Genomic DNA, 72,089 nt, shown 5'->3' with positions numbered 1-72,089 from the left:
TTCTATTTAATCAATTGGAGTTTTGTGCTCAATAGCAGAAGACTAGAGAAACAGTGGAATAATATAGCAAGGCAAATAGCAATTATAACATACTTTAAGTTTCATAACTCTGGTCACAGGTAATTAACAAAGGAGATGTCAATTCTCAGCAACCCTTATTCAACAAATGCAATAGATATCACAGATATTATGTAAGATTAAAGATTCCATTTCCTGGTGACGGTATTCACTTCTGAATTTCTTTCCGATATCCCTTATCATTCAGATAATACGAGATTGCCCTATACATATCCTTATTTGTACAATGTTGCATGCAAACATTAGCGGGAGAAGCAGTGTTGCTTCAATCTCCCACTGTAAACAGGGTAGAATTTCCATGTACAGGGAATCTCAATTTCATTGTTTAAAATTTAAGCAAGTGCAGTATATGCCATTGTTAGACACCATTTTATCACACGCTATCTCCTGCAGCATTCCTATCTGCTAGTCTTGTCAACTTAAAATGTAAGAATAATACATTTGTTCTCTCTTTTATACCAATCTACCCTAATCTTATCCGTTCAAAAAAGAAAAAAAGTATTTCCTTTTCATAAAATACATTTTAAGATATTCATGTCTATATAGCCAGTCAGTTAACCATATTTCTTCTGCTCAAAGGCAAAACTCATTATCAACTTATTTCCTTATTTGTTGATGTTTACCTGCAACTTTGCTCCTGCTGTTAATCCTTTGTACATCAGCTCCATAGGAGAGAGTTTACATCCATAGCATTCATCATATGAATGAAGTCTAAAGAGATGACAGTTATGGTTGAAAAAGTGCTTCCTTTTCTTGCTCAAACTTTAAAAAATAACAAGAAAACAATCAACATTAACTCCCCCTTACCAAGGTACGGCTATAATTATATAGGAGGGTTCAAAGACAGAAAACATTGCGCAACAACCCCTTTCATAAACACAGATTCCAATCCATTTTTAGCTATTCTAAATAGAAAGAAAACAACTTGCGTTTGTGTTGAGCTTCATTACATCCTCAGAACATCAGAAAGTGCTTCACAGCCAATTACTTTTGAAGTGCCATTACAGTTGTTCTATGTTGGCAAACTAGTAGCCAATTTCACACAGCAAGCTCTGACAAATAGCAAATGAGAATACTGACCATTTAATCTGCTTTGGGTGTTGTTGATTGAGGAAAGAATGTTGGACAGGGCATCGGGGAGAACTCTACTTACAATGTCATGGAATTTTTTTCTTCTACCTGAACCACTGCAACAATCTGATCTAAAAAGGCAATACATCTTGGACAATGCACCTCTCCCTCAGTACTGCACTGGAGTGACAGCATAGATTATGTATTTAAATCCTGGAGAAGGAATAAAGCCTTAATGAATGGCTCATCCAAAGATATAAAATAAAGCTGATGTGTAACTTTAATTATAAATAGTTTTGACATAGATCCAGAATATTGATCAACACCCGTATTGCATGTTAAATAGCTGGCTTACTTCAATCTTAAAATCTGCCTTTCATTATTTTAAAAGCATGTATCATACCTCCCCGTAGTTATTTCTCAAGTGAAAATAAGTTTAATGATGTGAGCATTTCTTCATAACATATAGACTTTGTGACAAAATCATGTTGCCAATTCACTCTGATTTTTTCTATCCACCAACTTTCTTCTTTGAAACACCCAATATGATCAAACTTCATTAGCTGTAAAGCACGTTGGGACATCAGGTGATCATGAAAGGCGCTATATAAATGCAATTCTTTATTTTTTTAAAAAGGAGAAATAAAGCAATTTGTTGACCTGTAGACTGAAATCTACAAGCAGGTATCAAACGCCTTTTGATTAACTTCAATTTACAATGCTCTGCATTTGCCGATAAAGATCACTATCCCACAGGGCATATCCAAGCAGGAGCTTGACAGGCACAGATAAGATTAGAGCTAAACATCACAACCATGCTCCAGACTACCTTTGTCAAATTATTCTTGGGTGACCAACTTCTATTCTGTATTCTGACAAGATTTATTCCTCTGCTTCTAATGATAAGTTACCATTTTAAAAGGACCCGTGTGGCTTTTCCACATCTTTCTCGCTGAAATCCTGCTATTCTCATTGCATGCAATAAAAGTCTGAAAGGGCCAATATATAATGCCACATACTAAAATGACACAAATAGCATACTGGGAATGGAAGTCATGGTCCCCTGGATGGCAGTGACCATAACATGATCACTTTGACAAAATTCTGGAGAGGTAAGTTTAGAGCAAAGAATAATGACCCTAAATGGATTAATAAGGACACTATGAAATTAAATTAGGTAGGGAGAAAGGTGAAGGAATACAAGAACCTCCAAAGAATTTAAAAATCACTGTTATTGGGCAAAGAGAGAACTAGAAATGAGAATCGTTGTAAAAGTCAAACACAACAGCAAGAAATATTCCCTATATTTAAAAAAATAGAATTAAGAAGCAAATGGGGTTCAGACAGAGGATGATCAAAACCAATTAACCAATACTAACTCTCTCTCGATGGAGATCTGAACCCTGGGGCCAACAATAAAAAGGAGATGTGATTGTTGCTTCAGTCTTGTGTGAGTGCGAACTGAACCTTTGACCTATTAAGGTATCCCTGGCATCCGAGCAACAATGTGATTGGCTGGTCTGGCATTGAGAGCCCCATCTTCATCTTCCTCCTCTTCTTCCTGCTCCTCTCCATTGGATCCTCACCCGATGAAGAATGCTGAGCGGCTTTCCTCCCGCACCTGCGCTATGTTGTGTAGAATACAGCACACCACGATTATCCTAGAGACCCTCGCTGGCGAGTACTGAAGGGTGCCTCCAGACTGGTTCAGGCATCTGAAGTGCTTCTTGCTGATGGCTTGTTCAATGACACATCTGGTTGTCCTGTGGCTCATGTTGTAGCGCTCCTGGTGTTCATAGGTGGAGTTCCTTAGAGGTGTCATCAGCCAGGTTTGAAGGGTATTCTTTGTTGCCTAGCAGCCATGATAAGGCTGGTTGCAGATACGAACAGGTAGGGGATGTTGATGTGCCACAGTGTGAAAGCATCATGGCCGGTCCCCGGGAATCTGGCCAGACCTGCATGAAACTTTTCTTGTGGTTGCAGATCAGCTGAACATTGATGGAATGAAATCCTTGCGGTTGAAGAATGCTGCGGATGATCTGGGGGTGCTCGGATTGCCACGTGTGTGCAGTTAATGGCACGCTACACCTGTGGGAAGCCAGCCAGAGACACGATTCCCAGTGACTGCTCATTCTGGCTACTGTCATCACAGGGAAAGTTTACATACCTTCTAACGCTGGAAAACAATCCATCAGTCACCTGCCTTATGCATTTATATGTAGCTGACTGCTAGACCCTCAATATGTCTCTGGTAGCACCCTGGAGGGAACCAGAGGCAAAAAAATTGAGGGAGGTGGTGACTGTCACAGCCACTGGTAATGCGTCAAGCAGGTAGCAGGTCTTCTTCTCGGAAGATGCAGATATCTGCGATCACCTGCTGTGACAATCTCAGCCTTCGTAAGCACTGCTCTTCTGAGTGGTCAAGGAAGATGAGCCTCTGTCTGTCGGTGGACAGTACAGTGCCTCCGACGAGCTCGACCCCTCTGCTGCTCCCCTAGCTGCTGTGGATGCTGATTGTCTCCCTTATCTGAAGTCCAATGAAAAGCAGCCATCCTGATGTTCTCTGTGTGAACACTTCCAATCGATACAAATAAGTCTCTCACAAGTACTCCCAACCAACCATTTCCCAGAGGGAACTGAGAAAGCAGCTGTGGGCACTGAGCCTTTTTTCATATTGGGACCCCTAACCTTTAACCATCCCCATGAAGTGCCGCTCAATCTCCCCCCTGATTCACTGACGAGTTTCCCAAACCCCGGGAACCCTGTGCAGGAGGCGTTACTTTCAAGTCGCTGCCAAAACCTCATGAAAGGAGCCTCATTTAAATATCAAAATTACAGACCTGTCTCTCCACAGTGGGTTACTTGGATGCCCCGATATCCGCTTAAAACGGGGACAGCCGTGTTCATGGCTGGTTGGGGTCTTGTTTCACAAATTTGCCAATTTAACTCCTGTCCCCCGACCCTTACCCGTCCATCGTGTGGGGGGCAGGAGCCGGGGGGGGGGGGGGGGCTGGGCAGGGGGGGGCGGGGGTTGAAATTCACTGCATAATGTACGTTAGTCAAATTTTCAGATGCTCGAAAACATTTTTGGGAGTGGGGGAACTGTACAGTCTGATGCTGCAACCAAGGAGTTGCTGAAGGACCTCGGCAGCAGTTGAAAGTGGGTAGAACAACAGCAGATGAAATTCAATACTAATTACTGCCAAAGTGCAGAGGTGGGATTAACTAATAAACCCACGACAGAGTCTGTAAGATAGGCTTCATATGTGAGTTGCAATCTGATTGTGGTAAGTCTTTCGGTTATTGACTTCAGATTATGTTGAATTAATATTTCAGAAATTGTGGAAACTTTACATTCGATGCTGTTTGTTCCAGCTTCTCCGCGCCCAAAAAGAAACTTCAAATGAATGTTAAAAGCTTACCTTACTAGGCCTCTTGACAGGTTTGGCCTGATGGGCTGGTCACCACTGCTTTGCCGCTCAGGTAAAATTAACAGTCGAGCCCAACGAAATCACCAGAGCCTGATCAATACATTTAAATAAAGAATCTGTCAGCATCTGGCGGTGCCCTTGCCACCAGATCATGGCAGGAGTGGAGTGGGTAACCCCCTGCTCCATTTTAATTCGCACCCACCATCCCCCATCCCCGCTGCTGGTTTAATCGTCCTAACATGGAGGCTTACAGTTTCATTCCTCAATCCAGCCATTCAAGTCAAACATATTGGGTCATTTGTTAATTTTTTTTCCCAATCTTATGACCCCGCTAAGTATCTGTAGTAATTTCTCTAAGTATAATAGTTAAACATCTGTTTGTTTTGTGCAAAGGCATTGGTGTGGTCTTGGTCCACACATATGAAATCAATTCAAGGCAATTAATTCCACAAATTAATGACTTCTGTGAAAACAGAATTTCACAGCAAACCTTTAGATTAAAATCACAGTTGTGATATGATTGATTGCATGCCATACGATTCTTCTGCAAGAAAAATAATCATGCATTAGGAATGCCTTACTCTTGAAACAGCAACATATAGACTCCACAACCATCCTTTTCATAATCACAACCATGTTTAACAACAAAACTTGAATGAACTTCAACTGTTTCTCGATATCCTAAAATAGGTGCAAACTGTTATAACTTCAATGTACAACTTGGTAAAAATGGTCCAATTTTCAAAAAAGTTAATTTTAGAACAATAAAGGTATCAATAGTTTAACATTTTGTTTTCTTAATTATTGCTCTTGTAATAATTTGATTTCTTAGTTGTACCTTCAAAAAGTTTTGAATTGATTAACTTTGCCTTTGTGTTTCTTACAAATCTCTTTGCCAAAACATTCAAATTCTAAACAGCAAGTTACTGATGTAGTGCAATGTAATATTAATGAGCTGAATACTGGTTAGCATCTATAATTCACTAAGCAGCCAGTTTCTAATCTTGGCTGAGATATTAGGGAGACACCAAAGAATTGTTTATCAGGGCATATTAACCTAAGCCACACTTGTACAGTTCCTAGGTGGTTACAACAATGGAGTATTCTCTTTTGCAAAGCCCAATGTCACCAGAACAACTTCAAGCTACCTGCCCCCTCCCCTTCCGAGAAGGTGGACGCCACTAATCATGGCTGATAGACTGCCTGCCCAAACTAAAGATAAATGGCAGTTAGATGTTTCAAAGTCAATTTTGAAATTTAGTTCAAGGAAGCAGTTGATGTTCTGCAGTGACATGCAGTTGCCAAAAGCTTCGAGTGAACCAATGGACAATGTGTGGTCATATTCCATGATCATCTGGGCGCATACCAATAATCCAAACATGGACAAGCAGTCAGTGATTCGTGGACCAGTGCATAGTGGATTTTGCTAGGTCCAGGAGCAGATGCATAAGATGGTTCTTTGCACTGCTCACCTTGCACTCTGGATAACCAAAGTGTGCGGGAGAAATGAAATGGAAGCAATTCCCTTAAATTGCCAACTGAATGCCAAAGTTTCAAAATATGCCCACAATTATTGTACAACTTGGTAAAAATGGTCCAATTTTCAAAAAAGTTAATTTTAGAACAATAAAGGTATCAATAGTTTAACATTTTGTTTTCTTAATTATTGCTCTTGTAATAATTTGATTTCTTAGTTGTACCTTCAAAAAGTTTTGAATTGATTAACTTTGCCTTTGTGTTTCTTACAAATCTCTTTGCCAAAACATTCAAATTCTAAACAGCAAGTTACTGATGTAGTGCAATGTAATATTAATGAGCTGAATACTGGTTAGCATCTATAATTCACTAAGCAGCCAGTTTCTAATCTTGGCTGAGATATTAGGGAGACACCAAAGAATTGTTTATCAGGGCATGTTGACCTAAGCCACACTTGTACAGTTCCTAGGTGGTTACAACAGTGATTTTGGCAGAGGGCTGAGCCAAATCTAAAATCTAAGTGGCAGAAAATCAGCTGCTTAGCGCCTCCCGTTAGTGCCTGGGGGGGGGGGGGGGGGGCGGGTGGGGGGGGAGGGCGCTAAAGGGTTAGTGACCGGGCAGGGCGAATGCAGAGACGCCCATGAACTTCAGTGCCAGTTTAGCACTGGTGCTAACTCTTACTACTTGGGCCTCTAGCCCCTCACAGATCGTGAAGTCATAAAGTGTGCAGCTACCAAGTGTTCAGTTACCATCCCGGATGTGAGATTGCCTCCCGCCCCTTGCTGTATCACCGGGCGTGAGCAGCGGGAGGAAGAGGAGGTTGGCCACCTGGGGAGCGCTAGTTAAAGGGATTGGTTTTCAGGTAGGCCAACCTTTATTATTTGCACCAGTCTGGTGCCTGCTCAAAGTTGTTGATGTTTCATTGCTGCAAGATGTCCAAGCCCTCCACTTTGTGAGAGTGTTTGGGGTAGGAAGGCAGTCACTTAGGTCGCCTCGCAATGCAGAACTGTGACAAGTTGGTTGTGCACCATCATTGGCCCTTCCCTTTATGTGAGGGAAGCAGCATCTGATGCCGTTAGCAATGCACTGAAAATTGTTCAGCGCTCTGCCACTACTGCCCCGCTCTCGGACTTTAGCGCCCGAAGAGAAGTGTTTAGAGATTACATAAGAACATAAGAAATAGTAGCAGGAGTAGGCCATTTGGCCCCTCGGGCCTTCGCCGCAATTCAATAAGATCATGGCTGATCTGATCTGATCCTGGCCTCAATTCCACTTCCCCGCCCGCTTCCCATAACCCTTGACTCCCTTATCATTCAAAAATCTGTTTATCTCCACCTTAAATATATTCAAAGACCCAGCCTCCACAGCTCTCTGCAGAAGAGAATTTCAAAGTTTCATGACCCTTTGAGAGAAGAAATTCCTCCTCATTTCTATTTTAAATGGGTGACCCCTTACTCTGAAACTATGTCCCCTAGTTCTAGATTCCCCCATGAGGGGAAACATTCTCTCTGCATCTACCCTGTCAAGCCCCCTCAGAATCTTATATATTTCAATAAGACCACCTTTCATTCTTCTAAAATCCAATTATCGGCCCAACCTGCTCAACCTTTCTTCATATGACAATCCCTTCATCTTAGGAACCAACCTAGTGAACGTTCTCTGAACTGCCTCCAATACAAGTATATCCTTCCTTAAATAAGGAGACCAAAACTGTTTGCAGTACTCCAGGTGTGACCTTACCAGTGCCCTCAACAGTTGGAGCAGGACTTTCCGACGTTTATATTCCATCTCCCTTGCAATAATGGCCAACATTCCATTTGAAACATAGAAACATATAAAATAGGTGCAGGAGTAGGCCATTCGGCCCTTCGAGCCTGCACCGCCATTCAATGAATTCATGGCTGAACATGCAACTTCAGTACTCCATTCCTGCTTTCTCGCCATACCCCTTGATCCCCTTAGTAGTAAGGACTACATCTAACTCCTTTTTGAATATATTTAGTGAATTGGCCTCAACAACTTTCTGTGGTAGAGAATTCCACAGCTTCACCATTCTCTGGGTGAAGAAGTTTCTCCTCATCTCGGTCCCAAATGGCTTACCCCTTATCCTTAGACTGTGACCCCTGGTTCTGGACTTCCCCAACATTGGGAACATTCGTCCTGCATCTAACCTGTCTAAACCCGTCAGAATTTTAAACATTTCTATGAGATCCCCTCTCATTTTTCTGAACTCCAGTGAATACAAGCCCAGTTGATCCAGTCTTTCTTGATATGTCAGTCCTGCCATCCCGGGAATCAGTTTGGTGAACCTTCGCTGCACTCCCTCAATAGCAAGAATATCCTTCCTCAAGTTAGGAGACCAAAACTGTACACAATACTCCAGGTATGGGCTCATCAAGGACCTGTACAACTGTAGTAACACCTCCCTGCCCCTGTACTCAAATCCCCTCGCTATGAAGGCCAACATGCCATTTGCTTTCTTAACGGCCTGCTGTACCTGCATGCCAACCTTCAATTACTGATGTACCATGACACCCAGGTCTCGTTGCACCTCCCCTTTTCCTAATCTGTCACCATTCAGATAATAGTCTGTCTCTCTGTTTTTACCACCAAAGTGGATAAACTCACATTTATCCACATTATACTTCATCTGCCATGCATTTGCCCACTCACCTAACCTAACCAAGTCACTCTGCAGCCTCATAGCATCCTCCTCGCAGCTCACACTGCCACCCAACTTAGTGTCATCCGCAAATTTGGAGATACTACATTTAATCCCCTCATCTAAATCATTAATGTACAATGTAAACAACTGGGGCCCCAGCACAGAACCTTGCGGTACCCCACTAGTCACTGCCTGCCATTCTGAAAAGTACCCATTTACTCCTATTCCTTGCTTCCTGTCTGCCAACCAGTTCTCAATTCACATCAGCACACTACCCCCAATCCCATGTGCTTTAACTTTGCACATTAAACTCTTGTGTGGGACCTTGTCGAAAGCCTTCTGAAAGTCCAAATACACATCAACTGGTTCCCCCTTGTCCACTCTACTGGAAACATCCTCAAAAAATTCCAGAGATTTGTCAAGCATGATTTCCCTTTCACAAATCCATGCTGACTTGGACCTATCATGTCACCTCTTTCCAAACATCCTTAATAATTGATTCCATCATTTTACCCACTACCGATGTCAGGCTGACTGGTGTTAATTCCCTGTTTTCTCTCTCCCTCCTTTTTTAAAAAGTGGGGTTACATTGGCTACCCTCCACTCCATAGGAACTGATCCAGAGTCTATGGAATGTTGGAAAATGACTGTCAATGCATCTGCTATTTCCAAGGCCACCTCCTTAAGTACTCTGGGATGCAGACCATCAGGCCCTGGGGATTTATCGGCCTTCAATCCCATCAATTTCCCCAACACAGTTTCCCGACTAATAAGGATTTCCCTCAGTTCCTCCTTCTTACTAGACCCTCTGATCCCTTTTATATCCGGAAGGTTGTTTGTGTCCTCCTTAGTGAATACCGAACCAAAGTACTTGTTCAATTGATCAGCCATTTCTTTGTTCCCAGTTATGACTTCTCCTGATTCTGACTGCAGGGGACCTACATTTGTCTTCAGTAACCTTTTTCTCTTTACATATCTATAGAAGCTTTTGCAGTCCATTTTAATGTTCCCTGCAAGTTTCCTCTCAAACTCTATTTTCCCTGCCCTAATCAAACCCTTTGTCCTCCTCTGTTGAGTTCTAAATTTCTCCCAGTCCCCGGGTTCGCTGCTATTTCTGGCCAATTTATATGCCACTTCCTTGGCTTTAATACTATCCCTGACTTCCCTTGATAGCCACGGTTGAGCCACCTTCCCTTTTTTATTTTTACGCCAGACAGGGATATACAATTGTCTGCCATTGCCCATCCACTGTCAACCCCTTAAGTATCATTCGCCAATCTATCCTAGCCAATTCATGCCTCATACCTTCAAAGTTACCCTTCTTTAAGTTCTGGACCATGGTCTCTGAATTAACTGTTTCATTCTCCATCCTAATGCAGAATTCCACTATATTATGGTCACTCTTCCCCAAGGGGCCTCGCACAACGAGATTGCTGATTAATCCTCGCTCATTACACAACACCCAGTCTAAGATGGCCTTCCCCCTAGTTGGTTCCTCGACATATTGGTCTCGAAAACTATCCCTTTTGCACTCCAGGAAATCCTCCATCACCGTGTTTTTTACAGTTTGGTTAGCCCAATCTATATGCATATTAAAGTCACCCATGATAGACAGAAAGTAAAAGGAGGCGGTTAAAGAGGAAATTAATGCAATTGTAAGGAAAGACATTAGCTTGGATGATGTGGAACCGGTATGGGTGGAGCTACGGAATACCAAAGGGTAGAAAACGCTAGTGGGAGTTGTGGCTGCATTTTTATCGCATGCACCCCTAATTTCCTGTTTGATGCCCTCCCCAACATCACTACTACTGTTTGGAGGTCTGTACACAACTTCCACTAGCGTTTTCTACCCTTTGGTATTCCGTAGCTCCACCCATACCGATTCCACATCATCCAAGCTAATGTCATTCCTTACAATTGCATTAATTTCCTCTTTAACCGCCTCCTTTTCCGTTCTGTCTATCCTTTCTAAATGTTGAATACCCTTGGATGTTGAGTTCCCAGCCCTGGAGCCATGTCTCTGTGATGCCAACCACATCGTATCCGTTCGCTGCTATCTGCACAGTTAATTCGTCCACCTTATTCCGAATACTCCTCGCATTGAGGCACAGAGCCTTCAGGCTTGCCTTTGTAACACACTTCGACCCTTTAGAATTTTGCTGCAAAGTGGCCCTTTTTGTTTTTTGCCTTGGGTTTCTCTGCCCTCCACTTTTACTGATCTCCTTTCTGTCTTTTGCTTCTGTCTCCGTTTTGTTTCCTTCTGACTCCCTGCATTGGTTCCCATTCCCCTGCCATATTAGTTTAACTCCTCCGCAACAGCACTAGCAAACACTCTTCCTAGGACATTGGTTCCTGTCCTGCCTAGGTTCAGACCGTCCGGTTTGTACTGGTCCCACCTCCCCAGAACCAGTTCCAATGCCCCAGGAATTTGAATCTCTCCCTGCTGCACCACTGCTCAAGCCACGTATTCATCTGAGCTATCCTGCGATTCCTACTCTGACTAGCACGTGGCACTGGTAGCAATCCCAAGATTACTACTTTTGAGGTCCTACTTTTTAATTTAGCTCCTAGCTCCTTAAATTCGTTTCATAGGACCTCATCCCGTTTTTTACCTATATCGTTGGTACCCAATGTGCACCACGACAACTGGCTGTTCGCCCTCCCTTTTCAGAATGTCCTGCACCCGCTCCGAGACATCCTTGACCCTTGCACCAGGGAGGCAACATACCATCCTGGATTGCGGCCGCAGAAACGCCTATCTATTCCCCTTACAATTGAATCCCTTATCACTATCGCTCTCCCAATCTTTTTCCTGCCCTCCTGTGCAGCAGAGCCAGCCATGGTGCCATGAACTTTGCTGCTGCTGCCCTCCCCTGATGAGTCATCCCCCTCAACAGTACTCAAAGCGGTGTATCTGTTTTGCAGGGGGATGACCGCAGGGGATCCCTGCACTACCTTCCTTCCACTGCTCTTCCAGTTGGTCTTCCATTCCCTATCTGGCTGTGGACCCTTTACCTGCAATAAGACCAACTCACTAAATGTGCTAGTCATGTAATTCTCAGCATCGTGGATGCTCCAGAGTGAATCCACCTTCAGCTCCAATTCCGCAACGCGATCTGTAAGGAGCTGGAGGCGGATACACCTCCCCCACACGTAGTCGTCAGGGACTCCGGAGGCGTCCCTGATTTCCCACATAGTACAGGAGGAGCATAACACGTGTCCGAGCTCTCCTGCCATGACTTAACCCTTAGATTAACTTAAATTGGCAACAACAATGCTAAAAGTTACTCACTGATATAGAAGAGAAAAAAGAAAAACTACTTACCAATCACCAGCCAATCACTTACCCCCTTGGCTGTGACGTCACCTTTCTATTTCTTTCTACTTCTTTTTGCCTTCTCCCTGTAGCTGCACAAGCATGCCTTTATAGGCCTCTCCGATCCCCGGACTCACGCCTCAGCAACGCACCTCCCGACTGCTGAACTCGAGGCCTTTACATGAGAACATAAGAATTAGGAACAGGAGTAGGCCATCCAGCCCCTCAAGCCTGCTCCGCCACTCAACAAGATCACGGCTGATCTAGCCGTGGACTCAGCTCCACCGACCCGTCCGCTCCCCATAACCCTTAATTCCCTTATTGGTTAAAAATCTATCTATCTGTGATTTGAATACATTCAATGAGCTAGCCTCAACTGCTTCCCTGGGCAGAGAATTCCACAGATTCACCATCCTCTGGGAGAAGAAATTCCTTCTCAACTCGGTTTTAAATCGGCTCCCCCATATTTTGAGGCTATGCCCCCTAGTTCTAGTCTCCCCGACCAGTGGAAACAACGTCTCTGCCTCTATCTTGTCTATCCCTTTCATTATTTTAAATGTTTCCAGAAGATCACCCCTCATCCTTCTGAACTCCAACGAGTAAAGACCCAGTCTACTCAATCTATCATCATAAGGTAACCCCCTCATCTCCGGAATCAGCCTAGTGAATCGTCTCTGTACCCCCTCCAAAGCTAGTATATCCTTCCTTAAGTAAGGTGACCAAAACTGCACGCAGTACTCCAGGTGTGGCCTCACCAATATCCTGTACACCAATACCCTCTGCTTTCTGTTAGCCAGCCAATTCTCGATCCATGCTAATACATTTCCTCTGACTCTGCGTCCCTTTATCTTCTGTGGTAACCTTTTGTGTGGCACCTTATTGAATGCCTTTTGGAAATCTAAATACACCACATCCACCGGGACACCTCTATCCACCATGCTCGTTATATCCTCAAAGAATTCCAGTAAATTAGTTAAACATGATTTCCCCTTCATGAATCCATGCTGCGTCTGCTTGATTGCACTATTCCTAACGAGATGTCCCGCTATTTCTTCCTTAATGATAGCTTCAAGCATTTTCCCTACTACAGATGTTAAACTAACCGGCCTATAGTTACCTGTCTTTTGTCTGCCCCCTTTTTTAAACAGAGGCATTACATTAGCTGCTTTCCAATCCGATGGTACCTCCCCAGAGTCCAGAGAATTTTGGTAGATTATAACGATTGCATCTGCTATAACTTCCGCCATCTCGTTTAATACCCTGGGATGCATTTCATCAGGACCAGGGGACCTGTCTACCTTGAGATCCATTAGCCTATCCAGCACTACCCCCCTAGTGATAGTGATTATCTCAAGGTCCTCCCTTCCCACATTCCCGTGACCAGCAATTTCTGGCATGGTTTTTGTGTCTTCCACTGTGAAGACCGAAGCAAAATAATTGTTTAAGATCTCAGCCATTTCCACATTTCCCATTATTAAATCCCCCTTATCATCTTCTATCGACCTCTCGCCGACCCCGGACTCTCACCTCAGCGACGCACCTCCCGACTGCTGAACTCGCGGCCTTTATAGGCCTCTCACCGACCCCGGACTCACGCCTCAGCGACGCACCTCCCGACTGCTGAACTCGCGGCCTTTATAGGCCTCTCGCCGACCCCGGACTCTCACCTCAGCGACGCACCTCCCGACTGCTGAACTCCCGGCCTTTATAGGCCGCTCACCGACCCCGGACTCACGCCTCAGCGACGCACCTCCCGATTGCTGAATTTGCGGCCTTTATAGGCCGCTCGCCGACCCCGGACTCACGCCTCAGCGACGCACCTCCCGACTTCCTGATTACTTGCTGTACCTGCATGCTAACTTTTTGCGTTTCATGTACAAAACTCCCAGATCTCTCTGTACTGCAACAGTTTGTAATCGCTCCCCATTTAAATAATAATTTGCTTTTTTATTTTTCTTACCAAAGCGGATAACCTCACATTTTTCCACATTATAGTCCATCTGCCAAATTTTTGCCCACTCACTGAGCCTATCTATATCCCTTTGTAGATTCTTTGTGTCCTCCTCACAACTTGCCTTCCCACTTATCTTTATATCATCAGTAAATTTGGCTACATTACACTCAGTCCCTTCATCCAAGTCATTAATATAAATTGTAAATAGTTGAGGCCCCAGCACTGATCCCTGTGCAACTTGAAAATGGCCCATTTATCCCGACTCTCTGTTTTCTGTTCATTAGCCAATCCTCTATCCATGCTAATATATGACTCCCAACCCCGTGAGCGTTTATTTTGTGCAGTAACCTTTTATGTGGCACCTTATCAAGTGCTTTCTGGAAATCCAAATACACGACATCTACTGGTTCTCCTTTATCCACTCTGCTTGTAACATCCTCAAAGAACTCCAGCAAATTTGTCAAACATGATTTCTCTTTCATAAAACCATGATGACTCTGCTTGACTGCATTATGATTTTTTAAATGTCCTGCTACTACTTCCTTAATGATGGACTCCAGCATTTTCTCAATGACAGATGTTAGGCTGACTGGTCTATAGTTTCTTGCTTTCTGTCTCCCTCCTTTCTTAAATAGGAGTATCACATTTGCAGTTTTCCAGTCAGCTGGGACCTCTCCAGAATCCAGGGAATTTTGGTAGATTACAACCAATGCATCCACTATCTCTGCAGCCACTTCTTTTAAGACCACCTTTAGTCCCATTAGTTTGCCTAGTACTTTATCTTTAGTGATAGTCATTGCTTTAAGTTTCATTCCTTCGCCAATAACTCCTTGATTATCAATCATTGGGATGTTTTTAGTGTTTTCTGCTGTGAAGACCGATACAAAATATTTGTTCAAAGTCTCAGCCATTTCCCTTTTCCCTATTATTAATTCTCCAGTGTCATCCTCTAAGGAACCAACCTTTACTTTAGCTACTCGCTTCCTTTTCATACACCTGTAGAAGCTCTTGCTGCCTGTGTTTATATTTCTTGCTAGTTTACTTTCATATCCTATCTTCGCTGTCTTTATCATTTTTCGAATCATCCTTTGCAGGTTTCTAAAAATTTCCCAACCCTCTGACCTTTCACTGTTCTTTGCAACATTGTATGTCTTAGTTTTCAATTTGATACCATCCTTTACTTCCTTAGTTAGCCAGGGATGGTTCATCCTTCTCTTTGTGTATTTTTTTCTCACTGAGAGTTATGAAATATCTCCTTAAATGTTTGCCACTGCTTTTCTAGTTTGACCCTTTAATATATTTTCCCAGTCCACTTTAACCAACTCTGCCTTCATACCTTTATAATTACCTTTATTTAAGTTCAGGACACTCGTTTGAGACCGAGTTTTCTCATCCTCAAACTGAATTTGAAATTCTACAATGCTATGATCACTCTTCCCAAGAGGATCCTTCACTATAAGATCATTAATTAATCCAGACTCATTGCACATTACCAGATCTAAAATAGTCTGCTCCCTGGTCAGTTCCACAACATTTTGTTCCAAGAAACCATCCCGCATACACTCTGTGAACTCTTCCTCAAGGCTACCTTTGACAATTTGATTTGTCCAATCAATATGAAGGTTAAAATCATCCATGATTATTGCTGTACCTTTCTTACAAGCCTCCATTATTTTTTGATTTATACTCTGCTACAGAGTGGCTGCTGTTTGGGGGCCGGTAGACCACTCCCACCAGTGACTTATTTCCCTTACTATTTCTTATCTCCATCCAAAGTGATTCTACATCTTGATCTTCTGAGCCAATATCAGTTCTCACTACTGTACTGATCTCATCCTTTTTCACAGAGCTACCCCATCTCCTTTTCCTTTCTGCCTATCCTTCCGAAATGGCAAATACCCCTGAATATTTTGTTCCGAGCCTTGGTCACCTAGCAACCAAGTCCCTGTAATGGCAATCAGATCATACCCATCTATTTCTATTTGTGCCGTCAACTCTTCTATCTTGTTACGAATGCTTCGTGCGTTCAGATATAGAGCTTTTAATTTTGTCTTATGTGTATATGCTCTGTTCCTTCCTGTCACACTCTGGTTATCATTACCCCTATCGCCACCCTGCACATTTGCCCTCTCCTTTCTCTTTGACTTTTTAAATTTCCACTCACCGGATCCTTCCCCCCCACTATTTAGTTTAAAGCCCTATCTACAGCCCTAGTTATTCAATTTTCCAGGACACTGGCCCCAGCCTGGTTTAAGTGTAGTCCATCGCAACGGAACAGCTCCCTCCTATCCCAGTACTGGTGCCAGTGCTCCATGAATTGAAACCCAGTCTTCCCACACCAATCTTTGAGCCATGCGTTCATCTCTCTGATCCTAGTTACCTTATGCAAATTTGCTCGTGGCTCAGGTAGTAATCCAGAGATTATTACCTTTGTGGTTCTGCTTTTTAATTTAGTCCCTAGCTGCTCATACTCCCTCAGCAGAACCTCTTTCTTTGTTCTACCTATGTAATTGGTACCTATGTGGACCACGACAACATGATTTTCCCTTCCCACTCTAAGTTCCTCTCCAGCCCAGAGGAGATGTCATTAACCCTGGCACCGGGCAGGAAACTCAGCCTTCAGGACATGCTCTTGGCTGCAGAGAATTGATTTCTCGCTTGATTTAGCGCCCCACTTCTCTCTTGGAGCGCTAAAGCTGAATTTTGCGGCAGGAGAGAATCATTCATGCCTGGCGCTACATTTTCTACTTTTCAAAAGTTAATGCCCCAACTGGAATTTCGGAATTTATATCCCTAAATCTTGAGTGCCTCACTCACCCGACTTATCACCATCTGTTCTCCTTATCAAAATTTAATGATGTTTTTCTATTTTTTGTGACTATTTTGTTGAAATCCTAAGTATTGATGGTATCAGCAGGGTACTGACCTGGAGGAATTATTGTGCTGGATGGCACAAGGCAGCTTAATCAATAGATACAACTGATATATCATTGATATATCATAGATTAATAATTACCTTCACTGATGATAATCTGCACTGTATGGCCTATTAACTACTTCCAATCAATAACTTACTTAATCTAATTGATATGAAATTTTGAAATAAGTTAAGTGAACAGAAAAATGGATATTAAGATATTAAGATGTATTCAATTCTTTAAAATGGGGAAAATCTTTATTTTAATTCTAACATTATCACTGCTGGCAGTTTTTATGGCCACTGAGACAAAACTACTGGCACCAGAAACAGCATGGTGCTTTCTGTAGGGTTTGGAACAAAGTGATTTCCTTTCTTTGGTACTTCAGCATTGTGCTGAGGCTGCTCCTTATCGTTCCCATAGAACAGAAAAGTTTACAGTCCAGAAGGAGGATACTTGGCCCATTGTGTCTCTTCTAATTATTTGCCAGCACAATCCAACACTAATTCATGTTGGAACAAACAACATTAAGTAGGAACAGGGAGGAGGTCCTGCTGAAATAGTATCAGAAGTTAGGCTCTAAAATAAAAAATGGACCTCGAGGGTAATAATCGCTGGATTATTGCCTAAGCTAAATTGGCAAAGAAGCAGACAGATCAGGAACACATGGCGAAAGGACTGGTGTCGGAAAGAGGGGTTTCTTTTCATGGGACACTGGCACCAGTTCTGGGACAGGAAAGAGCTGTACCAATGGGACGAGCTCCATCTGAACTGGGATGGGACCCATGTCCTAACGGAAAGGATAAATAGGGAGGTGGCAATGGCTTTAAACTGGTAAGATGGCGGGCGTGGGGGAGGGAGAGGCGGAGGAGCATCTACAAGAAACATAACTAGCCTACATATAAACAAAACAGGAATAGAGAGCATAGGAAAGAATAAAGTAAGGGAGGAATAAATAGAGTTATAGAACAGGAGTCTAAAAAAGATGGTTAACTATAAAGTGAGAGGCAATTCTAATAAAAATGAGTTGAACTGTTTGTACAGCAATGCGCACAATATCCGTAATAAAACAGGGGTGCAGGAGGCAATCATGAGTTGGGAGGAACCTGACATAAGAGGGATTACTGAAACGTGGCTACAGAAAAATCAGGACAATGAATTGAATTAAACATTGCAAGGTATATTGCAGACAAATGAGGGAAATGAGTAAAAAATATAGAGTAATATTCATGGGGAATTTCAACTATCCTGATATTAATTGGACAGGAAGTAGGTAGAAGTGATAAGGAAATGGAGTTCCTACAATGTGTACATGATTCCTTTCTAACCCAATATGTAAAAAGCCCAACAAGTGAGGATACGCGATTGGATCGAGTAATGGGAAATGAACCAGAGCAGATAAGAGAAGTAAAAGTAGGGGAACATCTAGGCAATAGTGACCATCATGTAATACACCTTAAGATGATAATTGAGAAGGACATAAGTTTGCTGAAAACCAGGGTAACAGATTGGAGAAAAGCTGATTTTGAGGGGCTGAAAATAGAACTTGAGAAAATAAAATTGGCAACAATATTGGCAAACAATGATGTAGAACAGCATTTGGTGTTCAACAGAGTGCAGGAACAATATATTTCGCGAAAAGGAAAGAACAAACGAAATACTAATGAGAATCCATGGATGAATAAAGCCATAAGGGAACAATTGAGGGTAAGAAAAGAGCCATACATTAAGTACATGGACAGCAGGGGAGTGAATGATAAGGAAGAATATGAAGAAATTAGGAGAAGTCAAAAAACAATTATGAAGGTAAAGAGGTACTCTGAAAATTAAATGATCAAGGAACATAAAACAAAACAGTAAAATATTTTACAGGCACATCAATAAAAAAGGAAGGTTGGGATGGGATTAGGGCCATTAAGGGATAGACAGGACAATACCACAGATAATGACAGAGCAATAGCAGAAATATTAAATAATTATTTTGTTTCAGTATTTACCAGGGAGATAGAACCGGTGGATATGACATTGGATGATGAGATTAGTAATGAGATAAGTGTATTTAAAATAAAAAGAGGGGATATATTAAATAAACTAATCAAACTCAAAAATGATAAACCTTTTGGTCTGGATAGATTGCATCCACCCATTTTTTAAAAATCTAGCAGAGGCATTGCTACACATATTAAATAATTCGTTAGATAAAGATGGAGTGCCAGAGGACTGGAGGATAGCTAACATAATAGCTACATTTAAGAAGGGGGATATAACATTCCAGGGAATTATAGACCAATCAGCTTAACATCGGTGCTGAAAAAAAATAATGGAATCCCGACTAAGGAGAAAATAGAAGAACATCTAGAAACCAAAAATATAATAATGAATAGTCAGCATGGATTTCAAAAGGGATATATTAAATAAACTAATCAAACTCAAAAATGAATTTTTTGAAGAGGTAACAGAGAGAGTAAACAATGGGAATGCAGTAGATGTAACTTAACTATATTTTCAAAAGGCCTTAGATAAGGTACCCCATAATAGACTGATGAAGAAGGTCAGAGAATGCGGAGTCAGGGAACAAGTAGAAGAATGGATCGCTCGCTAGCTTCAAGACAGGAAACAGAGAGTAGGAGTAAAGGGTCACTATTCACAGTGGTACAAGGATCAGTGCTGGGACCACTGTAGTTCACAATTTATATTAACGATTTAGACTTTGGAATCAAAAACACAATTTCTAAATTTGCGATGAACACCAAATTCGGGTGATAGTCAATATTGAGGAGGACTACAACAAATTATAGGAGGACAATAATAAACTTTCAGAATGGGCATATAATTGGCAAATGAAGTTCAACACAGATGATTGTGAGGTACAGTGGAGCGTCCCGAATCCGGCAACCTCCGGACCAAGGCCGAGTCGGTTTTCGTGTTTTTCCGGACTTCGGAATATGTTTCTGACATCCGAAATCCGGAAACACCCGAGCCCAGGTTTGGGTATTTCCGGATTTCGGAACATCAGAAAGGTGGGGGGGAGGGGAGGGATTTACTCTCCGAGGAGCTGTTTGGGTTGCCGGCCCCGTCCAGGAGGGTGTTGGGCCCGTGGAGGTGTTCGGGCGGGCTCCGCCGAGAAGCAGATGTTCAGGCAGGCCCCGCCACCATGGAGGTGTTCAGGCGGGCCCTGCCAAGGGTGTTGTCGGGTGGGCACCGGCAACGAGGTCGTCGTCGGGCGGGGCCCCGCCAAGGAGATATTCGGGCGGGCCAGCCTCGCCTAGGAGGTGTTCGGGTGAGCTGGCGAGGAGGTCCAGAGGTAAGGGCAGCAAGGCAAGCGGCGGCGAGATGAGGCCCCGAGGTCCGGCAGTGGCGAGGTCCCGAGGTCGGGCAGCGGTGAGGCCCTGAGGTCGGCAGGGTCGTCCGGTCCGGATTCAAGAACACTTTACGCATTCCAGACGACCCTGCCACAGATTGACCCGGAGTCCAGATTCCAGAACATTCCGGATTCCGGAACTCTGAATTTTGGACGCTCAACCTGTATTCCATTTTGGTAGGAAGAATAAGGAGGTCACTTATCACATGGAGAGAGCGAGTCTACATGGGGTACAGGAACAAAGAGGATCTCAGAGTACAAATACACAAATCACTAAAAGTTGCGTCACGGGTTAGTAAGGCCATAAAAAAAGCAAACCAAGCTCTCGAGTTTATTTCTAGAGGTATAGAATTGAAAAGTCTCACTGCGGGCACTATAAGTGATGCTACAACTATATATCACACTGCTGTCAAAACCAGCGTGACGCTCCTGGGCGGTAATGCTCAACACCGCCGCAAAACTGGCACCAAATTTCCTGGTGGGGTGCTAACAGAGGCACAATCAAAACAAAAATCCAGCCCGTAGAGCACTGCGTACAGCTCTAGTCGCCATCTTATAAAAAGGATAGAGAGCGACTGGAGAGGATGCAGAGAAGATTTACAAGGATGATATCAGAAATATGAGGGTTTAGATATCAGGAAAGAATGAACAGGCTGTCTCTTTTCTCTTGAAAAGAGAAGGTTCCGGGGTAACCTAATTGAGGTCTTGAAAATTGTGAAAGGTTTTGACAGAGTGGATACTGAGAGAAAGTTTCCACTTGTGGTGAAGAACATAAATAGAGACCATCAATGTAAGATAGTCACCAAGAAATCAAATGGAGAATTCAGAAGAAACTTCTTTACCCTTCTGCATGATGGTGCTGCGGAGGAGATGATTGATTCGATGTCATTGCATGAGGAACCTCAGATCACGGAGGATGATGATTAGGAGGCCTTCCCCACGTCGGGTATATCGAGATAAGCGTTCGTACCTGCACCTGAGTGATGCAGACTGTGTGAGAAGGCTGTTTCCGCAAAGAAGTTGTAACCGAGATCTGTGAGTTAATAAAAGCAGACCTGCAACCTAGAAGCATCAGGAGGACTGCTTTGTCAGTTGAAGTGAAGGTTACAGCTGTACTTTCATTCTATGCATCTGTATCATTCCAGGCCACAACTGGGGATGTGTGCGCCATTTCTCAACATGTAACACATATCTGCATTTGGCAGGTGATGCTGCACTATATGCCCAGAGGAATGACTACATAAAGTTCCCCATGACCGCCCAGTCAATGCGTGACAGGGCTGTGGGCTTCTCCATGATTATTGGCTTCCCAAAGGCACTGGGCTGCATTGATTGTACACACATCTAAAGTAGATTGGCTAAAGTAAATGTTGGTCCCTTAGAGGACGAGACCGGGGAATTAGTAATGGGGAACATGGAGATGGCAGAAACTCTGAACAAATATTTTGCATCAGTCTTTATGGTAGAGGACACTAACAATACTCCAACAGTGGATAGCCAAGGGGCTATGCGGGGGAAGAACTGAACACAATCACAATCACTAAGGAGGTGGTACTCAGTAAAATAATGGAACTAAAGGCAGATAAATCCCCTGGACCTGATGGCTTGCATCCTAGGGTCTTATGAGAAGTAGCGGCAGAGATAGTGGATGCATTGGCTGTAATTGACCAAAATTACCTGGATTCTGGGGAGGTCCCAACAGATTGGAAAACTGCAAATGTAACGTCCCTATTTAAAAAAGGAGGCAGACAAAAAGCAGGAAACTATAGGCCAGTTAGCCTAACATCTGTGGTTGGGAAAATGTTGGAGTCCATTATTAAAGAAGCAGTAGCAGGACATTTGGAAAAGAAAAATTCGGTCAGGCAGAGTCAGCATGGATTTATGAAGGGGAAGTTATGTTTGACAAATTTGCTGGAGTTCTTCGAGGATGTAACGAACAGGGTGGATAAAGGGGAACCAGTTGATGTGTATTTGGACTTCCAGAAGGCATTTGACAAGGTGCCATATAAAAAGTTACTGCACAAGATAAAAGTTCACGGGGTTGGGGGTAATATATTAGCATGGATAGAGGATTGGCTAACTAACAGAAAACAGAGAGTAGGGATAAATAGTTCATTCTCTGGTTGGCAACCAATAAGTAATGGGGTGCCGCAGAGATCAGTGCTGGGACCCCAACTATTTACAATCTATATTAAGGACTTTGAAGAAGGGACTGAGTGTAACGGAGCCAAGTTTGCTGACGATACAAAGATGGGAGGAAAAGCAATGTGTGAGGAGGACACAAAAAATCTACAAAAGGACACAGACAGGCTTAGTAAGTGGGCAAAAATTTGGCAGATGGAGTATAATGTCGGAACGTGTGAGGTCATGCACTTTGGCAGAAAAAAATCAAAGAGCAAGTTATTATTTAAATCGAAAAAGATTGCAAAGTGCCACAGTACAGCAGGACCTGGGGGTACTTGTGCATGAAACACAAAAGGATAGTATCTGTAATGCACTTATGAATGACTCCATGAGGCAATGTGTTGTACTCAAACTGTAGTGACCTTGGTCCTTTTTTCCAAACTCCAGAGTGAGGCAGCCACATAGTGTCCCCCCTTTTATACAGCCCCTGCCACCAGAGCAGGAAACCCCGGTCTCCACCAGTTGCACCCTCTAGTGGTGCCAGCATGTATATATACAGTGTAAATCTTATTAATAGTGCATCAGGTAAACAAGTCTCCATCTTGTGCAACTATACAGTGACTACACAGAGAGTATATCTATAGTCTGCATATATAACATCACTCTTACCCAAGTCCTTTGTGCCAATTACCTTTGCACTATATGCTCTGGCTCAGCTCTCCCCAGACTTAAGTGCAATAGCCCTTGCACCTTGGCTGTGCTTTGGCTTGGCTCTCTCCATGTTAAACCCCGTCCTTTTGCCACAACATTGGGTAGTGGTTACCAGTTTGGATGTTTGATGATGCAGTGAAGGTTCCAGTGGGTTCTGGGTGTGATCCATGTGTGTGCCCATGGATACATCCATCCATAACGCACCCCCCCTCTCCCCGCCAACCCCCACAGCAAGATCATGCAGCTGGCCCGTTACATTAACATACAGGATCAGACACAGTGCAAGTACAAGGAAAGGAATTAAAAAACATTTTCTTTTTACAGTTTGTATCGTGACATCTTGGTTCAGTGACTTACATTCATTATGTTTTACGGTCGTGCACCAGGATTGGGTAGATTGCATAATTAGTTCAGTCATGGTCAGTACTGAGGTAGCAGTACAGGTGTGCGAGGATGCTAGTTTCAGAGCAACCGGATGGGGTCCTATTCGTCTGATGGCGACGCTGCGCCCCCTGCTAGTGGGGTGGGCTTGGTTCGTTCACCTTGCCAGGATTCAGGGCCTTTGCCGTTGCCTCGTGGTGGGCAAAGCCTCCCTGTCCTTCTTTCAGGGCTGAAGAATCTTGGGCCTGCTCTCTAACCGTGTTGGGAACCTGGCTGTTCCAGGCCCGTTTGGGGAACTCGTTGGTTCTGACTTTTCGGTCCCGGACATGGCCGAGGTAGCGACTGGGTCTGGGGGCTGCGCCGTCTCCACCCGGGCGGTGGGCAACGGCGGCCGACTGCGCGTATTGGCACCGTTTTCATTTCCAGGTCTGTGGCAAATAGTGCCTGCAGCGTGGGATAAACCTGGGGCAGCGTATCAGGATCAGTGCCTTCACCCTCCTGAGGTGGCTGGCCTATAAATTGTGGGGACACCTGGGGCAGGGCATCAGGATCAGTGCCCTTACCCTCCCGAATTCGCTCGCTTGCTTCTTTTGGGGACACTCTGTTCCGGACATCTTGCAACAACATTTTGTTCTTTACATTCTTAATCGGTTCATTACATTGATTGCCATGCATACAATGTCTCTTTAAGTTCAGTTGGTTGCAGGTCTCCTTTAAGAGAACCCTGCCACACCACGCTGCACCTCGCTGCAGCAGGGACGCCATCTTGCCTCTGTCCTCGAGGTCGACTGCCTTGATCCTTCTCTCCCACGATTCTGCCACAAAAGCTAGAAGAGTGCCTGTGAATTCGATCTTTCTCCTCCGGAGTCCTACCACTGGAGCCGGGAAGGTACTTTTAGGTCATTCCGGTCGGATCAATGCCACGTGATGGACGGCCTGTGCCTCAGGTGCTGTGCTGGTCTGTTCTCTGGTGCCTGGCCCAAGCGAAGGTGAGGTTTTGCTCTGCCTCTGAGCATGGGGGACATCGATTGCTGGAGTGAAGAGGTCCTCTCATTTCCAGTGAATCTTCCCCATCCACCTTCTTCCAAGTAGCGTTGGACCATCACCTGCCACAATCCAGAGGTAACTTGTGCACCACGCCATTATGGATTACACTTACTTCCGCATTTCCAAGGATTGGGATCAGCTCCTTGGTGTAGGTGCGCAACTTTACCTGTACTGGAACTAGCTCGGGTCGTTTTTCGTTCCATAGCCTCTCAAAGGCATCCTGGCTCATCACTGACTGGCTCACTCCCGTGTCCACTTCCATGAAGACTGGTACGCCGGTTATCTCGACTTCCATCTTCACTGGAGGACAATCGGTGGTGCAGGTATACACTCCATACACTTCTTCTTGGGGCTGAGCTGCCTCTCTGGCCAAAACTTCATACTCCCCGCTGGATTCAAAACCACCTAACGACTCCTCTGCTCGATGGTGACTCATATTTCTTTTACACGTATGCTGGAGGTGGCCCTTCGTGTTACAGGCTTTGCATACATACTCAGCAAACCGACATTGGTGAGCCCTATGGTTTCCTCCGCAACGCCAGCATGGTGCTACTCAATTAGCACCCCTCGGCGGGCTCTGTGTTCTGGAACCCTGAGGTCTGTGCTCTCTGCTCTGGGCAGAGCCACATTCTAAAGTCTTGCCTGTGAAAGGCACCATTCCGTGTACAGTACTTGCCAGGTTTGAGTCCACAGGATGAATAATTTGCTTGGTGCTGCAGATCAAGGTCATGAACGCCAGACTGATGCTGATGGGCTGCCGCAGGTTGACTGTGGTGTCGGCAGATAATAGCTTGTGAAGGAGGCCCTCGTGGCTGTCATGTATGTAACCTTCATGAAATGTAACCTTCATGTAACAACACTGTACACCTAAGAAACGCACACCGTGACCACAGGGGGTGAACTTGTGGGAGACACTCCTCACCTGGTCATCCAGGTATATAAAGGGAGGTCCTACACAGAGTCATCACTTCTTGCTCCTGTGAATAAAAGAGTAGGGTCACAGAGTGACCTTGTCTGCAGAATATGCCTTGTGTGATTTACAATAGTGTGTAAGGACACAACATTTGGCGACAAGAAACGGGAATCAACGACTCACGAGAATGGCCACCAGTAGCACAGAGGAACGGTGCTGTGTTAGTGAGGACTGGGACAATTTTGTTGAGAGGCTCCAGCAGAGCTTTGTCACGAAGGACTGGCTGGGAGCGGCAGCAGCTGACAAGCGAAGGGCGCTTCTACTGACCAGCTGCGGACGCAAGACGTACGCGCTGATGAAAGACCTGCTCGCACCCAAGAAGCCGGCGGACAAGACCTTTGAGGAGCTCAGCAAACTGATCGGTGAGCACGTCAAACCGGCAAGCAGTATACACATGGCCCGACACCAATTCTATACGCACCGACGTCGGGAAGGACAGAGCATACCGGACTTCGTTGCAGACCTTTGGCAGTTAGCCAGCCTCTGTAAGTTCACCGACACCTGCAGTGGGGAGATGTTGCGGGATTTCTTCATTGAGGGCATTGGTCTTGCCGGGATTTTTAGGAAGCTAATTGAGACCAAAGACTTGACCTTGGAAGCAGCGGCGTTGATGGCGCAAACCTTAATGGCGGGGGAGGAGGAAACCAAGATCATGTACGCGCACAACTCTGCTCTCAACGTGGCGATGGATCAGGGAGTTAACATGGTAAATGCGACTCAGAACCCCGCAGGCAGGCAAGGGTAATTCGACACCAACCTGGCAGTAACAGACACTAGGGTGGGTCCTCAACAGAGACAATGGCAGGTTGAACGGACATTTACACCATCACAAGGGACAATACATCCCGGGATGGGGCCATTGACACCCACTAACAGAGTGCTCAATAGTAATGAAAGAAACAATCAGAGAGGAATGCCTGGTAACAGCCCTTTTGTTCACAACAATCTCAGCTCATGCTGGAGGTGCGGGGGCAGACATGCTGTGAAAACCTGCAGGTTTCAACAATTTATCTGCAGAAATTGTAACTTCAGTGGACATTTAGCCAGAATGTGCAGGAAACCCGCAGCGAGGCTGATTTACGAAGCGGATGAACCACAAGAGGAGTCTGCAAGGCTGCTGAAGTTCAGCGGGTTCAGGTGGCAAACATTCACAGCCCATACACAAAAGCGCCACCAATAATGATGAGAGTACTGTTAAACGGCATCCCGGTACGCATGGAGCTGGACACAGGAGCCAGCCAGTCACTTATGAGTGTCCAACAATTCGAGAAACTCTGGCCACTCAGAGCTAGCAGACCCAAGCTCGAACAAATTGACACGCAATTACGGATGTACACCAAAGAGATCATCCCAGTGCTAGGCAGTACAATGTTGGTGGTCATGCATAATAGGTCAGAGAACCGGCTGCCACTCTGGATTGTTCCGGGAAATGGTCCTGCACTTTTGGGGAGGAGCTGGCTAGCCGAGATGAACTGGAAATGGGGGGATGTGCACGCCATTTCATCTGTGGAGCGAAGTTCATGCTCACAGGTCTTACAAAAGTTTGAGTCACTATTTCAACCTGATGTCGGGACTTTCAAAGGTACCAAAGTAGTGATATGCATCACTCCGGATGCCACACCAGTGCACCATAAAGGCAGAGCTGTGCCATATGTGATGCGGGAGAAAATTGAGAGTGAGTTGGACAGGTTGCTAAGAGAGGGCATAATTTCGCCCATTGAATTCAGTGACTGGGCAAGCCCCATCGTCCCTGTTCCAAAAACAGATGGCTCGGTCAGGATCTGTGGCGACTACAGGGCCACCATCAACCGAGTGTCACTACAAGACCAATACCCGCATTCGAGAGCAGAGGATCTTTTTGCCACGTTGGCAGGCGGCAAGCTGTTCACCAAGTTGAACTTCATTTTGGCCTACATGACCCAAGGACTGGCCGAAGAATCCAAGCTACTGACCACCATCACTACGCACAAGGGGCTGTTTGTCTACAACAGGTGTCCATTTGGCATTCGTTCAGCAGCCACTATCTTTGCCGCTATCTTTCCAAGGAACATGGAAAGCGTGCTCAAATCCATCCCTGGAACAATCGTATTCCAGGATGACATCCTTATCACGGGTTGAGACACCGAGGAACAGCTCCACAACCTGGAGGAGGTGCTACACCGACTGGACCGGGTCGGCCTGCGACTAAAGAAGTTCAAGTGTGCGTTTTTGGCCCAGAGGTCGAGTTTTTGGGCAGGAGGGTTGCCGCAGATGGGATCCGGCCTACGGAATCCAAAATGGAGGCGATCCGTTGCGCGCCCAGGCCCGGCAACACATCGGAGTTGCGTTCATTTCTGGGACTATTGAACTATTTCGGGAACTTTCCGCCGAACTTAAGCACATTGTTGGAGCCGCTACATGTGCTCCTGCGTAAGGGTTGTGATTGGTTTTGGGGAAACGGCATTTGATCGGGCGCGGAACCTGCTTTGTTCTAACAAGCTGTTGACCCTGTACAACCCCTGTATGAAATTGGTTTTGACATGTGATGCATCATTCTATGGGGTTGGGTGCGTGTTGCAGCAGAGTAATGATGAGGGCCAATTCCAACCTGTGGCTTATGCTTCCAGGTCGCTCTCCCAAGCAGAAAATGGATATGGGATGGTTGAAAAGGAAGCACTCGCATGTGTCTACGGGGTGAAAAAGATGCACCAGTACCTGTTTGGCAGAAGGTTCGAGTTAGAAACGGACCACAAACCGTTAGCATCCCTGTTGTCCGACAGCAAAGCTGTCAATGCCAATGCGTCAGCTCGCATACAGCAATGGGCTCTCACGCTGGCTGCGTATGACTACACCATCCAGCACGGGTCCGGCACTGAAAATTGCGCTAACGCGCTCAGCAGGCTTCCACTGGCCACCACTGAGGGGGCAGCGGAGCAAAGCGCTGAGATGATCATGGCTGTCGATGCTTTTGACAGCGCAGGCTCCCCCATCACAGCCCGCCAGATCAAAATCTGGACAAACAGAGATTCCCCTTCTATCCCTGATTAAGAAATGTGTCCTGACTGGGGATTGGGCGCCCGCACACGGAACATGCCCTGAAGAGGTCAGGCCGTTTCACAGACGGATGGATGAACTCTCCGTCCCAGCCGACTGCCTACTATTGGGCAGCCGGGTAGCCATGCCCCAGAAGGGAAGGGAAGCATTCATCAGGGAACTCCACAGCGAACACCCAGGCATTGTGCTAATGAAGGCCTTTGCTCAGTCACATGTATGGTGGCCAGGAATTGACTCAGACCTGGACACAGTGTTCGCATGTGCACGACGTGTGCCCAGCTGGGCAATGCCCCCAAGGAGGCCCCACTCAGCCCATGGCCCTGGCCTACCAAGCCATGGTCATGTATCCACGTAGACTACGCGGGCCCGTTCATGGGGAAAATGTTCCTCATTGTTGTTGATGCATATTCTAAATGGATCGAGTGCATCATATTGAATTCGTGCATGACATCCAGCACAGTGGAGAGTCTGCGTGCGGTCTTTACGACCCACGGCTTGCCGGACATCCTGGTTAGTGACAACAGCCCGTGCTTCACTAGCTATGAATTTCGGGAGTTCATGTCGGGTAATGGCATCAAACATGTCAGGACAGCACCGTTCAAGTCGGCTTCCAATGGCCAGACGGAACAAGGCACGATCTGGATTCAAGGACCCTCCCTTCAATGCCGCCTATCGCGCCTCCTGCTGGCCTACAGGTCCCGACCGCACTCGCTCACAGGAGGGGACTCCTCATGAAACGTAAACTTAAAACTCGGCTGTCCCTCATTCATCCTGTCCTGTCAGACACTGTGGAGGGCAAGCGCCAGTCCCAAAATGAGCGCCATGACCGCAACTGCAAGGGGAGATGGATAGAAATCGATGACCCTGTATTTGTTCTTAATCTTGCTTTGGGTCCCAAGTGGCTTGAGGGTACTGTAATTAGTAAAGAGGGGAATAGGATCATAGTGGTCAGACTTAACAATGGACAGATATGCCGCAAGCATCTGAACCAAGTAAAAAAAAGGTTCAGCATGGACACTGAGGAACCTGAGGAAAATCATGAGATGCTGTCCACACCACCGCCAGTGAACGAGCAACAAGAACCTTCAGCAGCATGCACAGTCCGTGCGGCCAGCCCGGACAAGCCGGAATCACCACAGGTGACAAAGTCACATGCCAAGGCTCAACAACCAGAGCCCCAGCTGCGGCGCTCCACGAAAGACTCAATCTTTGACCCAAAGATGTTGGGGGGGAGGTGATGTCATGTATGTAACCTTCATGTAACTGTAACCTTCATGTAATAACACTGTACACTGTATGCACCCAAGAAACGCACACCTTGACCACAGGAGGTGAACTTGTGGGAGACACTCCTCACCTGGTCATCCAGGTATATAAAGGGAGGTCCCACGCAGGGTCATCACTTCTTGGTCCTGTGAATAAAAGAGTAGGGTCACAGAGTGACCTTGTCTGCAGAATGTGTGATTTACAGTAGTGTGTAAGGACACAACAGTGGCCAATTCCCATAATGAAGATGTCTCGCAATGCTTCGTTGAGGTGCCTGCCAAAATCACATGGTGCCGCAAGTCTCCTGGCCCTCAGGTCTGCGATGAGTGTAGAATCTGTGGCTGGCCGTGAGGATACCCTCTTTTGGTTTTATTTGATCGCGAATTAGTTCAGTCAGCTCATCGTATGTCTTATCCTTGGCCTTCGTGGGTGCCAGCAAGTCCCTGACGAGGCAGTAGACCTCGGGCCCATTACTGGACAGCAGTATAACCTTGCACTTCTCCGCCAATGTGTCCATCTCCCCTGTCAGGTCGTTTGCCACGAAATATTGTTTGAGCCTTTCCATGAAGACATCCCAATCATCACCCTCTGCAAAGTCTTTTAGTATGCCAAAGGTAGCCATAATCGCGTGAAAGTCTGTATTTTTGTCGCCAGTTATTATGTCTGTAATGCACTTATAAATGACTCCACAAGGCAATATGTTGCACTCAAACTGTAGTGACCTTGGTCCTTTATTCCAAACTCCAGAGTGAGGCAGCCGCATGGTGTCTCCCCTTTTATATTGCTCCTTGGAATTTCCCGATGCCTGGTTCGAACAGCGAAGGAAATTTGTTTAAGACCTGGGCACATGAAGTGTCGTCAGCGGGCGATAGCGCTTGGACATCCTTCCAGTTCCAGCGTTTCTTTCCCGGCCAGCTCCTGCCGAGCAGCGTGGGACCATCACCCGGTACCACCCAGAGTGGTAGCTTGTGCACCGCTCCATCGTAGGAGACCTTTACGGTAGCACTGCCGATTACAGTAATCAGTTATTTTGTGTAACTTCTTAGTTTTGTGTGAACTGTAGTTAAGACTGGCCTTGAGGCCTTGTTGCATCACAACCTTTCGAAAGTCTTTTTGCCCATGATAGACTGGCTCGCGTCCGTGTCCAGCTCCATTGACACCGCGGGTCCATTTAGTTCAACATTCAGCATTATCATGGTGAACGTGTGCACCCTCTGCCTCCTCGATCTGAGGCTCTGGTTCATCGTGATCCTCCGTGGATCTGTCCCCCTCTGCAACATAGTGGTTTGCAGGTTTAACAGGCTTAGCAGCTCGCCTGCACACTCATTGGAGGTGTCCCATTGTTTCACGGCCCTTGCAAACGTACTCTTTGAATCGGCATGAATGGAAATGATGATCACCCCCGCAGCACCAACAAGGTGTTAATGGCTTTGCATTCATCACCCTTTATGGTGGAGTCTGAAACATCTGCGGACGTGTAGCTGCAGGTATATGTGACCTGCCGTGTACATTATGATTCGAAAACAACATCACTTTGTTCACTGTACTTGTAGCAGCACTTGTGTGCTGAGAGATTTGCTTTGTATTGTCACTGGTGGCAATCAACGCCTGGGCTATCGCTATGGCCTTACTCAAAGTTGGGGTCTGTACAGTCAAAAGCTTGCGAAGTATGGTTTCGTGGCCAATGCCAAGTACGAAAAAGTCTCTGAACATGTGCTCCAAATGTATTTCAAATTTGCAATGTCCTGCAAGGCGTCTTAGCTCGGTGACATAACTCGCCACTTCCTGGCCTTCAGACCTTTTTTAGGTGTAGAACAGATACCTCACCATCAGAACGCTTTCCTTCAGGTTCAAATGCTCTCGGACCAGTGTGCACAAATCGTCGTACAATTTCTCCATGGGTTTCACTGGAATGAGCAGATTCTTCATGAGGCCATACGTTGGTGCCCCACAGACGGTGAAGAGGATCGCCCTTCGTTTGGCAGCACTCTCTTCCCCATCTAGCTCGTTGGCCACGAAGTATTGGGTGAGTCGCTCCACAAAAGTTTCCCAATCATCTCCCTCCAAGAATTTCTCCAGGATGCCCACTGTTCTCTGCATCTTTGGGTTCGCTATCTGTATCTCGTCGCCAATTGTTGTGTATGGAGAAAGAGTCAGACTGAACTCTGTGAGCTCAAAGTAAAATGTGACCGTAGTCTTTTATTGCAGGTCTCCAGAGTGCCTCTCCAACCTGTGAAGCCTCTTTAAATACCTGTGTTCCCAAGCGATTATGGGATCCCTTGGGACTCCAGGGGATGAGCCCTGTAAATGCAAGTATACATATATAATAATCTTATCGAAATGTATAAGATTATGAGGGGGCTTGACAAGGTGGATGCAGACAGGGTGTTTCCACTGATAGGGGAGGCTAGAACTAGAGGGCATGATCTTAGAATAAGGGGCCGCCCATTTAAAACAGAAATGAGGAGGAAGTTCTTCTCTCAGATGCTTGTAAATCCGTGGAATTCGCTGCCTCAGAGAGCTGTGGAAGCTGGGACAATGAATAAATTTAAGACTGAAATAGACAGTTTCTTAAACGACAAGGGGATAAGGGGCTATGGGAGCGGTCAGGGAAGTGAGCTAATTCCATGACCAGATTGGCCATGATCTTATTGAATGGCGGAACAGGCTCGAGGGGCCATATGGCCTACACCTGTTCCTATTTCTTATGTTCTAATATTCTTATGGCCTTTCGAGCACCTTTGGAGGATTTCGAGATGTACAGGAACGGAAAAGGCTTCCAATCCGTGAATGTGCAGCTCGTGTGTGACGACATGCATCGCATCATGGCAGTTGATGCAAGGTATCATGGGAGCACCCATGATGCATTCATGCTACGTGAGAGCGCTTTACCTGCCATGTTTTAGAAGCAGCCAGAAAGGCAGATCTGGCTGCTGGAAGACAAAGGGTACAGCCTCGCCACGTGGCTGATGACGCTCCTATGCGTAACCCAGACGGAAGCTGACCGCGAATGCAACATGTTGCACATTGTGTCACGCAGCATAATAGAGGACCATTGGCATCTTGAAACAGCATTTCCGATGCCTAGACCATTCCGGAAGCTACTTGCTATACTCCCCTGAGATTGTCAGTCAGTTCACTGTTGTGTGCTGCTTGCTGCATAACTTCATCATCATCATCGGCAGTCCCTCGGAATCAAGAAAGACTTGCTTCCACTCTTGAAATGAGTTCTCTGGTGGCTGAACAGTCCAATACGAGAGCCACAGACTCTGTCACAGGTGGGACAGACATTCGCCGAGGGAAGAGATGTGTGGGACTGGTTTACTGCATGCTCCTTCCGCTGCCTCCGCTTGACCACCTCAGGCTCTCGGCATTGAGATTTGAAGAGCTCAACGCCCTCCCGGATGCACTTTCGCCACCTCGGACGGTCTTCGGCTAAGGACTCCCAGGTGTCAGTGGTGATGTCGCACTTTATTAGAGAGGCTTTGAGGGTGTCCTTGTCACATTTCTGCTGCCCACCTTTGGCTCATTTGCCGTGAGGGAGCTCTGCATAGAGCTTTTGCTTAGGGAGTCTCATGCCTGGCAAGCGAACTATGTGGCCTGCCCAGCGAAGCTGATCGAGTGTGGTCAGTGCTTCAATGCTGGGGATGTTAGCCTGGTGTTAAAGCGCCTGTCCTCCCAGGGAATTTGCGGGATCTTGCGGAGACATCATTGGTGATATATCTCCAGCGACTTGAGATGTCTACTGTACATAGTCCATGTCTCTGAGCCATATAGGAGTGTGGGTATTACTACAGCCCTGTAGACCACGAGCTTGGCGGTAGATTTGAGGACCTCGTCTTCGAACACTCATTTCCTCAGGCAGCCGAAGTTTGCACTGGCACACTGGAGGCGGTGTTGAATCTCTGCATCAATATGTGCTCTTGTTGATGAAGCTCCCAAGGTATGGGAAATGGTCCACTTTGTCGAAGGCCACGCCATGAATCTTGATGACTGGGGCTCCTGGCCAAGAACGGTGAAACACTCATCCAGGACACCGAGGCTGTCAGGGCCCGCTGGAAGGAGCACTTCGAAGATCTCCTCAATCAAGACTCTGCCTTTGACTCGAATGTTCTTGACTCCATCCCGCAGCATGTTACCCACCACCACCTCAGTGAAACCCCAGCGTTGTACGAGGTAGGCAAATCCATAGGACAGCTTAAAAACAACAAGGCTACGGGTGTGGTTGGAATCCCTGCTGAGGCATTGAAGTGTGGCGGAGAGGCGCGGTTGGCGCGGATACATGACCTCATCTCTCTCATCTGAAGGGAGGAGAGCATGCCGGGGAATCTCAGAGATGCAGTGATCGTGACCATCTTTAAAAAAGGGGACAAATCCGACTGCGGCAACTACAGAGGAATCTCCCTGTTATCAGCCACTGGGAAAGTTGTGGCTAATTCTCCTCAACCATCTTCTCCCTGTGGCCGAGGAGCTCCTCCCAGAATCAGTGCGGATTTCATCCCCTACGGGGTATAACTTAGCCATCATGAGGCAGCAGCAGCTGGCAGTAGAAGATCCACCTGAGGTGATAGTGGCTGATGATGAGGAGGAAGATGCAGATGACGAGGAGGAGGTGGACAAGGAAGCCATGCAACTATTTGAACCTGGAGCACAATGGCGGAGAAGGGCGGGCCGTCGTGCCCCTTTAACAATTGCTCGAGCCTTGCCCCAGCAGCTCATCTATGAACACTTTGCTGCCTGAAGGCTCAGCGGCAACTGTTCAAAATGCACCATGTTTACTGTTTGGACATTTTCCTTAAAGTTGTGATGGGTTAATGGAATAAATAATGGGAATGATTCTTCTTTAGTTCAAAAAGTTGTGTTAATAATGGAACAAATAATGTAAATGATTCAGTTATAATTTAAAATATATTTAAAAAGTTTCACACTTGTTTGTACTTAACTTAACTTTAATAAAAATATTCTTGTATCAAACTTTAAAGTTTTCAGTTAAGGTTATTTACAAACTTTAAGATCACTTACAAACTTTTAAACTTGTAAATTTACATAATTACAAAAAACTTTTAATCTGAGAACAGTTACAACAGTAACAACAATAACCACAATAGCAGCAAAGAAAGGCTGCACCCTTCTCTCCTCCACCTTATTCTAAGACCGCCCGCTGCGCTTGGTCTTGTTGATTCAACCCCGCCCGTAGGCGGTGGCACAGCGTTTCTTGGGTTGCTACCAAGCTTATTCTTTCGAGCATCTCGGGTAATGCCCACTTCTTGATAGGGGGCGTGGCTGACGGTAATGTGGAATGCCCGACTTGGGCTTCTTCAGAGGCTGGTCTGGGGATTGGAGTGGGCGTGGCAATTGATTCTGTCAATAGCTATGGGGTCTGGGCGTGTTCTCTTAGTGCAGCAGCTAACTCTGACATTCCCTCCCTCATGTGCCCTGACAGTGTCTCAACTACCTGCAACATTCCCTCCCTCATGTGCCCTGACAGTGTCTCAACTAGCTGCAACATTCCCTCCCTCATGTTCACCGACAGTGTATCAGCTACCTACGACATTCCCTCCCTAATGTTCCTGGGCAGTGTTCCCATTTCTCGAGAGAGTGTTGTTACTTCGCCCGACAGTTCCGATACCACTTCACCTACCTCACTGATGGTATCCAGGAGTGATCGCATAAGGTCAATGCTCTCCGCACTCATTGCCATCACCTGAACCACATCTGTTCGATCCTGCACCTCAGGAGAGCGCTGTCAAGCTCTCCTTCCCCTCCTCACCCCGGGTGTGGCTCGTTGCATCCCACTGGGACCCGTCACCTTGGACGGTGGGGCCCTGGGTGTGTCTTGCTGCATCCCATTGGGACCTGCAGCCTCGGATGGTGGAGCCCTGGGTGTGCCTTGCTGCACCCCACTGGAATCCCCGACCTCAGACTGTGAGAAAGCATGGAATGTCCCGATACTCGTACCACTCAGGAAAGGGCCTGGCACCTCAATGGGCGGCACCTGCACCTCCTCCAGAGTAAGTACAACTGTGGGGGCTTCATCCATCCCCTCCCCCTCACGCTCACCCCATGCTCTTTGTCTGAAAGGTGGGATTGGAAGATATTCTCCTCTTCAGACTCCTCTGCGTCTGAATCTTATTCTGCATCGGCTTCAGCCTCATCAGGGTTGGCCTCAAGTTCTACAAAATATAACAGAACAGTCAAATGGTTAGCAGTGGAGGAGGGGGCAGGGTGGCGTGAGTCGGCTCACACAGTGCAGGCAGCAGGCTCAATTGAAGGACCATGATGAATGATAGCACATTGCATCAACCGAAGCGTAGCTGACAGAGACATCCCCATGAACCAAAGCATGGCTAGCCCTCTCAGTACTTAACATTTAGAAAAGCCAGACGGTGGAATTTGCAGGACTTACCCTCTCCCTCAAGTGTGGGCCCAACTTGTGCAGTGGTGGTTGCTTTTCTCCAGGCAGAACCCATCAAAGCAGCAATCCTGTCTTCCAAGTGCGCCAATGGGTGCAGATTTGCCGGGCCTCCTCCTGTTCGAGTTCTTTCCCTTTTGTTGTGTGCCACCTTCCTCTGCAAAGATGAAAATATATTTTTTTAGAGAGAGTGTCTTTCTGCTGGGTGGGACATGTACAGATGGTCGCATTTACAATTGCAATTCCAGTGAATAAATGAAAATATTACTTCCACTAACTACTTGACCAAGGTCCTACCACTTCTTTTTGCACTAGCCTCCAGACCTCGGGGTGGTCACCATTGGACAGTAATCTTCTGCAAGTTGGTTCCAGCGTTTCTTAATTTCTCTTGATGAAACTTTTATGTGACCTCTGCTGGTGTCCAGCTCGTGCCATCTGTCCTCAATTACAGTAACCAGTGCCTCCACTTCATTCTGTGAGAAGTTCTTTGTCCTTGAGCCGCATTGCATATTGTATTGCAGCTCCGATTTTTCCACTGAGAATTAAAGTTCTCACACACAACTGGCTCTTTAAAAATGGCCGAATGCAGACCGGGAGCTGTACTGGGCATGCGCGCCGATAGCAATCACGTTAAAAATGTCATTTTTGTTTCGGGCATGTGCAGAAGGGGAGACATCGTTTTTTCGGTGCAGACAATAGGCTCCAACCCCCGAAGCTAAAGGACAGGCTACGCGGTGCCAATTCCAAAAAATAGAACTGGGAAACTTGCTAGTTATTTTTTTTGGAGTAGTCGGGGCCAAAATAAACCAGCTGTAACTCTTGCAATACGCCAAAAGACGGCATTGGGGAAAATTGACCCAATAATGGGGATCACATAAAAAAAACCTCTACACATCAAATTAAGGAACTCACATTTTAAAAATGAAGATCCAATTTTAAAGCAAGGAGACATCATTTTTTTCAGTAGAAATAAATAGTAGGTTTGTCTCAACTGAGCAATGGGAATATACCAAATACCCAAAAAGAAATAAAAGATAAATATGCAATGGCTGGCACAATCTGAGAGCTGTTTCATAGAAACCCCACCTTAGAACACTGCATTTTTATTTATTCTTGGTTGGGATACATTTCAAAGTCTTTTTTGTACTAAAATTGGTTACGAGAACATTTCAACAATACAAAAAGAAGGAAGCCCTTTTTAAAATAATGAAATGTTGGGATCATATGAAGACAAGTGCAGCAGGACAAAAAAATAGGGATCAGTGGTTGGAACTTGGACTCAGCTGAAGTAAAAATTGTGTGGTCCAAAACAGCTCTCAAAGAAAACGTCACTTTTTCTCGTTTGCTTTGGCTCTCTGATGTTCTTCTTCAACATCCAAAACTGAAACTAAAGAACCATTTACTCACCTCCAGTAGAAATTGTTCTTTATATCTAGAGCACATTGCTCAGATTTATTTTCTGCTACACAATTTGTGATTGTTGGATAATGACGCATAGTTTAACTCACTGATTCACCCATATTGCTCTGTGGATAAAAAATAAAATAGCAATGTTTCCAACACCTGCTGCTCAGGTAAAACCTCAGGATGGGTTTTACAAGACAGCTTAAAGCTCAGCTGGAGTTCCAGTGACAGGACAGAACAAATCTGTCTCTTGACACAGCACAAACATATTTTCCATTATTCAACACATGAGCAATTAAAATACCTGTCTGAAGGTAAAGCATATAACACAATCTACCATAATTTACCCTAGGAATGAATCGAATGACATCTGACATTAGTTAGACTTGCTCTTGCATGCTTAGGTTTGTAAATTTTTTGCATGGCAAGTTGCTGAAAATGCGAGCTGATAATGTTGCAATGAGGAAAACAGGACATCTGGGATCTGAGTAAACAGGACAAGCAACTGTATATCTCCTTAACCAATCAGATTGAAGGATTATGAAATAAATTGCACAAGGATTGAGAAGGAAGTGTAAATTAGGGTGGGTGAATTCAATGTCAAATCAGGTACAGGAAGAGAAATAAAGGCCGGAATTTTCTCAAGGGAGGTGGGTTGGTGAGGGGGCTTCCGAGGAGGTTGGGAAACCCGGGAAGTCAAATTTCCCACAAGTCCTGCCGAGTTTAATGACAGGGCTTGATTTGAATGCAAAGTCTGGGATTCCCGCATGCAGCCAGCCAGCTGGCTGACTACAGGTGAGTAGGCCTCAGAAGCGAGGGGCCGGTCCGGGGGAGGGATCGTGGGAGGGGGGGTTAGCAATCGCTCGGGCACCGGGGTGTGCGGGGGGGAGAGGATTGGCAGGGGTCGGAAATCGGGGGGGGGGGGCGGGGGGGAAGAAGAAGGAGTAGATCGGCAGGAGTCGGAGATTGGGGGGCGGGGGGGGGGGAAGAAGAAGTAGATCGGCAGGGGTCGGAGATTGGGGGGCGGGGGGAGAGGAACGGCAGGGGTCAGGGATCGGTGGGGGAGAGGGAGTGGATCAGCAGGGGTCGGGGATCGGTGGGGGAGAGGGAGTGGATCGGCAGGAGTTGGGGATCGGGGGGGGAAGAGGAACGGCATGGGTCAGGGATCGGGGGGGGAGAGAATCGGCAGGGGTCAGGAATTGAGGGGGGGGGGAGAGGAGCAGCAGGGGTTGGGGATTGTGGGGGGGAAGAGGATCGGCAGGGGTCAGGGATCGGCGGGGAGAAGGAGTGGATTGGCAGGGGTCAGGGATCGGGGTGGAGAGGAACGGCAGGGGTCGGGGATCGGGGGGGAGAGAATCGGCAGGGGTCGGGATTTGGGGGGGGGCGGGGAGAGGGACAGCAGTGGTCGCGAATTGGGGGGAGAGGGAGTGGATTGGCAGGGAATTGGAGTGGAGAGGATCGGCAGGGGTTGGGGATTGGGGGGGGGTCAGCAGGGGTCGGGGATCAGACAGGGAGAGGAATTGGGGGGGGTTGGGGATTGGGAGGAGAGGATTGGCAGGGGTTGGGGATCCGTCAGGGGGGAGGGGATGGACAGGGGTTGGGGATCGGGGGGGAAAAGGATCGGCAGTGGTTGGGGATTGTAGCAGGGGAGAGGATCGGCAAGGGTGGGGGATTGGGGGGTTGTTGGCCACAGATTGCGGGGGGGCACGGGAGAGAGAGTTATACCACCCACTGGAAGATCGTGGCTGGCCTCATCATTATCGTTGCGGGGGGAAGGCCTGGGGTGGGGTGGGGGTGGAGGCCTAGGGAGAAGTGATCGTAGGCCTTGTGGGGGCGGGGGGAGTCTCTGATGGCGGCTTTTGAAGTTGCTGTCGCATTTGTGCATAAATAATAGTGAGCACTATTCGTTCCGTCGTTATTTTGACAACAAATTATGGCCCAATAACATTTTGCAAACCTTACCAAATGGTGCAAAGAATGATTCCACTCTGCGTAAAAGGACTGATGTGTAATGATATTTGTCAAAGTTGATTGTGAAAATGGAATTATAATTTTTGTACAGTAAAAAATTAATATTAAATACAAATCTGGACACAAACGATGCTTTTAGAAGGGGCAGATTAAGGAGTGTAGCTGCAGGGCTAAGATATTATGGCCTGGAACTTCGGGTCATTAGTGCCTCCTGTTAGCGCCCCTCTCGAGTGTTACCGCCCTGGTACTGAATTTTTGCCCGTAATAGTCTACGATGGTCTTTTAACTTCTTTCAATTATTTATGAAGGGGGATGCTTCTTTCAGTAAGTACGGAATTCTACTGATGTCAGCCAGAAAATCTGCATTCATTTTCAAGATATATTTTGAAACATTTACCTACAATAACTGAGCTAGTTATTTAATTTACACAGATTCAAATTATCTGTGTTGTTTAAAGCAGATTGTTTGGATCTTATTTAGTTTTTTAAAAGATGACGTAAAAATCATAGTATTAAATAAATATCATCAATTGTACTGCATAAATTCATTACCAGTCAACCACTGAGGCAAATCCACAAAATATTGCCATAGCTGTTTGAAAATCAACTGTCAAATGGCATTGCAGAGAACGTCCCTTTGGACATAATAATATTACTTTGACTCCCTTCCAGTGAATTTTACAAGGTTTGAATTCTCAAACTATTCCTTGATGAAATGTGATGTTCTTACACTTTATCTTCAACCAAGCATTTTCGCAAACAAGGTCGATTTATCATCCTGTCCACATCACCCGCCAAACCTGCAGTAAATAAAATCCAGATTGGGCAGTGCGTTTAAATAACCACATTGTAATATTTTAAGAATATATTGTGACACAATTTTCCATCAATGAAGCTGTTTTGAACAAATCCCTAAATTCTGAAATGTCCACTCTCATAAAATTATGTTGGAAAGGTAGAAAAGGAGTCTGCAACCTAAAGAATACCATTGATATGAGAAAGCACAGGAGTTGTGACATTCACAATATTGTGACAAAGTTACTAATCTTAGATACTTTACAGACGATGTTAACCCTTCTGCCCAGCGGTTGGGCATTTAAAAATAAGGTTGCTTACCCACTCAGATCCCAACGGTTTCCGCTATGAACCTGCAGGATTTTGCAGGCAGATGAGGCATTTGCTCAAAGCAGGCAGGAGCCTCATAAGATCAGCAAAATCAAGATTGTATTACATCAATATAATCCCGATATAGTTTTAACCAGGACCCGAGTGGGGAAGCTACCGTGTCTTTCCAGCTAAGCAGGAGCAGGTCTGGTCTTAAGACAGAAGATGCTATTCTGGTAAGTCTAAGAGCTTCTCTGGGCCTCCCCTGTCCTAGACTCCCACTTCCCTCCTGACCCCTCCCCCTCCCCTTACCTGGAAGCTAGTGGGCACTCAAGGACCACCCTAACTTTGTCTTTCGGCAGCCGCTCTCTGCCCTCTTCGCGACCGTTCTGGGTGGGAAGTGGACGTGGCATTTAATTGAGGCCTGGCGGTTAAACTCGGAGTAGCCTCCTGCTTCCTGTGCCTGAAATCCAGTCTGAGTTAAAATGCACTCATTCATTTTTCAGTCTGTACATTGCACCACATCTTAAAGCTTGATAAATAATCTCTAACCTGTATCTTCTGATCATCAAATTTATCTTATAGGAAGGGTGGCACAGAGAAAGGAAGGAATTAGAGAAAGAATGAATAAACTTGCATTTATCTATTGTTCCCTTTGTTCTTTCCTCCCCTCCCCACATTCCCTGCCTCTGTATTTGCTTAAAAAGTTTTCCAGTTCTGGTGAAGGGTCATCGATCTGAAGAGTTAACTCTGTTTCTCTCTCCACAGATGCTGCCTGACCAGCTGAGATTTCCAGCATTTTCTGTTTTTATTTCAGATTTCCAGCATTCGCAGTATTTTGCTTTTGCATTTATCTCGTGCCCTTCATGACCTCAGAATGTCTCAAAGCACTTTAGTCAATAAAATGTATTCACTGTTGCAATGTGCAAGAAAGCCAGAGGGAAGGAGGAGAAGGCGAAAAACAGACCGAAGGAAAGCAAGAGAGGCTCAGTTATATTTATTTCCAGGAGTCAGTTGTTCTAAAAAATGTAAACATTTTGGGAACCACTGCAATATCATTCCCAGGATTACAGTGTCCAGGTTATTATCATAATATTGGCAGTATTATGTTATGTTCTAGTCATTGGGTTGGATTCTCCCATTAGTGGGCCAGTGGCAGAATGGGCCTTTGCCCTGCCCTTGTGATTCCGCTACTAACCCACTCAACTTGCTTCCTTGGGCCGTGATTAGCAATGCAGGGTGGCTTCGGAGTGGTAATATTGCTCTCCATTGGTTTACAACCATTGGACGACTTCAGGCAGGCCACAAACTTCATATCCTCTCCAATGAACTAGAGAAATGAAGGAAAAGAGCTGCCAAGAAGCAATTGGCGGAATGCATGCGGCACTCGAAGCCTCATATGACATCACCCACTTCCACGATGCCCACTCCATTTTCTCAAACAGGAAAGGCTTGCTTTCATTCCATTAATGTGAAGTTAGTGTGCAACGCTAATGACCTTATCCTGCATGTGAATGTCTGCTGCCCAGGAAGCTGTCATGATACTTCCAACATTGGGAAAATGTGAGGTTTTCCACTTCAATAGGAAAAATAAAAAGCAAATTATTATTTAAATGGAGAGAGATTACAAAATTCTGAGGTACAACAGTGTCATGTAACTGTAACCTTCATAACAACACTGCATACTGTATACACCTAAGAAATGCACAGCTTGACCACAGGGGGTGAACTTGTGGGAGACACTCCTCACCTGGTCACCCAGATATATAAAGGGAGGTCCCACGCAGGGTCATCACTTCTTGGTCCTGTGAATAAAGGTTCAGGTCACAGAGTGACCTTGTCTGCAGAATGTGCCTCATGTGAATTTATAGTAGTGTGTAAGGACACTACATTTGGCGACGAGAAACGGGAATCAATGACTCACGAGAATGGCCACCGGTAGCACAGAGGAACGGTACTGTGTTGGTGAGGACTGAGACGATTTCATTGAGAGGCTCCTGCAGAGCTTTGTCACGAAGGACTGGCTGGGAGATGCAGCGGCTGACAAGCGAAGGGCGCATCTACTGACCAGCTGTGGACCTAAGACGTACGCGCTGATGAAAGACCTGCTCGCACCCGAGAAGCCGGCAGACAAAACCTTTGAAGAGCTCAGCAAACTGATCGGTGAGCACCTCAAACCAGTGAGCAGTATACATATGGCCCGACACTGATTCTACACACACCAACATCGGGAAGGACAGAGCATACCGGACTTCGTTGCGGACCTTCGGCACTTGGTCAGCCTCTGTAAGTTCACAGACGCCTGCAGGGGGGAGATGTTCCGGGATTTCTTTATTGAGGGCATTGGTCATGTCGGGATTTTCAGAAAGCTAATTGAGACCAAGAACTTGACCTTGGAAGCAGTGGCGTTGATGGCTCAGACCTTCATGGCGGGGGAGGAGGAAACCAAGATAGTATACGCGCGCAACTCTGCTTCCAACGTGGCGATGGATCAGGGAGTTAACATTGTAAACGCGACTCAGAACCCTGCAGGCAGGCAAGTGCAATTCGACACCACCCATGCAGCAACAGACTCGAGAGTGTGTCCTCAACAGAGACAATGACAGGTTGAATGGACATTTACGCCATCACGGTGGACAATGCATCCTGGGATGGGGCCATTGACATCCATTAACAGAGTGCTCAAGAGTAATCAAAGAGACAATCAGAGAGGAATGCCTGGTAACGATCAACGATCTCAGCTCATGCTGAAGGTACGGGGGCAGTCATGCTGCAAAAACCTGTAGGTTTCAACAATTTATCTGTAGAAATTGTAACTTCAGTGGACATTTCGCCAGAATGTGCAGGAAACCCGCAGCGAGGCTAATCTACGAGGCAGGTTGATGCTTGGGACAAAGCAATGGATGCTGAAGTTCAGCGGGTTCATGTGGCAAACATCCACAGCTCATATACCAAAACGCCACCTATGATGATGAAAGTCCTATTAAACAGCATTCCGGTACGCATGGAGCTAGACGCAGGGGCCAGCCAGTCACTTATGAGTGTCCAACAATTCAAAAAACTATGGCCACTCAGAGCTAGCAGACCCAAACTAGAACGCATTGACACGCAATTACAGACGTACACCAAAGAGATCATCCCAGTGCTAGGCAGTGCAATGTTGGTGGTCACGCATAATGGGTCAGAGAACCGGCTGCCACTCTGGATTGTCCCGGGAAATGGTCCCGCGCTTTTGGGGAGGAGCTGGCTAGCCGAGATGAACTGGAAATGGGGGGGATGTGCACGCCATTTCATCTGTGGAGTGAAGTTCATGCTCACAGGTCCTACAGAAATTTGAGTCACTATTTCAACCTGGTGTTGGGACTTTCAAAGGTACCAAAGTAGTAATACGCATCACCCCGGACTCCAGACCAGTGCACCACAAAGCCAGAGCTGTGCCATATGTGATGCGGGAGAAAATTGAGAGTGAGTTGGACAGGTTGCTAAGAGAGGGCATAATTTCACCCATTGAATTCAGCGACTGGGCAAGCCCCATCGTCCCTGTCCTAAAAATGCATGGCTCGATCAGGATCTGTGGTGACTACAAGGCCACTATCAACCGAGTGTCACTACAAGACCAATACCCGCTTCCGAGAGCGGAGGATCTTTTTGCCACACTTGCAGGCGGCAAGCTGTTCACCAAATTGGATCTCACGTCAGCCTACATGAACTGGCTGAAGAATCCAAGCTACTGACCACCATCACCACGCACAAGGGGCTGTTTATCGACAACAGGTGTCCGTTTGGCATTCGATCAGCGGCCGCTATCTTTCAAAGGAACATGGAAAGCCTGCTCAAATCCATCCCTGGAACAATCGTATTTCAGGACGACATGCTTATCACGGGTTGAGACACCGAGGAACACCTCCACAACCTGGAGGAGGTGCTACGCCGACTGGACCGGGTAGGCCTGCGACTAAAGAAGTCCAAGTGTGTGTTTTTGGCCCCAGAGGTCGCGTTTCTGGACCGGAGGGTTGCCGCAGACGGGATCCGGCCTACTGAATCCAAAATGGAGGCGATTCGTCGTGCGCCCAGGCCCGGCAACATGTCGGAGTTGCGTTCATTTCTGGGACTCTTGAACTATTTCAGGAACTTTCTGCCGAACTTAAGCACATTGTTGGAGCTGCTACACGTGCTCCTGCGTAAGGGTTGCGATTGGTTTTGGGGGGAATGTCAGGAACGGGCTTTCAATCGGGCATGGAACCTGTTTTGTTCTCATAAGCTGTTGACTCTGTACAACCCCTGTAAGAAATTGGTTTTGACATGTGATGCATCATCCTATGGGGTTGGATGCATGTTGCAGCAGAGTAATGATGAGGGCCAACTCCAACCTGTGGCTTATGCCTCCAGGTCGCTCTCCCAAGCAGAACGGGGATATGGGATGGTTGAAAAGGAAGCACTCGCATGTGTCTACGGGGTGAGAAAGATGCACCAGAACATTTTTGGCAGAAGGTTCGAGTTAGAAATGGACCACAAGCCGTTAACATCCCTGTTGTCAGACAGCAAAGCTTTCAATGCCAATGCGTCAGCTCGCATAAAGCGATGGGCTCTCACGCTGGCTGTGTATGACTACACCATATGGCACCGACCAGGCACCGAAAATTGCGCTGACGCGCTCAGCAGGCTTCCACTGACCACCACTGAGGGGGCAGCGGAGCAAAGCGCTGAGATGGTCATGGCCATTGAAGCCTTTGACAGCGCAGGCTCCCCCATCACAGCCCGCCAGATCAAAATCTGGACCAACAGAGATCCCCTCCTATCTCTGATTAAGAAATGTGTCCTGACTGGGGATTGGGCACCCGCACATGATGCATGCCCCGAGGAGGTCAGACCGTTTCACAGACAGATGGATGAGCTCTCCATCCAAGCCGACTGCCTACTATGGGGCAGCCGGGTAGTTATGCCCCAGAAGGGAAGGGAAGCATTCATCAGTAAACTCCACAGCGAGCACCCAGGCATCGTGCTAATGAAGACCATTGCCCGGTCATATGTATGGTGGCTGAGAATTGACTCAGGCCTGGAACACTGTGTTCGTAGGTGCACGACGTGTGCCCAGCTGGGCAATGCCCCCAGGGAGGTCCCACTCAGCCCATGGCCCTGGCCCACCAGGCCGTGGTCACGTTTTCACGTAGACTACGCGTGCCCATTCATGGGAAAAATGTTCCTCATTGTTGTTGATGCGTACTCGAAATGGATCGAGTGCATCATATTGAATTCGTGCACGACATCCACCACTGTGGAAAGTCTGCATGCGGTCTTTGCGACCCACGGCTTGCCGGACATCCTGGTTAGCGACAACGGCCCGTGTTTCACGAGCTATGAATTCTGGGAGTTCATGTCGGGAAATTGGAATCAGGACGGGACCGTTCAAGCCGGCTTCCAATGGCCAGGCGGAATGAGCGGTCCAAATCATAAAACAGGGCATGCTCCGGATTCAAGGACCCTCCCTTCCATGCCGCCTATCGCGCCTCCTGCTGGCCTATAGGTCCCGACCGCATTCGCTCACGGGAGTCCCGCCCGCGGAACTACTCATGAAACGTACACTTAAAACTCGGCTGTCCCTCATTGATCCAGTGCTGTCAGACATTGTTGAGGGCAAGCGCCAGTCCCAAAATGAGTGCCATGACTGTAACTCAAAGGGGAGATGTATAGAAATCGATGACCCTGTATTTGTTCTTAATCATGCTTTGGGGCCCAAGTGGCTTGAGGGTACTGTAATTGGCAAAGAAAGGAATAGGGTCATTGTGGTCAGACTTAACAATGGACAGATATGCCACAAGCATCTGGACCAAGTTAAAAAAAAGGTTCAGCATGGACACTGAGGAACCTGAGGTAGATCATGAGATGTTGCCCACGCCTGTGAATGAGCAACAAGAACATTCAGCAGCACACACAGTCCCTGCGGCCAGCCCGGACAAGCCGGAATCACCACAGGTGACAGAGACGCATGCCAAGGCTCAACAACCGGAGCCCCAACTGTGGCGCTCCATGAGAGCGCGTCGACCGGCTGAAATACTTAATCTTTGACCGCATAAGACGGGGGGTGTGGGGGAGGGAGAGATGATGTCATGTATGTAACCTTCATGTAACTTTAACCTTCATAACGACACTGCATACTGTATACACCTCAGAAATGCTCACCTTGACCACAGGGGGTGAACTTGTGGGAGACACTCCTCACCTGGTCATCCAGGTATATAAATGGAGGTCCCACGCAGGGTCATCACTTCTTGGTCCTGTGAATAAAGGTTCAGGTCACAGAGTAACCTTGTCTGCAGAATGTACCTCATGTGAATTTATAGTCGTGTGTAAGGACATTACAAGAAGGATCTGGGGGTCCTTGTACATGAAATACAAAAAGTTAGCATGCAGGTACAGCAAGTAATTAGGAAGGCAAATGAAATGTTGGCCTGCATTGCGAGGGGGATGGTGTATAAAAGTAGGGAAGTCCTGCTACAACTTTAACAGCAGGACTTGTTTTGCATGTGAGGCCTTGGTTTCCCACTCACAGCCAGCCAGATAGGGCGGCTGGCTGGCTGTGGGCGGGTAGGCTTGCAGATGCAGAGAATGACCGAGGGCTCAGTCTGGGGGAAGGATTGGGGGTGGTGGGCGGGAGTGGAGGGGGGGGGGGGTGTTGGAGATCAGCAGGGGCTGTCTAGGATGGCGGGGAGGGGAGGTGGCAGGGGCAATCAGGGAGTGGGGCGGTAGGATCGTGGATAGGAGGGGGGAGATCGGGGATCAGCGAGGGAGTCAGCGATCACGAGGGCAGTGTTGGCTGGAGGGTCGGGGATTGATGGAGGATGGGGGGTCGAAGGATTGGCATGGGGGTGTAGGTCTGGGATCGGGGAGGTTCAACCGGAGCATCGGTGGGGTGGGGGAGTCAGCCAGAGCATCAGCAGAGAGGGAGGATCGAGGCTGGCCACTGAAGGATTATGGTCTGGGGAGGCGATCGGAGGCCCCCTGGTGGGGTTTCCGATTGCGGAGGGTGGGTTAGGTCAGGACCCTGGATCCAGGAGGTCGGTATAAAGCCAATGACCTGAATGTAGCAGTCTCCGCCTCGGTTTAACTGCCGGGTTTCACGAATTGTGTGAATCCCGTCCACATGGATTTAAATTCATAATGGAGGTAAGAAAACAGGCTTCCAGCTTCATTATAATATTTTAATTGATGTTCCGCTCCCTGGAGCGGGTTGGTCGATCATCCCCTGCCTCGTCCCAACCCGCCTCCCTTAAAACCGATGGGTTAGGGATGGGATCAGGTCAGGAATTCCATATTTAACAATTTAACTGCCCCCATGCTCCAAACCCACTCGTTTTTTTAGGGAAAAATTCCAGCCAGAGTGATCAACACATGAAATAGATAGAGTAGTGGAGGCAAAAGCCCTGGAGTCATTCAAGAATCCAACATAGAGGCTTGAGGGTGATTCTGGATGGATGTACTAAGAAAATCCGAATTGCATTTCTCATCTGTAATTATCTTGCGATCTTGTGAAGTTTATATTGCGTGTATTTTTCTTTAAATAGAGAGGCACTCTGTGTGTGAGAAAAATAGGCAGAGACCCACTTCAAATATGATAGATAACACTGATAACACTTGTAACTTTTGTTTATTTATGAGTTGCATAAAATCTATAATCAACGGCTAAAAATTCAAGGGTGGTAACAGGCGCAGAAGTCTCGCCACTGGCGAGAAATTGAGCTCCACTTCCTTTCTGGGGCGGTAGCGGTGTGGACCCATCGGGGCAGGGCGCAGCACTACGCACTGGGCCACGTAGCTCTGCTGCGTTGGAGGGGCTCTCCCTGAATTAAAGTGAAGGGTCCAAGCTGCAGACTCTGCAGCAAAAAAATAAGTCCTACCTGGACCACCGGGAGCAGGGGTGCCATGCCAACAGCCCGGCACTCAAGCAGGGTGCCAGGCTGACTGATCGTGGCACGGACCCCGCGTACAAAGCACCAACAAACACACAAAAATCCACAATTTTTTTTTTACCAACAGCATTCCTCCCCTTTAACTTTCGCCCCGCGAGCAGCCAGCCGACTGGTTGACATCCCCTGAAGCTGTCGCTGGCATCGCCCGGTGCAGTGGAGCGGGGGCGATACCCAATTCAGGGTCCGGGGTGCTGCACAAGATGATGACGTCAGCATCGCCGGTGCAACGGAGCGGGCCGCTATGGGTTACTGCTCCACTAAACACTCACCGAATTTAGCAGGAGTCATTAGCCGCGCCGCGCCCGGTCACAAACGAAACGAATTTCTCCCCATTATCCTTCTCAGTACAAAAATCGAATTGTGTAGCAGTATTTCAGTTGATGCATACTTGAAAATGGTTGAATACAACCTAGATGATAAACCTGAGTAGATTTATAACTAAAATTTTTATTTTAAAATTAATTCAATTGCTTTACTTTTGAAGACATGTCAAGCTGCGAGGGAGAGATAAAGAGATTTATTAATTATATGAATTATTTGCTGTTGAATTGAAAATGCTGAAAGCTGAGTTCGGTAATTAATCTTTTTGTATATTAACCTAATCATAAACCATTTGTTATCAAGGTTATTGTCCCCAAGTATAATTTGGAGATTTTACATACAGGCCCTGACTGAGCTGGAGCAGCAGAAACTCAGAGTGGAAGGAGTCCCCACTGTTGGATCCACGCCTGGGTTTGCCCAGATGTCATTTTCCTTATAAGGAGTGGGCAGTGATTCTGTTCCGTAAAAGGCTGCCCAGAAACAGCGGGAACGCAGCATAACTGGGTCCCTGCTGTTTTCTGATAGGTTCTCGTGAACTCCAGCCAGAGTTGTGGTGGGAGGCTGGCACAAACCCACAAACCCAAATTTCAGAGCCATGGTATTCTACATATTGAGTGTTTTTATAAAATTGGTATTGTTTTCAATTTCATAATTGTTATACAGCAATATTTTTTACAACTGCAGCATTTTTGGATATCTGGCATTTTACATCTTTAATATTTTTATATTGATAGTATTTTTACATACAGTATTTTTACACATTCAGCATTTTTACATATGTAGTATCAGGTATTTTTGGTGGTATTTTTATATACCCATTATTTTTAGGTATATATTTTTACATTCAGTATTTTATATAATCCAATGTTTTAATTGTCAACTGTTTTGACATATCGAGTATTATTACATCTTCTGTTTTTTTTTTACATATTTACTACTTTTACAGATTTGTTTTTTATATATCCAAAATTTTAAATCTTAATTGTTTTTACATACTTACTTTTAACACAATCAAGAATTTTACAAATCTGGTATTTTAGCATCATTATTTTTATATCTCCAGTATTTTTACATTGCTGATATTTCACACACCCAGGCTGAAATTTTACCGCTGCTGAGAAGGTCAGGAGCCTGCTGTCAGCCCACCTCCACGCTACTCTCCCAAGTGTCGGGTCTGTCAGCGCTGAATAGACCCGACACCAAGCAGCGGAGGAGGCAATTTAGATTATTAAGAGTGTGTTAAAAGAGCTATTAAACACAATTTTGCCCTGTACTTAACATTTCTCAAGCTTTTCCACGAGGTTCACGGTGCTCGGGGATCACGTCAGGTAAGTAGGTCGGCTGTTCCATCAGTATCCATTCTTCTGAACAGTTGACAACTGCAAATGGTCAATAAAAGCTACCATTTCACAGCTGTTCACTTTACAATCTCAGAACTGGAGCCTTCAGGATTTGGAAGACACATTTAAGTATTATGCAGGTTGGAAGTATTTGGTGTAAACTCTCTATCCACTGTCACCTCTTTGGAACAACCTCTCTCAGATCACTTTTGTCATTTCAACCTCAGCTGCCATCTTTCAATTAACATTGGTGCCCTTGAAAAAATCTCACCTTGGTCCTCAGAATCACACTACGATCAGCCCCAACACCAGCATCACCAGGCACACCAGCATCACCAGATACACCAACAGCACCAACAACAACACCAACCTTCTACACAATCACCTGATGCTGCACAGGACATTGAGAATCAGTACCTGACCACATTGCTGCATGGGAGGCCAGGGATGGCCTCACTATCGCCAGATTTACGTCACTTGATGCTGTACGCCCTAGCTGCCACATGATGCGCCAGGTTGACACCACCCCACACCAACACCATAAAGCATCCCTACAATACCTATGCCATTCCTTTCACATTCATCACCATTGCGGAGGCAACCTGTTACGGGAATGAGTGAATAAATAATTGAAAAAGTCATACAAGTATATGTATCTGTATCATCATATAAAAGGTAGGTAACACTTGGTCCATGATAACATTTGGTCCATTTGATCTTCTGGATGGTTTCGACTGCCTGAGGGGGTCGGAGAGGATTTTTCCAGAGTAATCTCCCTTATTGGTCCTGGATTTTTTCTCTGTTTTTTATCCCTCTCCCTAGAGATTACATGGTTGCGAAGGTGGGTGGGAGGTGGAACGGGTGTGGAGAAGTGCTTAGCCATCACGATGTGGGGCAGACTTGAGGGACCAGCTGGTTGTTTCCTGCCCATCAAGTTTATACGTTTGTACATCATATTAGCTGTTTTGTTAAGATCTGCAACTAGTTTCCAAAAGAGTAGCTGAAAAGCACTTAAGATTTGCTCATAAGATCAGAAGAAGAAAACATACAGTTGGTGAGATGGTTCTCTAGCATGCTGTATAATGTAATGCATGCATCACACAAAGCAGTACATGCATTGTATAAAGTAATTTGTATGTTTTATGGAGAAACATATACTGTACCAGAAATGGCAGACACTATATATGTATATATATATATTTGAGTGACATAATAATGAGATTAGTTGTTTTGGTATTATAATACATGGAATGGGAAAACTGAAATCTTAATACAGTTTTTTCTGAAAATAAATTCCTGATGATTAAATTCAAATCAGTACTTATGTTCTAAAAATAAATGACAGGTTTATTCAAGTTAGGAATAGAAGTTCAGTTCAAAACACAAAGGAAATCTCATGTCACAGCTATCAGAGAAGCCTTGTGCCTTAAGAGAAAAAGATGTGCACCGTTGCTGTGTGTAAGAGTGAAGCTTAAATTCCGGCAAAAAATTGCACATGCACAAAATTAAACAGAAGAGAATGAGAGGCAAGCTTATGTGGCATCTGAGCTAATGTTAACTAGAAACATATTCCTTGTTTTACTACCTTCTCTTGTGATTTCAGACCTGCTTCTAACCACACTCACTGATTTAGCATGAATCTTCAGAAGAGTTTACTTCACTTAGTTCCAATTCTGTTATGATTCTGTATAACAATTGTTTGTATTCTACACTACATTACAACAATGTTCACACAATTCTGCCGACATTCGGATTTTCCATTTATACTTTCATTCTTGTGTTGCTGGTATTTTTTTATTCCAGGTACAACGTCTGAAATCCGGAATCCTCGGGACAGAATCCGTGCCATTTTTTTGGCTTTTTTCGGAATTCTGACAAGAAAATTAATAGTCTAAAATCCAGAATCCTCGAGACAGAATCCGTGCCGGATTTCGGGTCTCGCCGTGGACCGAATCCGTGCCGAATTTTAGGTTTTGCCGGATTTCGGACCTCACCGCCCGCCGATCCTCTGCTCCTCGCCACTCACCGAAATGTCCGTTTTTTGGACAATTCCGGTTTTTGGAATTCTGGATTCGGGACATTGCACCTGTATAGCCAGCAGAAAGAGCAGACTTCCATCTTATCAGTCTGGGCTGGATTTAAATCCAGCCCCTGCAGGTGAAAGTTAACCAAATGCAACACTCAATTTTCTACTCATACATTTGCATCATGCTGCTTGTATTTTGCTCTCTATTTTCATTAGTTTTGGTACTATTCCTTACTCTCTTTCAAGTCAATTTGTATTCTGCATCCTATACCATTTGTGTTTCCAATTGCGTCTGTTACAGTATATCCCTATTCTATCTTACATATTTGGGCATTATATTCCAATTTTATTTGCAATTTGCATTTTCAGGTATTCAATAGCCATTTACAATTCTGTTCATATTCTGTACTGTAACCCATATCTGTTGTATTTATTTGCTGCTATATTCTGTTTACTGACACATTTGATTCTGTGTGGGATTCTAGTGCCATTTTCTAAATTTGTGTTGAGGGATTGGTACCTTACTCTAATTCTACTGTGGGCATTTGGTAGCACATTTCAATTCTGCTGTGGGTATTTGCTTCTATGTTGCATTCTGTTGTGGAAAGTTGGGGTTGTTTTCTGATGTCTGGTGTGGTTATGCGAATATGGTGTTCTGTACCGATTCTGTGCTTTATTTTGGGCAGCATTTACTAATTGTGCTGAGAGTACTTAGCGCCAAATTCTGATTCTGTTGTAACTATCTGGCAATATGTTCTCATTCGGTTCTGGATAATTGGTGCAATTTTCTGATTCTGTTATGTGTATTTGGTTCTGATGAAAGGTCATCGATCTGAAATGTTTGTTTCTCTCTCCACAGCTGGTGCCTGACCTGCTGAGTATTTCCAGCTTTTTTTTGTTTTTATTTCAGATTTCCAGAATCCGCAATATCTTTCTTTTGTATTTAATTGTTCTAATTTGTTTTGTTCTAATTCTGTTTTGGGTAGTTACTATGGTATTCCAATTGTGTTCCGGCTACTTTCTACTATCTTCTCATTTTGTTCTGGGAGACCGGCTCAATTCTGCTCTGGTTATTTAGTACCATATTCGAATTCTTTTCAGAACCAGAACACAATTAGAATACCGTTACTGACCAAAACAGAATTAGAACAAAACAAATTAGAACAATTAAATACAAAAGAAAGAACTGTGGTAGAGAATTGCACATGCCCACAACTCTCTGAGTGAAGAAGTTTCTCCTCAGCTCGGTCCTAAATGGCTTACCCCTTATCCATAGACTGTGACCCCTGATTCTGGACTTCCCCAACATTGGGATCATTCTTCCTGCATCTAACCTGTCCAATCCCGTCAGAATTTTACATGTTTCTATGAAATCCCCTCTCATTCTTCTAAATTCCATTGAATATAAGCCTAGTCGATCCAGTCTTTCTTCATATGTCAGTCCTGTCATCAATGTTCTCATTCTGTCGTGGGTATTTTGTACAACTTTCTAATTCTGTTGTGAGTATGTGGTATCATATTCTGATTATTTTGTGGGCGATCTTTTTTATTGTGTTCCAGTTCAGCTCTGTGTATTTGTGACCAAATTCTGTTTCTGTTGTGGGTACTTATTACTATGTTCTAATTCCATTAAGGGTATTTGTTTGACATATTTTGATTCTGCTGTGAGTATTGAGCACTATGTTCTCATTCTCCCATGCCTACTTCATACAATATTTTAATTCTATTGTGGGCATTTGGTACTATTTACTGATTCTGTTATGTATATTTGGACACATGAAAACCTTTAAAGTCATCAGCAGCATCATCCCCACCTTCACTAAACATAGTTGCTGGACAGAGGTTATGCCAAGCATTGGCCAAGGTGTTTCTAGTTAACTCATTCCATGCATCCACAGCTACCCATATGGCGTCCTTTACAGAGAAACTTTCTGAGAACACTGTTATCCCCATGTCTCTGTTCACAGCACTAAGCAAACGCCTTATGAATTCAATTTTGAAGACACTTCATTGATCTCAAAATTCCTTGGTACATTTGGCTGCACCAGTGATGTTACATTGGGAGGTAAATAGATTCCACGAACATTATCCTTACTAAAAGTTCAGCATCACGATGTGCTGAGCAATTCTCGAGCAGCAAGAATTATTTTGCATTTTTCTTCAAGGCCAGCTGCCCTACAATGAGCACACGCCTGGGGAACAAAATGATTCTCAAACCAGTTCAGAAAAATTACCCTGGTTTCCCATGCTCTCTTATTAGCATAGTAATGTACTGGGAATATTCTCATGCCCTTGAAACATCTTGGACGCTGGCTTTTCCCAATGACCATAAGCTTACACTTATATGTCCCAGCCGCATTTGCACAAGCAAGCACAGTCAATCTGTCTTTGGTGTCTTTTACACCTGCTGTCTTCGATTCTTCTGCTGTTGCTAATGGCCCAGAAATTCCTCTGGGGGTCTTCCCGCGGGCAATTGCCTCCTCGCTAGATATTTTTTACAAATTTACCTGGTGGTCCAGGAGGTACCCTGATTTCCAATGAGGAGGCCTTCTCCTCCCACGCTGCGAAGCGCGCTCCCATGCAGAGGGTCCCGACGCAGAAGATGCAGTCATGTGTGACTGCTCAGCCAATCAGGTAAGTATTTCACAGGTTCCCTTTAATAGCACTGAGAATCACGTAACTACGAGTTCTCAGTGCTATTAATGGGAACAAAAGCAATCACACAAAATAATAAAAAATAAAAAACAGACCATACATATTTAAAATTAATTGAAATTAAAGTTATCATGTCATAAAAATAAAATATTTTCCCGATTTTTAAAAAAGTTTTTAAAATTATGGTTAAAAATAAACTTACCATAGTGGGGAGGGTTTTTAACAATTAACTATGTGTTTTTAATTTTATTTTACAATCTTTTTGACTGTTTTAAAACACTTGCGCCTGTAAAAGTAGGTTTTGAGCCTGCTCTTGCAGGTGCAAGATTTTTGAGGACATTTGCCGGGCAAGATATGGGTAAATAGCCCAATCTTGCCCATAAAAATGTCCATGCTCCCGATCTGGCTACGATCTGCGCGCTGAAAATGGGCTTTTCCGATGCCTTCCCGGGTCCGTAGAAACTTCGTACAGGCCCGGGACATCGGAAATTCTGCCCCAATGTCTTTCTCGGTATATAGCGCCAAATCAGTGCTGTCTCGTTGGCATTATAGATTTGCTCAGCCGAAAGGTTTTCATCAGCAATTAATTTAACAAACTCGTCTTTAGAACTTCCAGCTGCCTCATGATCTGCTGAGGCTTTTTCACCACACACGTTCTTGGAATTCCGGATACGGGACGTCGTACCTGTAGCATATTCCGATTTAGTTGTGAGTATTTAGAACCATATTTCCATTGTGTTGTATTTGGTACCATATTCTGATTGTGCTGTCTTTAGTAACATATTCTGATTCTGTTGTAACTATTTGACATTATGTTTTCATTCTGTTCTGGATAATTGGTGTCATTTTCTGATTCTGTTATGTGTATTTGGTTCTGATGAAAGATCATCGATCTGAAACGTTTGTTTCTCTCTCCAAAGATGCTGCTTGACCTGCTGAGTATTTCCAGTATTTTGTTTTTATTTTGGATTTCCAGAATCCACAGTATCTTGCTTTTGTATGTGTATTTGGTGTTTTGTTCTAATTCCATTTTGGGCAGTTATACGGTACTATAATTGTGTTCTGGCTATTTTCTACTATCATCGAATTTTGTTGTGGGAGATCGGTTCAATGTTTTGATTCTGCTCTGGTTATTTAGTACCATATTCTAATTCTTTTCTCGGTATTTCGTACTATGCTGTAACCCTTCGGCTTCTTCGGCAGCAACTCCCAAACCCGTGATCTCTACCACCTAGAAGTACAAGGGTAGCAGGCGCATGGGAGCACCATCACCTGCAAGTTCCCCTCCAAGTCACACACCGCCCTGATTTAGAAGTATACCGCCGTACCTTCATCGTCGCTGGGTCAAAATCCTGGAACTCTCTCCCTAACAGCACTGTGGGAGTACTGTTAAGTTCAGAATAACTCCACTTCGCTTCTCGGCCTTTTGGCTAAGATCTGCATAACTAACCTGACCAGCCACCATGACCTCCGGGTGGTTTCTCCCTGGTCAGGAAGGTATATGCTTACATTTTTGTAAACAGGAGGTGGGTGGGATGGCTTGACCCATCCACCTCCACGGAGGTGTGTGGGGGACCTGACCCATCCACCTCCATGGCACGAACCTGGTATTGCAGTACTTCCAGGAACGGTGCAGTGGCTCTAGGCCTTTTGGCTAAGAGCATTGGCGCAGAGTGATCCTTGACTGGTGCAGGGTGACCTCTGGCGTTTGTGACTTGACAAAGAATTGGAAACGATTGGCTACGAATTTATTTAAAAAAAATAAAAAATAACTCCACTTCGCTTCTCGGCCTTTTGGCTAAGATCATGCGTAACTGACCTTTCAGGGGAGTAACCACCATAACCCCAAGGTGGTTCTCCCTGGATCAGGAAGGTATATGCTTGCTTTTTTGGAAATAGGAGGTGGGTGGGGTGGCTTGACCCATCCACCTCCATGGCACGAACCTGGTATTGCAGTACTTCCAGGAACGGTGCAGTGGCTCTAGGCCTTTTGGCTAAGAGCATTGGCGCAGAGTGATCCTTGAATGGGCCCAAGGTGACCTCTGGCGTTTGTGATTTGACAAAGAATTGGAACGATTGGCTACGAATTTCAAAAAAAAAAATAAAATAAAAAATAACTCCACGAGACTGTGTTATAGGCTCAAACCATTGTGACCTTGATCTCGTTAATATAACTCCAAAGTGAGGCAGCAGCATGGTGGACTGCCTTTTATACCTGCTTGCTCCAGGGTGCACAGGTGACCCATAGGTCTCCCACAGGTGTGCCCCCTAGAGGCAAGTCTTATACATACGTGAGGTTTGCATGCAAAACATCACTCCCCCGCAAAGTCTTATGTACAAGTTATTTACAGATTGAGGTGATCTGGCACTCTGCGTTCCCGGGTCGATCGTCTGAGTTGAAGTCGTGGCATGGGTGAGTTGGTTGGATCATTGCTGCATGGCAGCATGGCTGGTCTGATGGGACTGTCAGGCATGGTGGGTTCATCCTCGTGGTTGACAGTGAGGTCGATTGGTTGTTGGGTGTGTGTTGGTGGATCATAGATGGTAAGGTCTTCTTCAAACTGTTCTTGGTTGTCCGTGAATCGCAGTTTGGTCTGATTCAAGTGCTTTCTGCACCTTTGCCCATTCAACAATTTAACAACAAACACTCTATTCCCCTCCTTGACTAAGACAGTGCCAGCAATCCATTTGGGACCGTGACCATAATTTAGAACAAACACCGGATTAACCTCAATGTCACGCAATACCGCCGCGCGATCGTGGTACACGTTATGCCAGTGCTGCCGTGTTTCTACATGATCATTGAGATCCGGGTGGACTAAGGAGAGCCTGGTTTTGAGTGCTCTCTTCATTAACAATTCTGCAGGGGGAACCCCGGTGAGCGAGTGGGGGCGTGTCTGGTAGCTGAGCAGGACCCGAGATAACCGGGTCTGCAAGGAGCTGTCCGTTACGCGTTTCAAGCTCTGCTTGATCATTTGGACTGCCCGTTCCGCTTGACCGTTGGATGCAGGCTTAAATGGGGCAGACCTAACATGCTTAATGCCATTGCAGGTCATGAACTCATTGAATTCCAAGCTGGTGAAACATGGTCCATTGTCACTAACAAGGACGTCGGGCAAACCATGGGTGGCGAACATGTCCCTGAGGCTTTCAATGGTGACAGTGGACATACACGATTATACATTCAATCCATTTAGAATAAGCGGCCACTGCTACTAGAAACATCTTACCCAGAAAAGGCCAGTAAAGTCGATGTGGACTCTGGACCACGGTTTAGAGGGCCATGACCAGAGGCTCAGAGGGGCCTCCCAGGGTTCAACTGTGAGCAAGTGTTGCATTGGTATACGCATGACTTCAATACGGAGTCAATGCCGGGCCACCAAACGTGCTATCTGGCGATAGCCTTCATCATGACTATGCCTGGGTGGGTACTGTGTAGGTCTGATATAAATGTTTCCCTGTCTTTTTTTGGCAAAACTACGTGATTCCCCCAGAGGAGACAATCGATTGGATGGATAATTCATCCTTATGTCGGTGAAATGGCTTAATTTCTTCTTGCATTTCCCCGGGAACCGCCGACTCGCTCCCATTGAGGATGCAGCTTTTTACTAGTGATAGCACAGAGTCTTGGCTAGTCCAGGTCCTGATCTGGCGAGCTGTGACAGGGGCCGCTCACTCTCAAAAGCATCCATTACCAGAAGCAAGTCTGCGGGTTGCATCATTTCCACCCCGGTGGTGGGCAATAGCAGCCGACTGAGGGTATCAGCGCAGTTCTCTGTGCCTGGTCTGTGGCGGGTTACATAGTCATATGCAGACAATGCTAGTGCCCATCTTTGGATACGGGACGAAGCATTGGTGTTGATACTTTTGCTTTCTGAGAGCAGTGAAGTAAGCGGTTTGTGGTCAGTTTCGAGCTTGAACCAGAGACCAAATAGATATTGGTGCATTTTCTTAACCCCATATACACATGCCAATGCTTCTTTCTCAACCAAAACGGAAGGCTCTTTCAACCTTGGATAAACTTCTGGATGTATATGCAACCAGCTGCAGTTTGCCTGACATATTTGCTTGCTGTAACACACAACTGACTCCGTACGATGACGCATCACAAGCGAGTACTAAACGTTTACATGGGTCATACAATACAAGTAACTTGTTAGCGCATAGCAGGTTTCTGGCCTTATGAAAGGTTGTCTCGAGATTTATCCCAAACCCAGTTGTGACCCTTGCGTAGCAGTAGATGCAAGGGTTCCAGCAAAGTGCTCAACCCCCCGGTAGAAAGTGACCAAAATAGTTGAGGAGTCCCTCAATGAACGCAGCTCCATGGTCTGGGTGCATTCTTGATGGCCTCCGTCTTGGAGTCCGTGGGTCTGATGCCATCAGCCGCAATCATTCTCCCCAGAAATTCGACCTCTGGTGCCAGGAAAACACACTTGGAGCATTTCAGCCTGAGTCCCACTCTGTCCAGTCGCTTTAGAACCTCTTCCAGCTTGTGCAGGTATTCGGTGGTGTTGCGACCAATCTTGGATGTCGTCTTGGAACACCACGGTTCATGGAACCGATTTAAGCAGACTCTCCATGTTCCTCTGGAATATGGCCGCAGCTGAGCGAATCCCAAAGGGGCATCTGTGGTACACATACAGTCCTTTGTGCGTGTTGATGCACATCAATTTCTTTGACGGTTCAGCCAGCTCCTGTGTCATGTAAGCAGAGATTAGGTCTAGCATGGTGAATGACTTTCCCCCTGCTAGCGTTGCGAATAAGTCTTCCACTTTGGGTAGTGGGTACTGGTCCTGTAATGAGACTCGGTTGATCGTTACCTTGTAGTCCCCGCAGATTCTAACAGAGCCATCGCTCTTTAGCACCGGCATGATTGGACTGGCTCATTCGTTGAACTCGACTGGCGATATGATTCGCTCTCGTTGAAGTCTGTCCAGCTCGATCTCGACTTTCTCTCACATCATATATGGGACTGGTCGAGCCGTGTGATGAACGGGCCATGCCCCAGGAACAAGATGGATCTGCACCTTGGCGCCTGTGAAATTGCCGATGCCTGGCTCGAATAACGCTGGGAATTTATTTAGCACCTGGGAGCACAGGGCAGCATCCACCGAAGACAGTGCTTTGATGTCGTCCCATATAAAATTCTGACGGGATTGGACAGGTTAGATGTAGGAGGAATGTTCCTGATGTTCGGGAAGTCCAGAACCAGGGGTCACAGTCTAAGGATAAGGGGTAATCCATATAGGACCGAGATGAGGAGAAACTTTTTCACCCAGAGAGTGGTGAACCTGTGGAATTCTCTACCACAGAAACTTGTTGAGTCCAGTTCGTTGGATATATTCAAGAGGGAGTTAGATGTGATCCTTACAGCTAAGGGGATCAGGAGATATGGAGAGGAGGTGGGAGTGGGGTACTGAAGTTGCATGATCAGCCATGATCATATTGAATGGCAGTGCAAGCTTGAAGGGCCGAATGGCCTGCTCCTGCATCTATTTTCTATGATTCTATGTTTCCTAGCCAGCTTCTGCCGAACAGCATTGGGCCATCGCCTGGTACAATCCATATTGGTAAATCATGCATCATTCCGCCGTGCGATATTTTCACTGCCGCATTGCCGATACCAGGTATGAGTTCTTTGGTGTAAGTGCGCAGCGTTGTGTGAATCGGGCTCAGTTTTTGGCCTCTATGCCTTGTTGCCCCACAGTTTCTCAAAAGCCTTCTGACTCATGATTGATTGACTTGTCCCATTGTCCCTGACAACTACATGTGCGGAAAGTGTGTCCAGCTGCAGCTCCTGACAGACCGCATTGCGGCACTGGAGCTGTGCATGGATTCACTTGGGAGCATCTGCAATGCTGAGGATGTTGTGAATAGCATGTTTAGTGAGTTGGTCACACCACAGGCAAAGGTTACTCAGGCAGATAGGGAACGGGTGACCATTAGGCAGAGCAGTGGAAGGAAGGTAGTGCAGGGATCCCCTGCGGTCATCCCCCTGCAAAACAGATACACCGTTTTGGGTACTGTTGGGGGGGGGGATGACTCATCAGGGGAGGGCAGCAGCAGCAGCCAAGTTCATGACACCATGGGTGGCTCTGCTGCACAGGAGGGCAAGAAAAAGAGTGGGAGAGCTATAGTGGTAGAGGATTCTATTGTAAGGGGAATAGATAGACGTTTCTGCGGCCGCTATCGAGACTCTAGAATGGTATGTTGTCTCCCTGGTGCAAGTGTCAAGGATAGCTCAGTGTGGCTGCAGGATATTTTGGAGGGGGAGGGTGTACAGCCAGTTGTCGTGGTGCATATTGGTACCAACGATATAGGTAAAAAATGGGATGAGGTCCTACAAGCTGAATTTAGGGAGCTAGGAGTTAAATTTAAAAGCAGGACCTCAAAGGTAGTAATCTCAGGATTGCTACCAGTGCCCCGTGCTAGTCGGAGTAGAAATAGCAGGATAGCTAAGATGAATACGTGGCTTGAGGAGTGGTTCAGGAGGGAGGGATTCAAATTCCTGGGGCATTGGAACCGGCTCTGGGGAGGTGCGACCAGAAAAAATGTCCTGGGGGGAGTGTTTGCTAGTGCTGTTGGGAAGGGGTTAAATTAATATGGTGGGGGATAGGAACCTATGCAGGGAGACAGAGGGAAGTAAAATGGGGGCAGAAGCAAAAGATAGACAGAAGAAAAGTAAAAGTGGAGGGCAGAGAAACACAAGGCAAAAATCAAAAAGGGCCACATTACAGCAAAAGTCTAAAGGGACAAAGTGTGTTAAAAAAAGACAAGCCTGAAGGCTCTGTGCCTGAATGCGAGGACTTTTCGTAATAAGGTGAACGAATTAACTGCGCAGGCAGCTATTAACGAATATGATGTAATTGGCATTACGGAGACATGGCTCCAGGGTGACCACAGCTGGGATCTCAACATCCAGGGGTATTCAACAGTCAGGAAGGATAGACACAAAGGAAAAGGAGGTGGGGTAGCATTGCTGGTTAAAGAGGAAATTAATGCAATAGTAAGGAAGGACATTAGCTTGAATGATGTGGAATCTGTATGTGTACAGACCACCAAACAGTAGTAGTGAGGTTGGGGACAGCATCAAACAAGAAATTAGGGATGCGTGCAATAAAGGTACAGCAGTTATCATGGGCGACTTTAATCTACATATAAATTGGGCTAACCAAACTGGTAGCAATATGGTGGAGGAGGATTTCCTGGAGTGTATTAGGGATGGTTTTCTCGACCAATATGTCAAGGAACCAACTAGAGGGCTGGCCATCCTAGACTGGGTGATGTGCAATGAGAAAGGACTAATTAGCAATCTTGTTGTGCGAAGCTCCTTGGGGATGAGTGACCATAATATGATAGAATTCTTTATTAAGGTGGACAGTGACACAGTTAATTCAGAGGCTAGGGTCCAAAACTTATGGAAAGGTAACTTCGATGGTATGAGATGTGAATTGGCTAGAATAGACTGGCGAATGATACTTAAAGGGTTGACGGTGGATAGGCAATGGAAGACATTTAAATATCACATGGATGAACTTCAACAATTATACATCCCTGTCTGGAGTAAAAATAAAACGGGGAAGGTGGCTCAACCGTGGCAAACAAGAGAAATTAGGGATAGTGTTAAATCCAAGGAAGAGGCATATAAATTGGCCAGTAAAAGCAGCAAACCTGAGGAGTGGGATAAATTTAGAATCCAGCAGAGGAGGACAAAGGGTTTAATTAGGAGGGGGAAAATAGAATATGAGAGAAAGCTTGCAAAACTGACTGCAAAAGCTTCTATAGATATGTGAAGAGAAAGAGATTAGTGAAGACAAACATAGGTCCCTTGCAGTCAGAATCAGGTGAATTTATAATGGGGAACAGAGAAATGGCAGACCAATTGAACAAATACTTTGGTTCTATCTTCATGAAAGAAGACACGAGTAATCTCCCAGAAATACGAGGGGACCGAGGCTCTAACGAGAAGGAGGAATTGAAGGAAATCCTTATTAGTCAGGAAATTGTGTTAGGGAAATTGATGGGATTGAAGACCGATAAATCCCCAGGGCCTGATAGTCTGCTTCCCAGAGTACTTGAGGAAGTGGGCCTAGAAATAGTGGATGCATTGGTGATCATTTTCCAACAGTCTATCAATTCTGGATCAGTTCCTATGCACTGAAGGGTAGCTAACGTAACACCACTTTAAAAAAAAGGAGGGAGAAAGAAAACGGGGAATTATAGACCGGTTAGTAGTGAGGAAAATGTTGGAATCAATTATTAAAGATGAAATAGCAGAGCATTTGGAAAGCAGTGACAGGATTGGTCCAAGTCAGCATGGATTTATGAAAGGGAAATCATGCTTGACAAATCTTCTAGAATTTTTTGAGGATGTAACTAGTAGAGTGGGCAAGGGAGAGCCAGTGGATGTGGTGTATTTGGACTTTCAAAAGGCTTTTGACAAAGTCCCACACGAGATTGTTGTGCAAAATTACATTCAGCTGGGTGGCTGTGTGAGCTGTGAGGAGGATACTAAGAGGCTACAGGGTGACTTGGACAGGTTAGGTGAGTGGGCAAATGGATGGCAGATGCAGTATAATGTGAGGTTATCCACTTTGATGGCAAAAACATCAAGGCAGAATATTATCTGAATGGTGGCAGATTAGGAAAAGGGGAGGTGCAATGAGACCTGGGTGTCATGGTACATCAGTCATTGAAAGTTGGCATGCAGGTACAGCAGGCGGTGAAGAAGGCAAATGGCATATTGGCCTTCATAGCTAGGGGATTTGAGTATAGGAGCAGGGAGGTCTTACTGAAGTTGTACAGGGCCTTGGTGAGGCCTCACCTGGAATATTGTGTTCAGTTTTGGTCTCCGAATCTGAGGAAGGGCGTTCTTGCTGTTGAAGGAGTGCAGCGAAGCTTCACCAGACTGATTCCCGGGATGGCAGGACTGACATACGAGGAGAGACTGGATCGACTGGGCCTGTATTCACTGGAGTTTAGAAGAATGAGAGGGGATCTCATAGAAACATATAAAATTCTGACGGGACTGGACAGGTTAGATGTAGGAAGAATGTTCCCGATGTTGGGGAAGTCCAGAACCAGGGGTTATAGTCTAAGGATAAGAGGGAAGCCATTTAGGACCGAGATGAGGAGAAACTTCTTCACTCAGAGAATTGTGACCCTGTGGAATTCTCTACCGCAGAGAGTTGTTGATGCCAATTCGTTAGATATATTCAAGATGGCGTTAGATATGGCCCTTAAGGCTAAAGGGATGAAGGGGTATGGAGAGAAAGCAGGAAAGGGATACTGAGGTGAATGATCAGCCATGATCTTATTGAATGGTGGTGCAGGCTCGAAGGGCCGAATGGCCTATTCCTGTACCTATTTTCTATGTGTCCAATTCCATGGAGACTGGAATGCCGTTAAGTTTAACTTTTAACATTATCAGAGGGCTTTTGGTGCTGAAGGTGTGTACACCATACACTTCCTCTTCATCCTCAGGTTGAGTTGCCTCTTCTGCTCATTCAGCATGATCCGCGCTGGATCGGTCGTCCTCTGTTGACTCTGCCACGTGGTGAGTCAGAGGTCACTTGCACATTTGCTGGAAGTGCCCCATTGTTCCACAGCCCTTGCACACATAGGACTTGAATCGACATTGATGGGCTCTATGACTGCCCCGCAGCGCTAACATGGTGTTAATGGATTCCCATTTGCACTCCACAACGGCCTTTGAGTCACCCTAGGCCTGGCCTCTGCGGTCGTGTGGGCCCTACCGTGTACAGTTCTGCCTGCTGAAGACATTATTTTATGCACATTACTTGCTGGTGAACTTCGATGCTGTGAAGATATCTGTTTCATTTTTTCGCTCGTAGATATGAAAGCCTGGGCTATCGTGATGGCCTTGCTCAGATCTAATGATTCGGCAGACAGCAGTTTGCAAAGAATGACCTCGTGGCCAATTCCAAGCACGAAAAAGTCCCGCAACACTTCCTCCAAAGATCCTGCAAATTCGCACTGTCCCGCAAGGCATCTTAGGTCGGCGACAAAGCTCGCCACGTTCTGGCCCTCGGAGCGATGGTGCGTGTAAAAGCAATATGTGGCCATTAAGATGCTCTCCTTTCGCTGGAGGTGTTCCCGAGCCAGCGTACACAGCTCTGTGTAAGTCTTGTCCGTTGGTTTGTCCGGTGCTAGCAGATTTTTGAGGAGGCCATATATCGAAGACCCACATACGACGAGGAGAATCGCCCTGCGCTTGATCGCTGTCTCAGCTGTGTCCAGCTCATTGGCCACAAAGTACTGATCGAGACGCTCAATGGAGGCTTCCCAATCATCACCCTCAACAAATCTCTCAAGAATATCAACGGCAGCTATTACCACGTGAAAGTTCATGATCTGTAACTCGTCGCCAGTTGTTAAGTTCAGAATAACTCCACAAGACTGTGTTGTAGGTTCAAACCATTGTGACCTTGGTCTCTTTAATATAACTCCAAAGTGAGGTAGCAGCATGGTGGACTGCCTTTTATATCTGCTTGCTTCAGGGTGCATAGCTGACCCATAGGTCTCCCACAAGTGTGCCCCCTAGTGGCAAGCCTTACACATAGGTGAGGTTTACATTCATAACAAGTACCTTCACCACAAGGACAGCAGTGGTTCAAGAAGGCACCTCACCATCACCTACTCAAGGGTAATTAGGAATGGGCAATAAATGCTGGCCTTGCCAGCGATGCTCACATCCTGGAACGAATAAAAAAAAAATCCTGCAATGAGGATTTAGCAGTATGTTCTGATTATGTGAACGGTGTTTAGTATTTGGTTCTGATTCTATTTTGGGTATTTGTTCCAATGTTCAGATTCTGATGTATTTAGGACCATATTCCGATACCGATTATGTTGTATTTAGAAGCATATTTTGATTCTGTTGTATTTGATAGTATATTCCGATTGTGTTGTATTTAATGCCATATTATGATTCTGTTGTAAGGACTACCATGTTACGATTCTGTTCTGAGTATTTAGTACTATATAGGATTACATAAGATATACGGCACAGAAACAAGCCATTTGGCCCAACCAGTCCACGCCGGCATTTATGCTTCACTTGAGCCTCCTCACATATTTCCTCATCTAAATCTATCAGCATAACCTTCTATTCCCTTCTCCCTCATATGTTCAGCCTCCTCTTAAATGCATCTGTACTATTTGCTTTAACCACTCCTTGTGGTAGCGAGTTCCACATTCTCACCACTCTTTGTGTAAAGATGTTTCTTCTGAATTCCCGAGTGGATTTCTTGGTGACTCTCTTATATTAATGGCCTCTAATTATGCTCTTCCCCACAAGTGGAAACATTCCCTCTGTATCCGCTCTATCAAAACCTTTCATAATTGTAAAGACCTCTATTAGGTCACCCCTCAGCTTTCTTTTATCAAGAGAACAACGACACAGCCTGTTCATCCTTTCCTGATATATATCCTCGCATATCATACTTGTAAATCTTCTCTGCACCCTCTCCAGTGACTTTATATCCTTTTTATAATATGGCGACCAGAACTGCTCGCAGGGGTTGATTTTCATCAAGGCCTCTGCCCGCCCAAGCGCCGCCCAAAGTGCCGCCGATGTACCGGACGGTACTTTGGGCGGGATATTCATCGCAGAGGTCCCTCGAAGGTCGGCGGGCAGCAAATGGACAACCTACACCGCCAATCTGGGCGACAGCGGGCAGGAGGTTTCATTCTCGGCGGCAGAGGCACTTGCCGCCCAAGTGTCACAGAAGATGGAGCTGGGCCCATGGAGGGTCGAAGACCTGAAAAAAAAAATGCAACAGTAAAAAGTTAAAAAAACTATTGGAAGACCTCCAGGGGACCTCACGCTGTGGAAATCAAAAAGAAATGTTCACTTCCCTTTTTTTCAGGTTCTTCATACTCACAGTCGGGGACAGACCAGCCTCCACGCAGCGGTCCACTCCGCTCTCCCGCCGACTCCCGCCCGTGGGAATCTGGGAGCTCGGTGGGCGGGAGCTCAGTTGCGCCACTCGGCCGTCCGCTGACGTCAGCAGGCGGTTCCCGGTGGCTCTCCCCTCCCGTCTGCTCCAGGCCACCTCGAAAGTGGCACTGGGCAGAACAAGAAGAGCAATGTTGGCGGCAGTGGGCGGCAGTCGGCGGCAACGGGCGGTGAGGTGATGAATTTCGGCCCATAAGTGTGGTCTAAACAAGGTTCGCTGCAGGTTTAGTATCACTTCCCGATGTTTCAATTCTGTGGGGGAGAAATTGGGGTAGTTTGCGCCTCGACTTTTTGCCCAGGCACAGCACCGCTAACGACTCCGGCTAAATTCTGCGGGAAGCTGCGGGGTAACCGGGAGCACCCCGCCCGTCGTCATCACCATGCGCAGCAACCCATTTTCGCCCAGGAGTAAAAATTCGGTATCGCCCCTTGACGCTGTCCCAGGCGATGCCAGCAACAGCTTCAGCGGCCGCGTGCATGGCCGGCCGCTCGTGGGGCGCTAGTTCAGTACCATATTCCACTTGCGCGCCGGGCTGATGGCACAGTACCCCACTCCCCGGTGGTCCAGGTAGGGTCTCACAGAGTCTGCAGCTTGGCGCTCACCTTTAATGAACGGCAGCGCTACATGGCCCTGTGCGTAGCGCTGTGCCCTGCTCCCTTTGCTTCCGCCCCCATAGCGCCGCAGAAAGCAAGTGGAGCGTAGCAGAAATATTAAACAATAATTTCGCTTCAGTATTTACCAGGGAGATAGAACAGGTAGATATGACATTGGATGATGAGATTAGTCATGAGATAAGTGCATCTAAAATAAAAAGAGGGGATATATTAAACAAACGAATCAAATTCAAAGAGTATAAAATCCCTGGTCTGGATGGATTGTGTCACGCATTTTAAAAGTATCTAGGGAAGAGATAGCAGAGGCATTACTTCACACATTTCATAATTCGTTAGAAAAAGGTGTAGTGCCAGAGGACTGGTGGATAGCTAACGTAATACCTATATCTAAGGGGGATAGAACATGTCCAGGGAATTATAGACCAGTCAGCTTAACATTGTTGGAGGAAAAATAATGGAATCCCTACTGAAGAAGAAAATAAAAGAAAATTTAGAAACCAAAAATATAATAACGAATTGTCGGCATGGATTTCAAAAGATTACGGGCTAGATTTTACACTTTTGTACAGGTCGCCCAAAAATGGGCGTTATTTCTGGCGTGGGCGGTAAAAATGGGTTTTCAGATCGCCGGCTTGTCACCCATTTTCAAAGCTCCATTTTTAAAATTGGGCGTTACCGCGAGTGATATGGAATGGACGTTAGCGTTAAATCTCTCTGACCTTCTGCTGTAAAGTGTCGCCGTCCTTAGCAACGGCATGGCAAAGCTTGATTCCCGCGATTCAGGAGGTCAAGGGTCATCATGACATGCGCATAAGAGGAGACAGAGAGAGAGGAGCTGAGAGGGAGTGAAGGCGTGTGTAGGTGTGGTGTGGTTGCTTTGGGATGAAGGAGGGAGAGTTTCGAGCTTTATAGCAAATTGTGCAAAAAAAATTAGCTGTTACCAGACAGATATTTTCCCGAATTTAGTGCCTATAATGGAGGGAGAGGAGGAGGCGATACAGCATGCTGTGGAGACTGACGCTGGCGAGAGCAGTGAGCTGGGAGAGGAACACATTGGAGGACGCAAAAGAGTGAGGAGGTTCTCGGACGAGGCAAATGCCTCCCTCATGCAGGAGGTCGAGTCATGCTGGGGTGATTTGACATAGCGAGGGCGTGGGAAGTCCACCCCAAAGGCCTACCAGAAGATATGGGCTGAGATAGCAGAGGTGGTCTCGTCAGCGACCAACGAGGTGCGTGAGGGAAACCAATGCCGCAAGCGATGGAACGACCTTGTCGGATCCGCAAGAGTAAGTATTACATTTATTGACATGTACTTATGTATTTATATAATTTGATTTGTATGAGTCATGAGTGATTATCATCAGATGTGAGGTCTTTCACTTTCACCGGAAATGTTGTAGTCAAAGCCTGCGGTCACGGTGCACGTCTTTAGGTGAAGAATGATAATTATCATAATAATCATGATTACATCTGTCGGTTATGTGTTGTATCATTCTCTGTGACAGAACCTAGCAATGATATCATGCAATGATCTCATGCCATGTCGTCCTGTTACCTTTTACAGAAGAAGCTATCGACGAATAGGTCCGAGCAGAGGTGAATGGGTAGGGGCCACCAGTCACCAGCAACATCACTGAGATGGAGGAGCGGGTGCTCACAGGAGTGGGGAGGCACCCCAGATGGCCACGCAGGCAACTGCAGACCCTGAAGTGATGCCACGTGAGTAAAGTATACACCATTGCGTGATCTAATGTCAATTGATGCCACACTCACTCATATCCGAACAATAATATATTATAGATGGTATCTAAAATTGTCCTATAAATATTGCTGGCCTCGTGAGAATCATTGCAATACACAATGTGTTGATGGTCATGAAATGTGATATCTGTGATGATTTTGATAGCGATAGTGCTCTTGTCATGCATATGCTGTGTGTAGTGCTGGACTCACCTTGTGACCCTACCACCCCCTTCACCTCTAATAACCTCATTTGTGTTTTGCAGCTCAGCTAGCAGCACGTTCCAAGGCAAGACCACAGAGGCCAGAAGGTGGGGGTGTGGGGCCGGACTTTGGGGATGATCCTACATCTGGTGCTGAGGAGGTCCGATTCTCGCCCGTCAATCAGCTGGGTCTGTTCTCTATGGATGAGAGCGCAGACTTTGAGGAATCTGCATCGCCAGGCTCCAGAAGGTATTCCTCCCCAAGGCCATTTAGTGCTCCTCCGGCCATTCCCGCCTCCACTCTGGAGGTACCAGGTCCAAGCACCTCGCCACAAGGCACCCCATTTATGCCCAGGACGGCGCCGACCCCGTGGAGGTTTTGTGGATGCGGCAGGTCTGGTCCACGAGTGCCAGATGAGAGCGGAGAGATGGTAAAGTTGTCCAGGAGAACTGTAGACATAGCTGACCAGATCCTAAATGCATTGAGGGGGCATATCCCGACAGCTGGCCAGCATCTCCGGCACCATGACTGAGTACGTTCCACGATGCTGGAGGCCCTGAAGGCGATAGCCAGGAACACTGCTGGCACAGGCCTCCCAGTAGTCCCCGAGCGCGGCACTCCACCCCTAGGTTCCGCACCGCCACTGCCAATGACAGATGAGAGGCAGGAGCAAGATCCTGCTTCTGGATCTGAGAATGTTCCCACCTTGGTGCTCCCTGCTCCCGTACCCATGCAACCACCGGCTCTGCCTTCATCCTCCCAATGAGGCACCGCCTAAGGAGCTCCTCAGCCAGGTGGCATGGAGTGAGGAAAGGAAGGGATAGAGGTGGGGAGAAGAAGGGGAGGGGGGAAGGAAAGTGAGGTGCATGTCCGCAGGTGATGGCTGTGTTATATTTCCATCTCCGTGTTTGCAATTTGTTGTAAATTATGGGGAGAGGGGGCCACCCTCCTGGTTTGAATTTGTGTTCTGTGTTGCTGGACATGTTGACCACTTGATTGATGTCAATGGTCGAAAAACTTGGGTGGCGGTGGGGTGTTTTTGCCCGTGATTTCAGACCAATGGTCATGTTAAATGTTTTTTTATTCAACATAACCTTGTTGCGCATTGTCTCAGATAACTGGTGATTTCTTAACATGAAAGGGTATAATTAAACTTAATTATATAATTAATAATAAAAGGGTATAATCAACTTAAACTTTAACTGGCACCAAGATGATGCCCACCATTGATGTCTGAGTTGCACACACACAGCAGTGTGTCAGCTTTATCAATAACAGCAACGTTGTTGCAGGCAAATCGCTCATTTATGAGCTGCTGATGTTAAGAGTCTTGCAGCTATGTAGCCATCACGGGACCTTGCCTGCGGTCCGGAGGGGGGCGTGGGCATTGTTGCATAGCCAGCCTGATTGTCTGGCCCGAGGTCAGCATCCAGCCCCTCGTCCTCCTCTTCCTCTCTCTCCTGAGGTGGAGCATCAGTCCCTTCTGACAATTCTTGTCCCCTCCTGATAGCCAGGTTGTGCAGCATGGAGCACACGACCACGAATTGAGCCACTTGCTCAGGGTTGTATTGTAGCTCCTCTCCGGTGTGCTCCAGGCATCTAAAGCGCTGCTTAAGCACACTAATTGTTTTCTGCCCCACATTGCGTGTGGCTTTGTGGCTCTTGATGTATCGTTTCTCGGCCTCGGTGTAGGTGTCACGCAGGGGGGGTCATCAGCCAGGTGACGAGGCCATATCGTTTGTCACCAAGCATCCAGCATTGTCCTTGTGGCTGACTGGTAAACATGTCCGAGGCAGCGCTCTCTTGGAGGATGTGAGCCTCATCGAAGCTGCCCAGACATTTGGCATTCACTGCCATAATTATCTGGTTGTGGTCGACAACATTTGGACCTTCAGGGAGTGAAAACCTCTGGGTCCTGAGAAGATGCCCGCATGGCGACGTGAGTACACTGTATTGCTCCCTGCACCTTGGGGAAATTAGCAATGCGGTAGAATGCTCCAGCCCTGTCAGTCTGAGCCTCTGTGGTCATGGGGAAGCTGATAAAGTCCATCCTACATGCGTACAGGGCCTCTGTGACCTGTCTAATGCAGCAATGTGTGACATGGTGAGACAGAGGGGAAATGTCGACCGCGGAGGCCCGAAAGGAACTGGACGCGTAGAACGACTGTGCAGCGGTGACCTTGACCTCGATGGACAGTGATGTCCTGAACGTGCTGGCAGGCTGCAGATCTGCCCTGATGAGCTGGCATACTTCACTGATTACCACTTTGTGGAAGCGCAGTCTCCGAAGGCAGGTGTTCTCGGAATCGTCGAGGTAACACTGCTTCTCCCTGTAAGTGCGGGGTGTATATGGTCTGGCACATCTTAGATTGGGCACATAATGCTGTGCATGAGATTGTGTGCCATTTGCACTCTGCAGCATTTGCGCAGTAATCGATGCAGCCTGATAAATGCCTGGCCCCATTCCAATAAAAGTATAATGCCGATTGTTCACAAGCAATAAATTTCAACACTAAATGATACCTACAGTAAAACCCAATCGTCC

The 72,089-nt window shown here is 46.2% G+C and overlaps 2 pseudogenes; both read left to right on the top strand.

Annotated features, from left to right (window-relative positions):
- The first annotated feature begins 56,415 nt into the window (after positions 1 to 56,415).
- Positions 56,416 to 56,646, top strand: LOC139277803 (U2 spliceosomal RNA; annotated as a pseudogene).
- Positions 56,647 to 56,783: 137 nt separating this feature from the next.
- LOC139277723 (U2 spliceosomal RNA) lies at positions 56,784 to 56,986 on the top strand (annotated as a pseudogene).
- The last annotated feature ends 15,103 nt before the right edge of the window (positions 56,987 to 72,089 follow it).

The sequence above is a fragment of the Pristiophorus japonicus genome, chromosome 12 (assembly GCF_044704955.1).
Source record: "Pristiophorus japonicus isolate sPriJap1 chromosome 12, sPriJap1.hap1, whole genome shotgun sequence".
NCBI lineage: Eukaryota > Metazoa > Chordata > Chondrichthyes > Pristiophoridae > Pristiophorus > Pristiophorus japonicus.
This window is presented reverse-complemented; position numbering and strand designations above follow the sequence as displayed.